Here is a 72,089-nt window from a genome sequence, read left to right on the forward strand (position 1 = left end):
AACCTACATTCTATGTAATACATGAGGTATTTAGACTAGGGAAGGTATCGAGACGAGACGAGACGAGACTTTATACAGTCTCGGTCTCGTCTCGGTTGATAAGTAGCGGTCTCGGACTCGATCTCGTCTCGAGTCAAAAATCGCCGTCTCGGTCTCGTCTCGTTTAACACATGCCGGTCTCGATCTCGGGCCTCGTCTCGAAAGTCTCGAAATATATAGTGTGAAATTGAAAGTGTGAAAATATTATTATTGTAAGTCTGTCGTTTCCGCTTCTTATTTTTTGCCTTCATTCTTGACTTAGAATCATGGTCTGATATATCTCTTCGTAGCTAATTTGCTAGCGCTAATGCTTTTCATGTGTGTGTTCCAGGTTCAATCATCAGTGGGTATAACATACCCGAGATGAAACCGTAATAGTAACTCATATTTCACTTTCAGCAATAGACTTTGTCTCAAATAGTTTTAGTACTGCCTATACAATTAAACTCTATTAAATTAACCCCAGTACTATACAGTAGTTTATTTCCTTCCTTTGAATCAGAATTGTTCAATACCTCCTAACGGATAACGCAGCACATAGCAGCACGAATGTATTTAATCGTACCGAAATTGAAATTTTACAATTTCTCAGTTATTATCCAATACATTCTGCTTTGGCTGTCATTTTAAAAACAGAATATAATATTCATTATCTTAACAAATACAGTAAATTATTACTACAATATATTTTGTTTCAAATTGATCAAATGCTTTATTACCGTTTCACATCTCAGTGTTTAATTGACACTTTAAAACAGAAACTTCCTTAAACTTGTGGTGGGAGCTATGGCACTCATCTTTGCTATCTGTGGTCTCGGGTGGATCACCAAACAAGTTACATTCAAAGTCCGATGTTTTGTATAGTTCGCGTCTGACTTTAAGTACATTATGTTTCTTATACAAGTTCATAAGGTCGTAATGTATTACATAAGCATATATCCAGTGCCGTAACATAGATTAAGCTTATTCCTGAACTCTCAGCGGTGCATGTGATCTTTATTCGAGAAAACTAATCGTGCGTTCATTATGTTGAAATTTTATATTGATTGAAAATTACTTCCGAAACATGAACATATATATTATATAAGTGTATAGGTAATTCGAGCTATATGTATCTATTTTCTCTGTCCCGGCAATACGAGTGATTCTTAACTTTCTAGTTTTGTTTTCTATTAATTTTCGTAGTTTTGCTGCAATATGAAGAGTCAACAATGTATATATAAATATTTTTTTATCGCTGTAGGAATTTCGTTAATTTTTGGATCCCTTTTTACCCTACCTTACCCAGTAAAATTTTATATATATGAATTTTAGAGGTAGACTATGCTAAGTCACTTTTTGGTCGAAAAAGATTTAATAATACTTTTTAATAGATTATGTTCTTTCTAGTGGTGTAATAATATAAGTCTAAAAGCATCCTATTACTTTGTATCTACTTAGTATAGTTTGAAAAACAGTACTATAGGTCTTACTTAAGAAACTGGTTTTTCGCTTCTATTGTAAAATTACGAAATTATGACTTGGTTTAGTCTAACTCTGAGGTCCAGATATAATAAAATCTTAATCAACCATTATCAACCCACTCCTAGATGAAGGTCTTTCCAAGTCTTCTCTACAAATATTTATCTTGAGCAAACCTTTCCTTCTCGGGTTACTCCCCAGTTGTCCTTGATTTCGTCAAACCTTCTTGTACAAGAACGTTTTTTAGGCTGTTTATAGCTTGTGGTATCCTGTCTAGAATTGTTTTTGTTCATTGATCATAATTTCTTGCAATATATCCAGCACATTTTCCAGCCCATATTAAAAATCATTTCATTAGTACTAGTCATTAGTTGCCAAATAATTCATTTCTACTGTATATATTTGTCCTACAAATAGTTCAAATCCGCTACTTTTGGAGCACAGACACGCTAGTTTTTGATCTTCGAATCTTACAACACTGACTCAATGCTTAAAGTCAATACAATGTGAGGACCTCATTTGGTCTAGTGGCTAGCACGCTTGACTTCGGTTCGCGTGGTCCCGAATTCGATTTCCGGTGGAAGTACAGTTGAACGACCGAAATGGTTCGGATTCCATTATTATCATTAGCTCCACGTCTCCTTTAGACGCCCTAGCACAATTGTGAGACTAAAACAAACCAAACCAAAAATCAACACAATGTGTATTACTAACTGTAAGTCCTTGAATAACTGCATACAGCTATGGTATGGATCGAGTTTGGGGTGGTCGGTGGTCAAACTAAAACAAGTGAAATGTAACTAGGGTGTAATTATAACTTTTAATTACCCATGGTTTTGCGTATATCACGATTAAGGCTGAGGGAAACAACCAGGGTTACTAAAAAATTATCAGTTACATTTAATTTCAGTTACAATTTGCATTTACGTGTATTGCTGGAACCAAAACTTTGACATTAACATTAACATTATAAAGACTACGAAAAACATCGTCCTTTGAAAACATTCTTGCACCATCAAATAAATTACGAGTAACTTAAAAATATTTTGCAGTTTAGCTACGTTATTGGCACTAGAAATATATATTTAAAATAATATTGGCAACACTACTTAAAATAATGGAACTGCGACTTGTAATTAAAACCACTAAAAACTATTGTTGTAATGTTATAGAAGCACACTAAAGCAACAATCATTATAAAAATTTAACACAAATACGTTATTTTAAGCAGTACAACAATCACTATCCATGTGTTTGGTATCTCTGAAACGGTTTGAAATAACAATTGTTGTAAATGACATTATGATCACTTAAGTCTTTTGGAAGCATCTACATGATGAGACGTGATATGTCAGCACGTTTTCGAAGTCAAGTCTTTAGAAAAAGTTAATTTTTTCATTCCTTGTAACTTTGATCCTTCATTCATTCGAAATATATTATTACATGATCATAGTATTTGACGCTTAGATACAAATGATGCACATTGCACCGTCTATGCCATTTGAGTTATTAGAGATCTCCAAAATGTTGATGTTGGTGATACTGTATTGCCCTTTGTTACAATGAATAATGTATGTGGTATTGTGGTTTTATTTAATATCTAAATTAGCAATAGGTAATGCCTTACATAGTGCAATTTGAGAAAATACAACTTTATTTTGCGTTACCAACACTGCTTGTTTTTCTAGTGGTATTGCAGAGTATCTAGAATAATTTTCCCTTCAATATTTCACACAACATGGTAGAAATTTTCAGTATTATATATATATATATATATATATATATATATATATATATATATAGGCGTGGATCCAAGGAAAGAGCTATAGGGGCCATATCCTCCCTTAACGCTCAGGTGTACACGGAATAAAATGAACTTCAACCCTGCTTTACACTGGATAAAGAGGCAAAGTATGGTTTAACCCCTCCGTTGATCATATCCTGGATCCGCTCCTGTATATATATATATATATATATATATATATATATATATAAAGAGAGAGAGAGAGAGAAGATTATATACAACATCAGTGGATTTTGTTTCGGAAGAAGCATGAGGAACGGGTTAGAAATATTTGTGTTGTACGTGAAATGCGAAAAAGTGATCACAAATTCATTTCGGGAGGGGCTTCAGCCCGACACCTACCCCCTAAATACGCCACTGTACATCAGTCAACCGTTCACATATTATCTCACACTGCAGCAAAACAAATTTTGATTAAAGGCAAAATAGCTGTCATAATTCGGGACGAGACCGAGACTTTCGAGACTGACCAAGGTCTCGTCTCGGTCTTGTCTCGATTCATAGAGGTCTGTCGCGGTCTCGGTCTCGTCTCGGTATGTAAGGTCCATCCCGATCTCGGTCTCGTCTTGGTATATAAATATCCCTCTCGGTTTCGGCTTCGTCTCGAATTATCGAGATTAGACCGAGACTAGGTACCATCCCTAATTTAGACCTACATGCTCTTCATATAATGTAATAAAAGGGTCATGCTGGGAATAAGAAAAAGAACATTCCTTGGACAAAACGGAAACTATTGGCATCAGAAATATTTATCTACGAGGCATGCACAGTAGTATATTTCAGAATAGTTACTGTTTAGTTCAGTACACGAAGAAAGGGGTATAAAAATGCAAATATGTCGAGTCAACGAAATCGAAATTGACAGAGGCGGAAGCAGATGTGTAGTAATACAACAACTCGGTTAAATTGATAATTGGTTCTTTATTCTATAGTAGATCGTATCACAACTTTACGGGAGAGCAGAGAAAGACTTACTAACGCTGTCATATAGAAAGCTTTAATAAAACGATCATATAGACACAAATGGATGTAACTGTGAGTACTACAACTTAGATTTAACGAAAGATGTTTAGATATTCAGTTGTTTGCAGGGTTGTATAAGACACAAAAGGATAAGACAATACAATTCTTCATACCTCAGCTTCCAGTAGCTAGATATGTGCAATTTCTAGATACATACTGAAACTGCGGTCGGATTTTAATACGTGACGTATTGCAGGATACAAAATGCTTTGCATTACTTGTTTGTTTGTAGACAGCTACTAGCTTAGTGTTCTGAAAGGTTGTGCATAAACTAGGGATAGCCAATTCCGGAATTATTACTTTCCGGACTCCCGAAGGTCAAACCGGACAAATTTCGGAATTCGGAAAATTCCGATTTTGGAATAATTTCGGAATTCGGAAAAATCCGGCATTTAAAAATTTCTGATTTCGTTAACATTCCGGAATTCGGAAAAATCCGATTTTTTTTAAATCCGGAGTTTTCTCAATCCCGGAATTTTCTAAATTCCGGATTGTTTCCGAGTTCCGGAATTCTTCTGAATTCCGGAGTTTAACTGAATTACATAATTTTCCGAAATCCGGAAAGTGAAAATCCCGCTTCCGAAAAATGAATTTATTTTGGTTAATATGAATCGTGGCGATAATAAGTCTTTGACCAGGTAATGGAAACTGCTTTGAAAGAAATGGGGTGTATGAGAATTCAATCTGACATATATGTGGTTTCGTGTGGAGAAAGAGCAAACTTGTGAACCAGCGGTTTAAACAACTTAAGTTATTAATGTAAACTTTTCCGACTTCATAAAAGAAATACGAAAGACATTTTGAATCGAAGAAATATAACATACAAGTTTGCAAGCGGAGACAAAGAAACCTATCGTAACCAGACTCAAAACGAATCTTTTACCGCGTAGCGATCGCGGTTCAGTGGTCATGGTGCTTGTGCGAATGCAAATTGTATTTTTTTTTCTTTAGGATTTTTGATGGCGATTGATTGGCGATAACATATGTTTTATTATATTCAGATATTTGAATACCCAGATGTTTCAATACCTGAACTACCAAATCTTCAGCAATAATAATAGTAATAATAATAAACTAATAATAATTATTATTATCTCGTAGAAGATTAAAAGCTAGGAGCTAATTATCGCTCAGGTCATACCATTACAAGCAGAAACGTGACATTTGGAAAGAATATTTTGGTTTGGTTTAATGTTGCTCACGAGAAGAGGAGTTTCTCATCTCGTTTCTAAAACAAATAAAATAACATGAGAATTAACATTTTACATTCGAGACGGGTCAAGGCTAACTCAAAATTATCGTCTCACTTTGGAGATGAGAATCGAGACGAGACGAAAAGTATGGTAAACATTTCCCGTCTTGTCTCGATTCTCGAAATAGTGTATGTCCATTTTCGAAGTAACAATTGCTCTGTAGACTGAATCTCATAAGTTATTTCATTACATTATATTTCAGAGCACATTGAATTATGCTCTGTGTAGGTATTTTGTAGCAAAACTTTTATATTTACCTCTGCATATCCTAAAAATTAGTTTATTATATGCCGTACTGTTGCGTGATATTCAGTTATATTTATTACAGTTATTTCTTTAAAACATACAGTAGAATACTTTCTACATGAAACTTCAATGGAACGTTGCAGTTGAAAATGTTGGTAGTTGTAGAGATGTGTCTTGAAGGTACGTAACCCTTCCCCCGAAATCTCTACTTTTAAGTAAGATTTGCCAAATTTCAACGGCAAGTTTAAAACTTTTTATTATTATTATTATTATTATTATTATTATTATTATTATTATTATTATTATTATTATTATTATTATTATATCAACACCGTGTATAATCTTTAAAAGGTATACGGTTTGTATCTGAATAATAAACACTAATTGACTGTCGATCTCGGTCGTGGAGAAGTCTTCAGGAGGGAAGGACAGCCGTCACGCTCTGGGTTTGAGTTCCGAAGGGGCAAGTATTCGAGTTCGAGCCAAAAATTGTTAAAAGATATAGGCTTCAGCCAAACATGTTAAAAATAGCTGGGACCGGGTTTAGGCTTCTCAACGGCTCGAGCGGCTGGGCTTACAGTTTATTAACTTCGAACACAACCGAGAAGTGAGCCGAGCTAACAGCTCACCCAACCGAGCCGATTTGAGCCATCGGCTTAGTTGAGCTGAATCGAAACGTGCCGATGGACTAGTTTCAACTTAGCTGGCTTGAACCGGTTCACATGAGCTGAGTAGAGAATCCATCCCAACCGAGAAAGCTCGAGCCATTGGCTCAATTGAGCTGAGTCGATGGCTCGTTCCAACGGAGCCGGCTCGGGTCATCGGCTCATCCCAACCGAGCTGACTCGAGCTGTTCGCTCAGTTGATACGAGCCGAGCCGGTTGATATCACTACCTGACTTGGTCTTCTGCTTGGGCTCAAGAATTCGACAGTGAAGGTCTCAACCTTGATTTTAAGAACTAACGTATATACTTATATTGGTGACTACGACATTTGAGGCTGTCTCGTAATAATAATAATAAAAAACTCTTGTCTTCTCGTTATCTAGACCAGACTAGATACACTAAAATTGCCCCACGAGATGCACTAAAATTACGAGACGAGACGCCCCCTGTCGTGAGCAACACTAAAAGTATTCCACATTAATGCATACATTTCTCATGGCTTTCGCTTTCCAGTCTAATCAGACCATTATTTCAAAACGAGTTAAAACGAGGTGAACGAGCGAGCGAGCCATTATCAAACTCGACTCAACTCGAAACTCGCCCTCGAAAACACCTTGACCTTGATCGCTACGCGGTAAACGATTCGTCCTTAGTCTGGTTATGTTAGTTTTCTTTGTCTCCGCTTGCAAACTTGTATATTTCTTCGATTCAAAATGTCTTTCGTATTTCTTTTATGATGTCGGAAAAATTTGCATTAATAACTTGAGTTTTTCTTAAACCGTTGGTTCACAAGTTTGTTTTTCTCCACACGAAACTACAAATATGACAGATTGAATTGAATTGAATACACCCCATTTCTTTCAAACCAGTCACCATTACCTAGTCAAAGACTTATTTCGGCCACGATTCATATTAACAAAAATAAAATCAATTTTCGGAAGCGGAACTGTCACTTTCCGGATTTCGGAAAATTATGGAATTCAGTTAAACTCCCTAATTCAGAAGAATTCCGGAACACGGGAAGAATCCGGAATTAAGAAATACTCAGGATTTCGAAAAAAGTCCGGATTGTTCCGAATTCCGGAATGTTAACAAAATCAGAAATTTCTAAATTCCGGATTTCTCCGAATTCCGGAATTATTCCAAAATCGGAATTTTCCGAATTCCGAAATTTGTCCGCTTTTACCTTTAGGAGTCCGGAAAGTAATAATTCCGGAATTGGCTATCTCTAGTATATACACAACATTTCAGAACACTAAGCTAGTAGCTGTCTACAAACAAACAAGAAATGCAAAGCATTTTGTATCCTGCAATACGTCATGTATTAAAATCCGACAGCAGTTTCAGTATCTAACCAGAAATTACATTTATCTAGTTACTGGAAGCTGAGGTATGAAGAATTGTATTATGTCTTATCTTTTTGTGTCTTATACACCCCTGCAAACCACCGAATATCTAAACGGCATTCGTTAAATCCAAGTTGTAGTACTCACAGTTACGTCCATTTGTGTCTATATGATCGTGTTACTAAAGCTTACTATATGACAGCGTTAGTAAGTCTTTCTCTGCCCTCCCGTAAAGTTGTGATACGATCTACTACAGAATAAAGAACCTATTATCAATTTAACCAAGTTGTTGTATTACTAAACATTTCCTTCCGCCTCTGCCAACTTTGGTCAATCTCAACAGTAACTATTCTGAAATATACTACTGCGCATGCCTCGTAGATAAATATTTCTGAAGTCAATAGTTTCCGTTTTGTCCAAGGAATGTTCTTTTCCTTATTCCCAGCATGATCCTTTTATTACATTATATGAAGAGCATGTAGGCCTAAATACCTTATGTATTACATAGAATGTAGGTTTACCTCTTCCAGCAAAGAAGAAACATGTGATCATAGTATACAACCCACAGAAGTGATAGCTGGCAATACAGTGGTCGTAATCCCTAACGACACAGGAAGTAAGCGGTGTCCTCCCCGCTGGCCTAGTGGCTAGCACGTGCGCCGAATGTATGGTGTCCCGGGTTTGATTCCCGGCGGGAGAGCATCTCTGATTTTTTAACTGTCCTCGATGTTTCTGTGTTCGTGTCCCTGTCGTTGTAAGTTATTAGAAAAAGCAAGTTAAACGAGTGAAGCAAGTAAAATTAGCAATAAGTAAGTTACTGAAACACTTTCGGTGAGTCAGTTAAAAAAAAACTGGACAAAGCAGACTTTTTGCGCCGTCCATGCGAGTTCGAATCTTTCTCGGCTTGAATTTTTATCCATTTGAAAGAAAGTATTGTTTGTTTTCGCTACAGGTAGCCACTCTTTTCGTATTTTTCTCCGTCGTTCACTGTTAAAGTAACTGACTATTCTTATTTTTTCTACGAATGATGGATCTTCTCTTTGGCTTCATGTCAAACATGCACACGTAATGAAAAGACGCTGTTGATAATAATAATAATATGAAATATTACTAGCTAACTCGTGTGTGTGTTTCGACAATATAATTTTATATTATTATGTAGAAGTAAGTAAGGTTGGCTGGCGCCCGCCCTCCTACTTTTTTTCGATGCGCCTTATGGGTAGTGATGAGCGCAAGAGTCTTGGTTTTGTAGTTTTTGCAAGAGTCTTGCATGCAAGACCAAGACCAAGACCAGGTATCCCGATGCAAGACCAAGACCAAGACCAAGGGGTGCAAAACCAAGACCAAGACTAAGACCATACCTGCAAGACCAAGACCAAGACCAAGACTCTTCTGCAAGAGTCTTGCACAAGTACCGACTACTTGATTTTTTTATATATAGAATGTAAAAAAGAAGGAGATGGATTTCTTGGCTTCAGTAAAAATGCTGCTGGAGTGAATGTGTCCCAGTAGTTTATGCAATCCGTGTGAGTCGATCTGACCCTGTAGCATATAGGTACAGTATGTCGACTTCTGAATTGATTGTTCGCGTTTTCTGTAGATATTGCTCGTTTCCAATGCACACAGGTGTCATCTTTTGTAATGTGAGCTTTTTTAGTGGACAAACACTGTGTGCGTGGATTTTCTCGGTGTTTTTCTGTTTCCTCCTACTTTCTTCATTCCACCATTTCAGTCGTTTCTCATCATTACCGTCTCCCTTATCCTTGATGCATAATTGTGCAACGTTAAACTAGATACTTCATTTCATTTCAAAGCATATTAGTGGTGTTCTTCTTCCAAAACTAAAGAGAAATGTAGCATTGAACATCGGTAATACCGTACACCATAGGTGTCGACTCATGAGTGTGGCCTGGGCTCCGAGACTCAAGCATCCGTTGGAAATTTTTAATGTGTGCTCATGAAATTAATATCGGAATAACATTTACATGACACTGACAAAAACTTAGTGCATGTGCCCGCAATTTGATTGGATGCTTGTACGTTGGCAAGTTTGGACGGATGCTTGTACGTTAATAATTGTTTATTAATATAACTTTTAGCCTCCTTATGCATACGACACATCGAGGATTGAGCGATATAATATTATACTACAATAATAAATCTATATTATAAAATTGAAAGTGACTACTTTTATGACTACTAATCTCTTGAACCACCTGACCGATCTCGTTCAAATTTTCAACATAGATGAAGTTTGAGCCTGGGAGTGTTTTCATCATTTCTCTTTGACGGAGCAACGTAGGGGAGGAGGAGGAGGGGAAGATATACAAAAATCAATATAAATAGAAATAAAAGTGATAAGTTTGTGACTAAACAATTCTTGAAGCGATCTCAATCAAATTTTTAACATATATATAAGTTTCGGTATAATATATAATATATATAAAAACTTAATAACTTTTGAAACACCCAACCGATCTCGATCAAATTTTCAACATAGATGAGGTTCGGACCTCAGACTGGTTTCTCCTATATCACTTTGATAGTGTAGCTTAGGGGAGGGGGAGGGAAGAGATATCTAAAATGATCGAAAATGGCCGATATTAGAGTGGAATCTATAGTTTAGGGGGTCGATGAGATAAGAAGTGACACTTCCGATGCTGTTTAAATCCAAATTCAGCCCCGTAGCTTGGGGAGTAGGAAAGGAGAGAAATGTAAAAATAATCGAAAATGATTGATTCTCAGAGAGCGATTTACTAATAGTAAAAAGTAACTGACTAACGAAATATATATATATATATATATATATATATATATATATATATATATATATATATATATATATATATATATATATAGTTTAACCCAAGGAAGTGGGTAATTGATGCTAGTAATCCATATTGGAGTATGACTTGGAGTATGATGCCGTCATTTTGTATTTCTAATACAGGTCGAGAGTATTCATATAAATTGAGTTTATACCAGACATAGACAGTTGAGTGATTTTCAGTTTTCATTAAGAGGTTTGATTATAATAATATATATTATTTTTTAATTTTCTCTCTTTTTTGGTCCGTATTGCTAAACACATCATCATGATCATCATAGCTATTCTGCTATTATTGCCAGTTTACTTGCTGCAACAGAGAAAGTTCGACGTTCGGTAGGCCTCAGCTAGTCTCCGTTTTGACGTAACAATTTTCTGTTTTAATACCTGCTTTCAACTACAGTCTCCTTCGCTCCCATTCCTCTCTTTCCATCTACAATACCCTCTAGCACGTCCCTCAAAATACAGTTGCTCCTCAGCCAATATCCTAACCAGTTCCTCTTCCTCCTCTTTAACAATATCTAAAATTCTTCTTTTTTCCCTACTGCTAATATGTCTAACACCTTCTCATTCGTTTTACGTTCAACACAGCAAATTCTCTCCTTTTTCTCCATGCCCACATTTCGAAAGCATGCATTTTTTTATTCGCTTTTGCGTAATGTCCATTTTTATGCCCCATAGAGTACATATTGGAATCATTAAAACAAAATCTCAATATTTAATTGGAGTTTTGTTTAATACAAGGATTAGCTAATCGTGGTTGAAAAGAAAAATCTGACACTTTTAAAGTGTAAAAATAATTTTGCAATTCGTGGCATTTCAATAATCTGTGGCGTCTTGATTTTCTTTCATGTGTCTCAGGGGTAGCCTCCCCAGTTTGGGAACCACTGGAGTGTTGGATCTGTTAAAAAATATAAACAGATTACGAAACGTTGTGATTTAGGCATATCTTATTAGTAAAGCGTGGGCACCCATTAAAAAAATAAAGGTCATCACCTATGTTGTACACTATCATCATACTTACACAAAGTTAAACTATATTACATTTAGAAATATACATTGTATCTCCGTTACTATTGGCGCATTGTAGAAACTATTATCCCTTATATCCATAGTAAAATTTACCTACGAACAGCTTCAGATTTCTTAAATGCAAGACTCTTGCATGCAAGACCAAGACCAAGACCAAGACTGGGTGTGCAAGACCAAGACCAAGACCAAGGATTCCAGTGCAAGACCAAGACCAAGACCAAGACCACCCCGGTCTTGGTCTTGCATTTGCTCATCACTACTTATGGGTCCACGGTGTCAACGTTGGTCCCATCTCACTATCACCTCCTGTCCTCTCGATATAAGTTATTGACATTTTGCCTAAAGAGGGCTCTGCCGTGGCCCCATGACTACCCATGACAATGGCTCTTCGTTCATTTTGCATTGAAATCGCTTATTTTTCTAAGTAATATGAGTGCATACTGTCCAACGTTGCTCCCATCACTCTACAATTTCCCGTTCTCTCGATATAAATTGCTAATATTTTGTTTGTAAGGGAGATATGGCGTTACAAGCATTTCGTTTGAAGAAGAATTGAAAAAGATATTCCCTTGCCACAAACAACACCTATTATCATTATTATTATTATTATTATTGTTGTTGTTTTACTTACCACTAATGTTGCCTACCTTTATTTCCAATGCAATGTGTTACTAAAAAGCAAATCAAATAACACTCCTCGCCATTCAGGCTCCCGAACTCGAAATACATGATTTACAGTTCTCTGTGTTAGAAGAAAGCACATTTATTATATTATTCTTTCAAATAACACGTTTAACAAGTTTCTTCACTCTCAATGTGTAATTCCATATCATCACTAATAATCATCTTTTTCCCAAAGGAAAATAACCCTCCTACTGCCAAAAAAAGCCTACCGTAGCGAAAGGGCGTGAAAAACTTTCTGAATACCTATTTATGGGCGAAATTTGGTTCCCTTGGAAGTTTTTAAAAGTTTGAAGGGGCACCATTTTGAACATTTTCATCTGATTATTCTGGTTAACGAACTCATCAAGATATTTCAACAATTAATGTTTGTGCCAAGTTTCATCTCAATCCGCTGAAAATTAGGATGGTTAATGCATTCACGAATAGCGTTATATATATACAGATAGATAGATAAATAGATACACAGAGGAAGAGAGAACAAGTGTTTTGCTCCCTTCTCGCACCTGTGGTGCGTCAGAGCTAAACCGGGCCCCTTTGCAAAACTTATTGAGCAGTCTAACCTAAACAGAAACCTCTTACTTGCTAAAGTAGAAACGTGGTCGGGAGGTGTAAGGCATGTAAAAATTGTATTTTTAATAACCATGAGTATGGATTCGAACACTCCACTTCCATGTTTTTCTTTTTACTTTTTGCAGCTACATCGGAACGTTCAAATTTTATTCTTTACTAATTGGAAATGGCGTTTGCATTCAAAATATAAGGAATTTTGGTGGCATTGGTTCGGATTTTCTTCTCTTTCAAAATTAAGACAAGAATAAAAGCAATACGCAAAGACAAAAGTATTATCAGTACTAAACATTACCAATAATAATTGCTACGAAAAACTAAATACGACCTCTTTTACCATCCCTCACGAGCTGCATGTATTATTAACAAAAATTTTTAAAAACGTCCCCACCGAAGATTCGAACTGGCGACCTTTGCATTTATAAACCAGCACCTTAACCACTACACCAAGATCACGGCGTGGTGAATGTTTAGTTGTCGGCGTATTTGTTGTATTTATGTTTTGGTCCCACTTCGACAATTTTTACTCTTTTTTCTAAGTTTAACAGCTGTTTCTGGCTTTCTCTTTTGGTGTCGTCCTTTATTTACACTATGCACTATTCATATTCACAGCTTGTGCCTTCTGCAGTGTCTTATTCAGATTGAACTTTTCTTTTTGCCCCTCAGAATCATTTGATTGATTTAATTCTCATACTCTCCACGGATGGAGCGCAGGAATGCTAGACTCGAAAAATAGGTGTACATTTACATTTCTCACAGATAATACATAAAAGTACCTACAAAAAGGTTTTTCACTTTCTCAGCTTTCTGAAGACTTGATTCCGTTATGCTCTGAAAGCCTCATGATATTCGTAAGAGATCACCAAAAACCAATAAATTTATTTGTTCACGAATTATTGTCATAATGATTTGTTTTGGTTAATGAATGTCCATAATAAATGTTATATGATGGCACCAGAATGTTCACTGATTATCTTCTGATATATTCTGCTCTCTTTTTTTTTTTTTTGAGTATTGTGCATCTATTGTGTGCAAATGTATAATATGCATGAAAACCTCAAGAGCGAAAATCACGCACACGACTGCAAGATGCACAGAAGTGTTTTTATTATTATTATTATTATTATTATTATTATATCTAGTTCAATTTAAAGCAAAGGGAATTTGAGGAACTGAGCTCGTGTGTAATCCTAGGAGTAGGCGAGAAGACAATGATAGGTTTGTGTGGAAAATAACAAGAGTTTGAGAAACACACCCATACCCTATGGTAGGTGGTCCCAACAAGTAGCTTTCAGTCACAATCGCGTAGGAAGGGATCGCACTGCATAAAAACGTTTTTACGATATCAGATGACACATGCTTAAAATGAAGAAGGGGTCCAGTATTTGGACATTTCCAGGTGAAATCAGTCACGTCACAACAAAAGAGTATGCAGAATAGTTACTTCACTCAGGCGACATAGCTGACAACTAATAGTGAAGAACTGACACAGCAAGTACGAACACTATGTACAAAGAACTCTGCACAGAAGGAGCAATTGTGGACAGTCAAGGATGAAGTGTTTTTCATTCTTTTCGGAGGTGCTGTTACAGGCTTACAACCTGAAACGTGTCAAGCTAGAAAGGATTAGCAATATTAAGAGAAATTATATAGGTCACTTGTAACCATAGAAACGGTTCACTGCTTCTAATTGTAATCAAAACTAGCTTGTAGTGGCCACCTTTAACAAATTAGTAGTTTTCGACATCTTGTAAAAGTATACCCACCACAGCTAACGTGCCTCTTCTCTATGGACACACACGAGTTGGTGAATATCACCCTAGTAATATATATATATATATATATATATATATATATATATATATACAGGGTGTCCGAGAAGTCCTTCCCGGATTACAGAAATTGATAACTCAGGCTAGAAATAAGATAGAAATATGAAACTGGTGTTGAATTGTTTACAAACTATAAAAGTTTCTGTCTGTGTTAGGTTTGTTCGGTTTTACCAAGTCTCAATTTTTTTGTTTTAGGTTTGTAGTACGTAAGTAAGAAGCCCAAGAAGCCATGCCAACCAACCAGGAGAGGGCACAGTGTGTCCTGTGGTACCATGAGACACGATCACCAACCACGGTGCAGAGACAGTTCCAGACAACATTTAGGAGGACTCCACCTGATGTCAAGAGCATTAAAGCCTGGTATGAGAAGTTCAAAAACACAGGGTCGGTTGCTGACCTTCCGAGGTCTGGTCGACCAAGAATCTCAGCAGACACGGTGGAGGCTGTGCAGCAGTCTTTTCTGAGAAGTCCTAAGAAATTGGTGCGCAGGGCCTCACGTGAATTAGAGATGCCAAAAAGCTCTATCCATGACATTTTACACAAACGTTTATTGTTTCGTGCTTACAAATCGCAACTCGTTCAGGCCTTGTTGCCCGACGACGGTACACGTCGATATGACTTTGCGGTCAAAATGCTATCACGTATTGAGCACGATAATGGTTATCTCAGACGAATTGCCTTTTCCGACGAAGCGACATTCTTTGTCAGTGGAGTAGTGAACCGCCATAATGTACGCATTTAGGGTTCAGAACCCCCCAGGGAGGTCAGGGAGTTCACCAGAGGCAGTCCAAAGGTGAATGTTTGGTGCGCGTTATTGCACGATCGAATTATCGGGCCATTCTTCTTCGCTGAGGATACCATCACATCTGCAGTGTACCTGGATATGTTGCAGCTGCATGTTGTTCCACAGCTGCTTCAGTATCGCCCCAATGTCGTTTTTCAGCAAGACGGTGCACCACCTCATTGGGGTTTGGACGTCCGTGCCTATCTCGATAGGACATTTCCTGGGCGATGGACCAACAGCTTGGCCTCCACGCTCTCCTGACATAACCCCATTAGACTTCTTTTTATGGGGTTATGTTAAGGATGAGGTCTACCAAACACGTGTACAAGATCTTGAAACCCTGCAGCAACGAATAACCACAGTCGTTGCATCGATCCCTCCAGTGATGTTGGCTAATGTGTGGATGGAAATTGAATATCGCCTAGATGAGCTACGTGCTACCAAGGGTGCTCATGTGGAAGTGTACTGATGTGACCAAAACTTTTATAGTTTGCAAACAATTCTACACCAGTTTCATATTTCTATCTTACTTCTAGCCTGAGTTATCAATTTCTGTAATCAGGGAACGACTTCTCGGACACCCTATATATATATATATATTTACATATACATATATATATATATATATATATATATATATATATATATATATATATATATATATATATAACAGTTCTAAGCTATTTGCATCAAATTTTGCCGTTTTTAATAGACGTCAGTCTGTCTCCTCTCTCTGACTCGAATTTCTGAAGAGGTACTCGAACTTACATGTGAATTCACGCATGGAATTTCGAGAAATAGGCAGGAAGAAAAGTCGTGTGTGGCAATGTTACATGCAAAATTAAAAAAAAAACAACAGGAAAGACATGCAAATATTGTGAACATACATATTTAAGCGCAAATGTTGACAAAATGGTGGGGTATCTGTGTTCTGGCAGTTACCCAACCTAATTTGTTTATAACATTTAGAAATTTATTCCGCCTTATGCATAGTCGTTTTGACAAATGATTAACGTCATGCTAAACTCCCGACATCTGAAGGAAGCATATGTAAGTCGAACGCTTTAGTATGGTGCTAATCACAAGCCAGAAGAACTCTGCATATGGCCCAGTTTTCTTTATCATCTCTTACGAGTATGATCATTTCTAATTCATTTTCGTACTCATTGATAATTAAATTGCATCAAAGTGTTGCAAATCCAACTGATATTTGATCTTCTGCTCCAACTGATATTTGATTCTTAAATCTGCGCCTTAGTTTGTCTTTTAACAGATCACTTACATGAAGGAGGTTAATGCTAACAGCCCGCCCCATTTTTTCCACACTGACCTAACATTAATTCGAGCTTACTATGACACACTAGCTCGCCAGACTGATCATCACTCAGCACCTATAACGAGGAATTTAACTGCTAGTGTTTCGAAGAAAAGATGGCGTTGTCGGCGGAAAACCAGTTTTACACGGGAATGACTTATCATACAGTGTTCAGTACTTAGTCCTGTATATGTATACCAAATTTTATACCGATCATCGCGTTCTAACCGAAACATGTCCTTTGTTAGAAAAAAATCATATGACTAGTTATATAAAATACAGTCAACGAATTTTAATTTTTGTAACCTTCAAATTGTTTGGAAACTAGAAGTATATCATAATAAATGAAAATAAAGTAATTTATCATACTTTTCATATAATTTGGAAAATAAAATAAAGAAATGGAAATAAATTCCTTCCCGGAAATTGATATGCAAGAGAACAACCCGGGAATATTCCCGTTTTTTATTTTCCTTTCCACCGTAAATATTCCCACTGCCTATCACTACTCTTGAATGAGTTGACATAGGTAAAAGTTAACATTTCACAAATAGAATAAACGAAAAAAATAACTAATGCAATTTAATTTACGGTGGAAAACAATAATGATATCAAAACAAAAGTCTAAAGAAAACACACCAACCACTTTTCGTTCATTGTTATGAATATCATTATTATAATAATAATTAATAATAATAATAATAATAATAATAATAATAATAATAATAATATATATAAAGTCAGCGGTAGCTCATGCTTTCAACACGTATACAACAGTGGCTTAAAACACATTATAAATTTGCAATGGTCTTTGTCATGTCGGGCTTTATATTTGTGAAGAAGAAGAAGAAGAACTATTTTTTTCAATAAGCAATTATTCTGTATCATATTAAAACCTGATCGTATATTTGATTGCAAGTACCGTCTATAATTGCCGGGAGAGTGTCCATGAAATATCGAGTAGCGTGGCCGTTATGGCGAGTGCATCGTGCTTTGTTTGTCCTGTGATGACGAGAGTTGTGTGGGTTTTCTATACATATTTACTAAACTTACACACTTTTTCTTTCCTTTACACATTCATACATTCCCTCCTTTTTCTACACTTTTTCCCAGTCATTCCACACTCCTCAATTTTCTCTACCTCTTGTTCCGTTGAACTTGGCCTTCAGCCCCCTTATCTGTTCGAAATTCTCTCCTTATTCTGATCTTTTCCTATTGTACCATACTTCTCTCCAAAAAATCACAGAAGAAACAATTAAAGAGAAAGCGCAGGAAAAGTGGTATGAAGAAGGTGTCAAGAAGAGCAGTTTGAAAGGAATATACACATATAGAAGGCGTTATGAGAAAATAAATTATACGAACAATGATTTGCGAAGCATTTTTATTTTCAAAGCCAGGTCAGGGAGCTTTGAAACAGGGGTAAGATTGAAAAAAATTAAAGAAGTGAACGAAAAATGTCAATTATGTGTTAAAGAAGATGAAACATTAGAACACTTATTGTGAAAATGTGAAGAAACCCTAACAATCAGGGAAAAATGGACATGGATCGATGAAATGAAAAAGGAAGGAAAGTGGTTAAATTAGCTTGGAGGCTAGGCTTTAATGTAAATGGAATTGAACTAAGTGAGAAAGAAATAGAAAAAAGAAAGAACTTCTTGAATTTTGGTGGAAAAAGAAAATGGAAAACTTTAAATGAAAAAAGGGCAGTACCTACTTTCTCTTTTTTCTTTTTTTTCAGGAACCAAAATTCCGAAGAGAAGGAAGGAAAATACTTTGAACCTGAAATTTGACTTTTTTCCAATTGCGACACTTCTTTCTTCACGTATTTTCGCTTTATCATACTTACTACTTTCTATCTGTTTTATGGCTTTGTACATATCTTGTTACTTTTTTTTATCATTTTACAACTATTCCAATCTTTACATTTTACACGTTTAATTACCTTTCTAAATTGCCGATATTCTTGGTCAATACAGTGATAATGATACTATGCAAAACTTTTGTAATGCTTACTACAAACAAACAATCAATTGCCGAGAGAGCAATTGTGGTTGATTAAGAAGAATAAGAGGAAGAAGAAGAAGATTGGAAATATAAAGTTGCTTTTGTGAACATACTTGTAAATCATTTGATTATCACTGGCAACGTAAAATATAAGGGGAGTATAAGAACAGTGTTAAATTCTTATTATATTTCAATTCACAATGGCTGGTAAGGCGTCTGTTAAGTTGGAATTGATGTGCAAAGAAGAAATTGCTTATGACTTACCTAGTGATGATCCGTTCGAAGGGAAAGGGTGGACATACGAACTAATGAATTACAACAAAGACTTAATATTATCTACAACGGAAGGAGAGGTATCAGTGGGCAAGGATACAGCTATGTGCTCTTTGGATGTGAAACTAAACGTTAATAGGGTTAAACCAGAATTAGCACTAGAAGAAGATCCTGAATTTGAAAGTAATATAGAAACGCTAAAAAAATTGTGGTTCAGGAGACTTGCGCGTCGCATTCTAATGACTCCCAACAATTAACAACAAAAAGTTTAAATTCAGTTCGGCCAGAAAGGTAATGTTCAATTCTTCATTAACTAATTGGCTCAGATAGATAATACGGTTACATGGTTTCGGAAATTTTGTTGGTTAAAAGCAATACTTCACGAGAAATATTTGGGTATGGGAGATATCATGAACGTAAGTTAGTAGCCTACAATTTGGAAATGACATACAACACATAGACAAGCTGTATACCAAATAAAAATAGTAACAAGATTGATACGATCCATACAATTCTTATGTAGTTCATATCTTGATAAAATAATTATTTCTTTATTATTGGTTACACATTTCTCACTAATTGTTTCACATATTGTTTTATTTATATAGAGACTTATGTAAAACAACAAATAATGAGAATGGTAATTAACCAAAAATTTTACAAATGTAAACCTGTAATGTATTATATTCGAACATAAACTATGGACGTTTGTGATTTTATTTTGATTTAGCTCAAATGGGTCTAGCTTGATTTTTCCGGCTGGCTTCGAAAGACATAAGTAAAATACAAGACAAAGAATATTTTAACCAACAATGGATGTTCATTATTTGTAGAGGTCCATACAACAGTCCATTTCATAGCTGCACTAATTTTTTCAAGGAAGTCGAATTTTACATTCCCAGGAATCTTTTTTAGGGTATAGACCTGCATTTCTCAATATGGAATCACTTTAGGGGCTTGGTGTACGTACATAATATATAAATTATTGTAAAAACAACGCTAATCAGCATGTGCTAGATGGCCGGTAAAAAATGAGATTGCTATACAGATTAGGGCATTACGCAGAATGTGGGTAAACAAGGATAGCGCAAAATTCTGTATTTAGGATGACTTATATGTCTTACGTGTTGAATGTGTTCTTGTACGTTCCTAAGTATTTTATAGGTAACATGCTGAAATGCTTTCTTTGCTTGTATATTTGTGTTCCAAAGTAACACAATACATTAGGGACGTAATTTCTTAATTATATGGATCCCTCCATTCCCAAACATTTTCATAGTTCCGTATTATGTTTTGCCACACTAAATTTTGATACTTCATTTCGCTTACGGTGGTTACTACCTACCTTGACAAGGGGTTACTTTGCACATCGGGCATTACTTCGCACAAAATATGAAGAGAGTTTCAAAGTTCTCCGTCGGTAAAACCATGAACTGTATACACGAAGTTTCAACTACCCCTACGATAGAACATGTAACTTTATTTTGGTGTTAATGTTGGGTGTCAGCATCAGTTCTAATTGCAGGGAGGGTTTGTTGTTGTAGTGGCGTGGAAAACAGTCACTGTAAGGACAGCCAAATTTTAAAAGAATTTCCGTCAATGTTAAGTCAGTTTCGTTATATTATACAACGTAACTAATAACCGTTTGAACATTTTAATACAAATAAATTAGTTAAACGGCGGTTAAGCCCTACGGAGCGCCATTCTGTGCGTAATTATTTGACAACACAGGTTTTAAGTCATTCATAAAAAATACAGATTAATGAATTGGATCCTAAAACCAACGGTGCTGACAATTTCTTACAGTTGAAGCTTGCAGGGTCCCTGGCGATTCGAGTGAATTGCTTCTACCCTAAGACCTTACATACCACCCTAGTTGCATGCCTTCGGCATTCGAGTCATGACAAATCAGGGTTAATTTCCGAACCCCAATTGGGCTATCAACATTTAGGCCTTGAGGAGGCATTTTAAGAAAATAAATATAATGTAGAGGACGACAAGAAATACACCCTGGGTGGAGATTTAAGGCTACAGCCTCACATTTCAATTCATCAATTTTTTAATCATTAGTATTACTTCAGGTCTGCTCGTACCTACAAAATTGGTAGGTTTACAAATGTAACCTTTTAAAGACCGCTAGCTAATACTTATGTGTGGCTTACTAGCAATTGCACTTATCTTTATCGAGAATAAGATCACATCCGAGAGCATTTGTCACAAGAGTGAAACACAAGATAACAGTAATATTAAATTGTTCATTAAACATATTGTTGTTCAGGGCCTACTCGTAGGTAGCAATCTTAATATGTTCCCATAACATAAACCTTAATTTTACCATATACTGCCTAACTGACGTAGGCACTCCGTACTATCGATACATCATAGTATCCGGTGTTTATCGTAGTAAAGGGTGAAATCGTAAACGGGCTTCCCTTTTTCTTTTCCTCGAGATCGGTTTATGATTCCCATCACAAGAATACAAGAGTTGTTTTCAAATATCAAAAAGGATAACATTTAAATTACTTTCTCTAAATGCAAATCAAAACTCTAATTATTTTCTATAAATCCAAATCAAAACTAAATATTATATCAAAATCTAAAATCCGAACATCAATTTTATTACTATTTCACCTTTCTCTAATTATGACAAACATTAAGAATTAGAACAAAATTTTGAAATTTTAGTCAATTGCCGAATCTGCACATTAGCTGGGACCCAACCAGGCGTCGGACTGGTTTCACCACTTTAATTTTATAACGAAAGTAGTGATGTTCCTAGGGGATGAACTATATTATAGCCTTCAACTCTTCTTAACTTATAATATCGCTTTCTCTTAAGTCAATTAACTTCAGTTATTATTAGTCACATTGAATCCACATTGACTTTTCATAGTAGACTGCATATATATATCGAACGACGAACAAATCAACGAGCAACTTTATCAAATTCAAGGTTATTGTCAATTACTTTCAATAATATACTAAATTGTGTTTAACTTACAGTATTTTGACGGTGACTTGATCTTACAATACAAAATTTTGCATATTTTCTCATTATACAATCACAACATCAGATGAAAAAGTTCACTATCTGAAGAGCACATTTTTTTAAGTACCCAAAATTTTAACTTTATGATTAATTGTAGTTATTACTAGTACTTATCTAATTATGTTCGTAATCCTAATAAGAATTCGATACTGAAAGTCCGCATCCAAAACGGGATAGCCATACTTTTCACAAGTGGTGCGGTATTATTACAATTTCAAAGTGGGAAATCGCGTTCTAAATCAATTACCTGTTTAAAATTTCCAATGCTGTCTTTCCTCTCCTTTCCACATTCATCTTTCATCTCCAAATACTGTAAGGAAACCATATAACATGATATCTAAGTAAACGTACCTGATTGTAGAGCGATATTGATGGTTTGTTGGACTGGTGCGTCAGTGGCGATGGGTACACATTTTGATTCTGAAAAGTAACCTTCGAAATTCGGGGAAATAATCAAAAAAATAAACAATAATCCTTTTTTCATAATCTAAAAGTTTAAAAGTTCAAATTCGGTATTTCTGATTTCTCATCTCTTCCGGGGTTTAACCCGAGTTGGGGTGAAGGTCACGCTTTTTTTGTGCTAAGATTTTAGTTTTCCATCTGTGCCGGTTACGCTTGTAAGCTGTAATTTAGCACAGTTACGTGTACATTTCCAGTTCGTTTGTTTAATTTCGGAACTTTTTTTCCTTTTTACAGCGTATTTACTAAACTTCCACGTAGTGACACTGTAATCGCCTGGAGTTCAAGTCACTGTTCGGGCGTCCATTTATTTGTAACCATTCCGTGACATGTAGTCGCTGTCCGTGGCTCGTGGTACTACCAATAGGTATCTTCCTGATACTTTAACTTACCTGGACAGGACGATGAAGGACCTCTCCAAGAAATGGTTACAAACTGTTTCCAAATATTTTCGCAATATACTCAAAAACGTTGTAGAAATTTTTTATACGCCGTTAGAAAAGTTTTCCAAAAATTGTTTTCTGAATAATTTCCACACATTACTGAAAATGTATTTGAAACATTTTATAAAATGTTAACGGAATGTTTTTTAAGATGTTTCGCATGGAATATTTTAAAATCATTTGCCAATAACACTGAAAATCATTTGTCTAAAATAAAGAAATTTTTTCTAAATATTTTTACAATGTATTGGGTACTTAGTTGAAATGTTTTCTGAAGATTTCTAATCCATTTTTAACAAAAATTAATGTTCTGTAAATTAACAATTTTAAAATATTTTCCACTCATACCAAAAAATATTTTCCATACATGACAAAAAATATTTAGTGGATTTTTTCCGTACATCACAGAAAATATTTTCTGTACATGACAAAATATTTAGAGAATATTTTCTGTACAAGACAGAAAATATTCAGGGAATATAAGGTAGACATATCAAAAACATTTTCAAATTATTTTCCTTGGTGTTTTGTAACAGAAAATGTTTAGAAAATATTAAACGAGTTTCAGATATGAATTTGTGCTAAGAAAGAAAATATTTACGATTCATTTTTCAAATAGCAATTGATATGTTTTTGATTTGTTATTGTATGTAGTTTCAGAACGTACTTAAAATACTTTCTAACGAATTCTGGTTTTCACATAGAATATTTTAAATTCTTTCTGAATATTTTTCGTCATTACCAGGATAACACCTACAGTTTGAAATTATTTCTTTCTTCAGTACTGAAGGAAATGCATACTGAACAGTTTTCCAACTCTTGTAAGTTAAAATATCTGGATTTCATTTTTAGAAATTGATGGGGTGGTAGAAGTCTGTGTATTTTGGAACCGGTTTAGAACACACGGAAACTTATATCATCACATAAATTTGTTGAAACAAAATCTGGAATTCTAACTTATAGGTTGAAGAAAGAAATGTACTTCAAACTGTAGGTGTTATGGTGGTTATGACGGAAAAATATTCAGAAATAATTTAAAATATTTCTCTGCGAAAACCAGAAAATGTTAGAAAATACTTTAAGTACGTTCTGAAACTACACACAATAACAAATCAAAAACATATCAATTGCTATTTGAAAAATAAATCGTAAATATTTTCTTTGTTAGCACAAATTCGTCTGAAACTAGTTTAATATTTTCTTAACATTTGCTACTGCTACAAAACACCAAGAAAAGTAATTTGAAAATGTTTTTGATTTGTCTACCTTATATTCTCTGAAAATTTTCTGTCTTGTACAGAAAATATTTTCCAAATATTTTGTCATGTACCCGGGATCCCTTAATATTACAAGGCGACACCACAGGGGGCACTGTCCAGTACAAGTGGAGAAAACTAAATTATCTCGGACACACATTCTATATCTATGCCAATATTCATTTAAAAATATGGAGGAACAATAACAATCGGAACAAATCACATGCATTTTGTGAAAAGTATTCGTAATGGAACTAAAATAAAATGCCATAGTACAGTTTCTTACAGAAGTATTAAAAATATACGAAACTTACAAACACGTGTATATAATGAGTTTTTCTTATAAAGAATCAGTATAAAACGTGATCATATCACCATGAAACCATTTTATTGCACCATGACTCTCAACACAAGGACGACGTGGACCCCTCAGATGTCCACAGTCGAGGTGTCTTAATTGTGCTCTTCGTTGTATGTTTTACACAACACTAAAACAGCTATTGTAAAGCGTAGGATAAATGAGAGAGCACAAGGAAGACATCCCAGTTATCAACATGTGAGTGGTTCATGTCGTCCTTGTGTTGAAAGTCATGATGAAATAACTCGAGTATAAAGAAATCAGGTCTACTAAGCTAAAGTACATAATTACAAAAGGAAAGAGAATGCAAGAATGGACTAAGATTTGAACCTGTAACTTGAACTTACCGTGTCGATGCATTAACCACTAGGCTACTCATTGTTTCCGAATAGTCATTCATTCTACCACTCCTGAAGTCAGTGCTCAAGCAACCAGACCGCATTGAGTATACTGCAACTTGTGAAGTACTTGGGCAACCAGTGTCTATACTACAGAACCCCACTGGTGGTAAGATTTATACATGATAAATGGGGAAAATAACTTATTTTATATCATGTAAATGTTTAATGCGATATACAATCGATTATTTCTTTGAGTTATCGTATATAATAGAGAAATTATCCTTAAAAAGATCTAAATTCCACCATCCTACATTACTTATGATTACATAACAAACCGAAAGCCAAATAAAGGAATGAACCTTTAAAAGACAATACATAAAATAAAATCCTGTAGATTTATTGAGAATAATTACAGTAATTATTTATTAAATTTTACATTAAGTATACATTTGTAGTACACAATATATTTAATGTGAATACATAAACAAAAAGTCTATATTAATTTAAGTCTACTAAATGCATACCGTACATTATAATAGTTTGAAATGTATATACACCTCATCAGTGTATTAAAAAAAAAAAAAAACACTTACTTTGTAAGAAATGTTTGAACAGAGTTGCATCTTACAAACTCTTTCCTACACCCTAGTATTGTAGTTCAGAAGATGACGGTACCAATCACCGAAAACCAAGGAGCAGAATTATGCGTTTACTTACGTCCCCTCTCTCCTCAACACACACAAAATAAGTTAAAACTATTTCTTGAAAAGTTCTCTGTCACCCTCATGTAAGAATATATTTAACGGTACGAAGTAGGTATATTATACATTACTTTAGAATCTGAAGTGTGATTTAACTGCCATAAATTAAAACAGCATAATATGCACGCATATTAGCTTAAATGAGTACCATACACATCACACGAAGCGAGCTATGCCAATAAAAAAAAAATCACAGTTAATAAGAATTAATTAGATCTTCAGTCCATATTTTTAAATTGTTGTTATGTTGACGCTATGAGTTTTGGGCTTCCTATACTAAATGTCTCTATGCCAAACTCTCTATATATAAAACATTTTTCGTCGAATCTGCAAATTGAGCAAGCCGCGCGCTAATGATGGGAGGCTGTTGATAGTTCATCACATAGGAAGACACTTTGAAATGCTAGGTGAGTCACAACACTTTCTTCCTTTTTCTGGGATTCATCCTTACTTACGGTCAAATTTGGTACCGTCTATGTAGTACCTGTGCGTACCTTGAAATCATTTCGGTTGATAGCCTCCAAACACAGTGCACTCCTAAAATAAAGCAATTGTTGTAAAATTACTATTTGTAGCATGTGGGGCAAAATTTAAAAACGAAAGATATCTCAGAATCAAGGTTAAGTCAAGCAAAGCGTTTTATGCGTCTTATTTTTAATCTTACCTCAGGCTATCCAAAATACTAAAACATTGTTTCGCATACTTTTGGAAGTTATATACTAAATATCTTAATAACTATCACTCAAATTTGGTACGCTGAATAAAGTTATAGTGTAGATATAGAATTGAAACTATGATCCAAATTTAAAATAATGATATTACAGAACACAATAAACTTAACTTAGGATGAAAATGGAAACTGTAGATGCATGAGTATTACTGAGCGAAGGAAGGAAAGTAGCTCAGCTGGGTTACGAGTTTGACAGAGTTCATACACAGAAATCGTTCGGTGGTTTATATTTCCTGCTTCGACTTAAAAGATAAAGAAGTTAAGCTTGCTTTAAAAAGAGTTAAAAAGAAAAAAAACTTTTAAAAGATTTAATTAATTCTTAATATTTGTTCAGTATTTGTAAATAAATAATGTAGAAAACCGACATAGAGCTTGCCCGCTCGACTATGGCGCCCAAATCCCAACTCCGCTATATGCATGCCAGCCATAAAGTAATAGAAATATAAACTTTTTTTTTAAAATGTGCAGATTAATCCTAGCTTAATATCTACATTTTATTAACGATACCTACAGTATGGCGCTAACTTCGTCGTACAAAAGCAGAGGAATGTTTCCTGAGAGTAAAACAAACAAAAATGTTCCAATAAACTTAGGGCGAAAAGCCCATCGTTCACGTGTTATAGGCTGCCGAAAACATGAAAAAATCAATTCTAAAGGTCCATTGCTCCAAAACTATGGGACCTACCAAAGTCGGGTCAAGACTTCACTTAGGAACTAATATGTGCTCTATCCAAAAATACATGTTTTAGAATCCTAAGGTACTCACGCAACAATTTTTATGGAGGTAGTTTGAGAGTACTTTATATCATAGGCCCGTAGTCAAACTTCCTCGTTAAACATTGTTGTGAAAGCACCTCAGGATTATGAAGCACGCATTTTTGGATAGGGAACATACTAGGTTCTAAGTGAAGTTATGACCGGACCAAGGTGGGTCCCAAAGTTTAGGAGCTATGAACCTTTAAAGTTCATTTTTTCATGATTCCAGCAGCCTATAACACATAAACGATGGGGTTTTCGCCCTATGTTTATTGGAACTTTTTTTTTTTTTACTCTCAGGAATCACCCCTCTGCTTTTGTACACCGAATTTAGCGCCATACTTATAAATTAATAAGGTAGAAGTATATATGGTCCTTCTCACTATGCTCATTTATATATATATATCTTCAAGGCTAATGATAAATAACACCAGCCCTCTGCTCCTATACCACCCTGTGATACCGGAGCAGGACGTTTGGACGCAAAGCCGTATATCTAAATAGGTTAATCTACTTAAATGGGATATAATGTACTTCAAAAATAGAAACCGTATGATTACGTACTAAAAGCCTTAAAAATAGGCATTAATATCACTAAAACTCAAAAAATAACTGCACAACCTAAAATTAAGAAGTTCGGAAAGTTTAAATTTGATCCACATTTTCTTTAAAATGCCATGGCAAACAGTCACTGAAAGTCTCAGTTGCAACAAATGCTTAATTTAGTTCTAATATTTTTTTGTATAATGCAGAAAAAATGGGTCTAATTATTTTGTTTTTAGAATGATATATTCTAATTTCAGGAAAATCGGAGACAATGACCTGCAGAAATTTTTCTCAGCATGAATCTATATTGGGCTAAAATAAAATTTGCTGTAGGCACCCTACAGCACCCCAAAGTAAACTTCTGTGAAGTTATCTTTACAATATTTCTAACGTAAAGGATATTCATAACTTCATAGCAATTCATAACACTGCATTACTGCTTATTACTACGTATTTGCAACACATATAATTGAAAAGGAAGCAACAGTGAAATCTACTATACTTATTTAATAATTTACTTTGTCTTATGTTACAATTACCATGACATTAACATTCCATGACGGAATTATGGGCCAAATCCAGCATTATTCTGTAATGTCAACAGTTTCAAAATTCTGTACGGCGAACTCTTTCATCAGCTTGAATCTATTTTCTTCTTTCAGTTCAGTTGAATTTGAGTTTAACATCCCGTGAACAGCGAGGCTATACAAAACGTGAACCTACTGATTAACGTGGAATCCGAACCAGGACGTGGGCTCTAGTCGGGAGTTTTCTTCTTTTCTTGGGCGGATCGTCTTCTCGAAGCATTGCCTCGTGTCCTGCTTCTCTTTTTTCCTTCGAAATGCATCAATAAAGCGCCAAATCAACCAATGTCGTTTCTTTACGTTCGATATATTATAAAGAACAGAAGTTTGTTTATTTTGGGGTGTCATTGGCTGCCTACAGTAAATTTTATTTGACACATTCTTTCTATTTAAACGTATAGTTAGTGCCTATTTCTATGAAAATTTATTAATATTATAGTGTCTCAACTTTCTATCAATACAATAGAGTCTCAACTATATGGTTTAATGGGCATATCGAATAAAAATAATAAAATATTCAATAAATACTCACTTCCTGAACTATCCAATACATAGCATAAAGAACACCATTTTCATTCCAAAACCAGCTCGTATTCATCTTTTCTGATCTCTCGGAACAGGTCAGTACTTAATAAACATTTCTAATGTTTTGTACCATGTGTTTTAATATTCTATTGTAGAAAAAGAAAATGCAAAAAACTAAAATATGTACAGTATTTTACAAATTTTAAGTCACAACTTTATAGTAACTAAAACTTAATGAGAAACGTACATTGTTTTTAACTTAAATTAGATATCTGGTGCCTTCCATTTCAATTGAGGCAAAAATAAATAAATAAAAAATAAAATTGTACCATCACCATCTCAGATATTGTTCAAACTTTTTTTTTAATAGAAACTAGACATGTTTTTAAGGGACCCGTATTTTTTTTTCGGAAAAAAATTCCCACCAAGTAGCGGGCCATCAAGGAAGGGGAGTACAATTCATGAATTGTAGAAAACATGGAAAATGGTCAAATTCGGAGCCTCACAATTCAGCAATGGAGACATGAAGGGTTATAATTCTTGTTGTGGTATGCACATAGGGATATGAATAAACTATATTTTATTATAGTTTGGTTTGCGTATTTTTTGTACATAAATTAACAAATGAACGTAAGTTTATGTGAAAAGACGAAGTTTATGCTTTCTTTCGAGCACTTCCGGTTCGAATTTTAAATTCCGTTTTCAAGGTTGGTAACACCTAGTTACTCGCTTCCCCCCAAAAAAAAGTATCGCTTCTGTGTGCAACCATTTTATCGCAAAAAATTCGAGAAATCGTCAAATTTTTAAAAATCGTCTTTTTCTCGAAAACATCATAATTTAAAATTCTTAAATTTTGTCAGATAGTTCAACTGTACATGAATAATAAACACCAAATAGCATTCTCGACCAATGATTCATGAATGAACTACAGCCTTTTTAAGTTAGCGAACTTTAACTTTGAAGTCACAGTTGGCAACAATGAAAACAATGAAAGTGTAAAAAAATGTTACCGCAAAGCATCGTGTAAAATTTCAAAATACAAATATTATTTTACTGCATGTGGACTTCGCTTAAATGGGACTGTTATTCTGCAAAGGGAAGTTGAGAATGATCACTGGAGAAACGAGCAAATGTCCTTTTTACGGGAGTGATATATTATTATGAAACAACTGACAGTTTTGCCGTAATAAGCGATGACAAAACACACGATTCGGTTCGTAGAATGAATAAGATTCTAAAAATACTCGAAGAAAAGCGATAATATACGTTATAGAAAAAGGTTCGAACACGTGAAAATAAGTGTCTACAATTTAATAAACCGTTTCAGTGATTTCTGATGGTGCTGCATTCTACTTTAAAAATTGCTTTCAGATGTCCAAGATGCAGACAGGTCCGATAAAGCAGTGGCTTTTCAGTGAAACCGGCCGTGGTTAGGGTCTCTGCGACGTATTTAGGAGAGGGGGGATAAGAATGTGGCAACCCGGGAAAACGAAAAACAGATTCACCTGCAGATAAATTCGTGAGTATAGTGCAAGTACCAACTCCGGGTATTACTCTCGCCTTGTTGCCAAAAACCGAATTCGACAATTAAAAAAAAAATAAAATAAAATAAAAAAAAGTGGGAAAGTGTGCGACCGGTAACTGGTATTTACCGAAGTCATCTTTGGCTATTATGGCAGTAACGGGTCACCATGGACTAACTTCCTGCTTTCCCCAAAATCGAGCTTCTGCTATTCAAAGTGTAGATTTAGGAAATCTGCTAAAATGAACTTTTGTTACATGCATATACGATAACCAGTGATGGATAGCAGAAATATTAAAAATAAATCATAAATTACATGAAATTGCAGTGTTCTTTGTGTTTCCAGGAGGCGCGGTAGCTCAGTGGTAGAGCGTTCACCTCCGGTGCTTAGGGTCCTTGGTTCGATCCCAGCTCGCGCCGTGTGGAATTTGTGGTGGACAAACACCGTGCTGATGGGTTTTTCGGAGTTCTCCCGTTTCCTCCCACTTTCTTCATTCCACCATTTCACTCATTTCTCATAATCACTGTCTCCTTTAGCCTAACGGGCATAAACGTGGGACGTAAAACTCCCAAGTTTTCATTTCATTTTTTTCTTTGTTTCCACATGGACCTTCAACAGGGTACAGGTTTCCAGAAGAGAATAAGAGAAGAGAATATAAGTGTTTTGTGAGTATCGACAACGTGCTACGAGTTGTGAATGCACCAACACCTATTGGAGCATCTGCCATGTTGACATGCTATTAGCGAAGAAGACACTAAGCAAGCAAATAATTACTTCAGAGTGGAAAAAATCAGTGAAACTTTGTTTCCGAAAACCATTTTAAGTAAGTTCAAAATTTGTTTCGTAATCGTAATTTTCACCTCAGGTTACATTGGTTTAGGAAAACGGAGTAGGGGGAGACTCATCTTATTATTTCAGAGAGCCTTTTTGATCAAAATAATAAAAAGGAGCCAGGAAAAACCTTTATTTTTTATTTAATGAATGTGAACCACAAACATCATCAAATTGTTGCACTTTCATTGTTTTCAGTGTTGCCAACGGTGATATTGAAGTTAATGAAACTTCGCTAACTTCAAGAGGCTGTAGTTTATTCATGAAGCATTGGTCGACAATGCTATTTGGTTTGTGTATTATTCATGTAAAGTTGAACAATTTGACAACATTTCAGAATTTTAAATTATGGTGATTTCGAGAAAGGTGATTTTTGAAAATTTGACGGTTTCTCGATTTTTTGCGACAAAACGGTTGCACACACAAGCAATACTTTTTTTTTTTTTTTTGAGAAGCGGGTAACTAGGTCTTACCAACCGTAAAATAGAATTTTAAAATTCGAACCGGAAGTGCTCGAAAGAAAGCATAAACTTCGACTTTTCACATAAACTTACGTTCATTTGTTAATTTATATACCAAAAGATACGCATGCGCAATTCAAACTATAATAAAATATATTTTATTTATATCCCTATGTACACTCATGTCCAAAATGATTGTCGCATATCTATAACTGTTTTCTTGTAAGAATATAATTTGATAATGATTTTGCAGGGTACTTTTAATAATGATACTATGTGTATAATTGGGAAATGTATACTTGTAGTAAATTTCAGAAGAAAAGAATTACAAACACGAAAATTAGAATGAGTAAAACAAAATGTTGCTAAATTGACAAAGTTTTATTTTCGTTTTATTGTTCTTATTTACTACTCTTTTGACATGAAATTTGCCACATAAATCGTCCTTCCCGATTATACACACACTACATTATAAGAAATACCGGATGAATTCGTTAAACAAATTATATTCCTACAACAACATATTTATAGACATGCGACAATAATTTTTGTCATGAGTGCACATACCACAACAAGAATTATAACTATCTGTCTCCATAGCTGAATGGTGAGGCAACGAAGTTTACCGTTTTCCACGTCCTCTAAAAGTCGTAAATTGTACTTCCCGTTTTGATGGCCCATTACTTGGCGGGAAAATCTTTTCCAACAACAAAAATACGGGTCATTTAAAAAACATGTCTAGTTGTTATAAAAAAAAAGTTCCAATAATATCTGAGATGATGATGGTACTTTTTCTTTGGCTCAGTTGAAATGGAAGGCGCAAACCATTATTTATGTTATTTATATGTTGATTCATTTTGCAATAGCAATCTACATGTAATTATATATCAGAACCTTATATCTATTATAATATTTATCATACGTCGAAATACGTAATACGTAATGCATAGTACTCCGTAAGGAAGCTATTATGAAATCAAGGCATTATGTAAAGTGATGATGCAGTACCACAGGAGTGAATTAAAGCTATATTAGATGTAAGGCATAGTTGTATGGGATATAAAATTTTTACACTACCCTCGGTTACGTGCATATCCACCGTCGCTGACATGCCCGCTCCATACGGAAGCACACCAAGCTCATCCTGCTACGCCCTTGTGCTCACTCTGTTAATAATATTCCTGCTTTTCAGTAGCTATCTAGCACTGGTTATTTCGTATTTTTCGCACTGTCGTTCTATCATTGCTTTTTTTCATGGTAATCTTTACTTTCAATTTTCAATACATATATATTTGCGCCTGATTTACATAAGAGTTGTACTTTTGCACTTCTGATGCACAGAGTTAAGTTGTTCTAAAGGAGAATATACTTTCGGAAAGAAGAACAGTTTACAAATACAAAACATACCTAAAATATAAAAACTTACTCTTTTCTTTATCATGCACTATTGTATTCTAGATTCTTCACCCAACTAAATGAGGATTTCACTTACGAAGTATCAATAACACTAAAACTGTATTCCCGTAACCATAGCCGCCCGCTGCAGGGAGCACTTGCTTTAACAATGGATTTTCCTAATTAATATTAAAATATGCTAATTTTTTTTATTCACACACAACAGTTAGTGAAGTTAGCAGTGAGTTGTAATAATTGTTTTTTTACATTAAATATTAGGTGGTTCTAAGTATTTGTATCCGTGACTTTGCTTGTATGTCGGTCCTTTTGCCCACTCCCCCTGTAAAAAAATCCTGTGGGAGTTACTGTCTACATTTCCCTTTAAAATTCGCTTATATACTACATATACATCTATATAGCAACTGATATTTGAATCGGTGAGTAGAAAAAGGAGAACATTAAAAAATAAAGGATAATATTCTATGATAAGAATTTCTCTATAACTAAATATCCAATTCCATTACGTTTTTGCAATTTTGAGAAATGAAAGGTCTTAACATACGCTACAAATCTCCCATACAGATATTTTTACGTAAACAATGGTATTTCTGGTAAACACTTTTATTTTTCGTTTTTCAAAAGTAACGTGTTGGGGAATATTCTCCTTTTTCTACTCACCGATTCATTTAATACAGATGAATATATTTATGATTACGCCAACCACACGATTAAATTAATCGAGAGCCGTAATTAGTAGACACTACTTTAATTGGTTAGTGCATCGCATACACGACAATGACAACTAGCATATCTGAGGATGTTTCATACTGTGACCAGAATAATTTACTGCGAAATATCCCATACTGCAGCTAATTTAATATTATATAAGAATTTCAATACTCGAAAAAAAAGATCAATTGAGACGTGTTAATTTATCCTGAATAACTGAGTCCTGCAACCAAGGAAGAGGGGTTCAAATAACTAATTGTCTATAACAGCCCAAGTACCGGCAATAATTAAGTGCAATGAGCAATTACAAAGACGAGACGACTATTTTTACAGCAAAACTGTACAGCTGTTATTCCTTTTGCTTAATGTAACCAAGTAAGTTGGTTAACATCTTTTGACAATTTTCTTGGTAACTAAAGGTCAGAAGGTATAGCGTCGTTGGCTTCCCGCACTTCGACCTGCTCGTCACTGGGGGTGTGGTAAGAGGATAGCAAATCACCAGCAACCATTCACTGCGCTCAGCGAGCCACGAGTAACCAAGCTGGCAATTCCCCATAAACGTCACTACAACTTTTCACGGGAAAGCAACAACGTTATACCTTCCGTACTATAGTAATCCAGGAAAAGGCAAAGTGTAGTTGCACTGAGTACTGCTCGGTTACTATTCGGCTACACGACTTCTAGCGTAGTTTTAACCGAAATTCGACTACCAGCAGCTAAGTTATCATTTAATTCTTACTCTGCATACGAAAAGAAAGAAAAAAAGTTTATATGGACCCGTGGTCAAACGTCTATAGTTACAGGCTGCCGAAAACGTGGGAAAAGGAAATTTAGAGGTCCAGAATTCCACTACTGTGAGACCGATCCCAGTCGAGTCAAGACCTTACTTAAGAGCTACTACGTGCTCTATCCAAATATCCATATTACAGAATCTTGCGGCACTTACACATTAATTTTTATAGAGCCAGTTGAGGAATACTCAGAAAAGTTGAAGTGCTCATAAACTGTCCATTGATACGCAAGCACCGCAGAATTCTGAAGCATGGGTATTTGAATAGGGCACATATTAGTTCTTAAGTGATGCCTTCCTTGACTGCGCTCGGTCCCACACTGAAGCTATAGATTTTTAAAATTTATTTTCTTATGTCTTCGACAGTCTATAGCTTCGACAGTATGGACTTTTGACCACAGGTCCATATGAACTATTTCTTTGCTCTGATGTGACAAATCACCTCTGTAGGTTTGATGCTTTAAATTTTCTTACATCCTATATATATATACCAGCGTTGGCTGGTTTAAACCAGCTGTTTTTTTCAAAAAAAAAAAAAAAAAACTGGTTTAAACCAAAAAACGAAAAATGTTCGTAAAAGTGTAAGTGTTTGTAAAATCTTGATGAACAGACATTTGTGGGTTATCACGTTTCACTCCCATTATTCGTGTTATACTCAGACCTAAATTCCCCATTCATTACTCAAAAAGATTATACTACAAAAGCAACTTTTTTTGTAGTTGTTATTATTGTTATATAATTGCAATCAAAGAAAAATACTAAATATTGTTTCGTTTCAATGTTTACTATTGATAAAATACTTCGAAATGCCGTACTTCGTGTGTGTGGGGGGGGGTCATACAGACCCCACGAAAAGCATTTAGTGAAATGAGAAGTATTTTTGGTATCTATTTATGTATAAATGAGTCTGAGCCAAAGTGGACTCAAATAATTCGTATCTTTATTCATTTTTCTTACTGATATGCAAATTAAGTCGTTGTATTTCTTTAATTTGGACCAATAAAAGTCATTGTTAACTAACTTGAACTAAATTAGTTCTTCTGTACTCCGTAGTACTTTGAAATTGTCCATATGTAAGTCTGTATAATAGTTTCACTTGTGCAACTGTTTATGTGTTTGCTCTTCTGAAATTACTCTTGACAATTATATCAAGAAGCATGTAAAGATCAGTTCAACGTATTTTTATGAGGATTCCTTCTTGAGTGAGTCGGCAAACGTATCGCATTTGTGGCCAATTATTCCTGGTTCCGAGTTCAATTGGAGGACAATTTTTCTCGGATGTAACTCAAGAAGCGGTTTTTATTCCGCATTAAGCACAAGTGACCCCTTCCAGCATAACCCGGTTGTTGCATAATAACATCAAGATGAAACAAACTTATTTCTGTCCATATATGATATGAATATATAGAACAAATTATTTAAACCAAACAAACCTGGTTTAAACAAAAAAACGTTGTTTTTTTTTTCAATAAAAACCATGGTTTTTGCCAACCCTGATAAATACTAACATAAAAAAAACGTGGAGAAAGTAATATTGTCTACTGTAACGGTTAGTGACAACCAAGAAGCCAGCAACCTTCAAGAACACAGGCCCGTCTTCCCATTCAGCAGTAATAGAAAACAACGTGCCCTGCGAGGCACTAACCCGTCTCCACTCGCTAACGCTCACTCGGCATTATTATGTGAATTAAATGTAAAACTTTGCTAAAGAAAGAAACCAATTATTACACTTTTAGCCAAAAAGTAGGCGACGACCAACTTCGGAATAAATACCTGTTAGTGTGCTATTCCACTATCATCGTTTATGCGCGTAAACCCCGTCGCTGACGAGCCTGCTCCCTACGGGCGCAAAATTATCACTTGGGCTTTCGTGCTGCACTTGTGCCCTGACTCAGTTAGATAGCACTCGCGCTTTTCAGTGGCCAGCTAGCACAAACTGGGGCTTAAGTTTAGAGTTGCCTCTCCAGTCTGTAGGTTCCCTTGGACTTCGCAACATACAAAAAACAGTGCTTAAAGTATTAAAAATTATTACATTTCACTTAACTTTAGTACTCCGTTGGCTTTACAAAAATTTAAAAGGTTTTCTTCATTATTTTTAAGCATTCATTATACATGTTCGCCATATTTCACAACTACCATGCTGCTGAAACCTTCCGCGAATGCTTCCGCATCCGGTAAATACTACTAATTTCCACATATCTTTTCTCGTATTAAACATAACTCTCATGCCGAACTTAAATTCCTAAACATCAAATAAATACTTCAAATTATCATTTCTTACCTCATTTCTCCTGTAAATTTTCTTGATTTTTATAAAAAGCGGTGGGGTAACTCTAAACTTAACCCCAAACTGGTTTGATTTATGCACGGGTTAATTTACAAGGCCCGCTCCAGCAGATACTCTCACTCAGAAAGGAGAAATTACACATTAATAATTTTATGAAAATGAATCAAAACTTACCTAACCTTAAGCTAACCCCTATCCTACCTATTTATATCTTACTCTACTTTACCTTACCCTACTCTACTATATTTTTTCGAAGGGCCCTACTTATAGATGCGCAGTTGGGGCGTGTCTTGTAGTAAAGTTTACCCTTATGCACTGGTTTTTATGTTGTACGTCCATACCGTCCTTACACTGAGCTCTCCTTATGTCAATCTGCAAGTAGTAATGGATCTCCTTAATTATTGCATGCTCAGTTAACAGAAATACAAAGCCTTACCCTAACCTGAAAATGGAAGAAATTTGTCAAACGTTACATATATATATAAATAAATAAACACTTACTTTTTTCAAATGTTAGCTTCTTTGCTTCCATTCCATTCTATTCGGCATCTGTAAAATGCCGTGTAGTTTGGCCCAAACATAGATTTAAATGGCCTGTTCCCTACAATTGTCCGAAATAAGGTTGTATTAATTTCTTTGCTTCACAAACGAATTGTCAACCAATATCTAACACTCATTTGTTTTCAAAACTCGCTGGTTCACATCAGCGTTGCCAGACTGACAGCTTGGAATTATTCCAAAACCTGATCGAAATTATGCTAGATCCTCATAATTACTATTTCAGGAAATTTAAAAGAAAAAAGAACGAAGTTGAGATACGATAACGTAACTTAAAATACGCAGAGCTCAAGAATGCGTGGATAGAACTCAATACTTCACGCACCAAAGCTTTAACTCAACTAAACTAGTGCAGTCGTTGCCAGACTCAATGGTGTATATATCGTATAAATGAATGCAAAGTGTTTGTTTACATATTTTGAAAGAAATTTACCTAGCAGCATAAGCGGAGTTAGGTATTGTATGCTGGGGGGGGCTAACTTTGATAGGTCCCTGACCTTTCATTTCAGGAATAGAGGTGGTAATGAAGTCAGAAATAAAGATGGTGAAATTATCAAAAAGTTGGGGGGTTAATGGCCCCCATAGCTCCGGCCATGCCTCGCAGTTAAAGGATTAGAAAACCGTGGGTGGAGCCACACACACACACACACACACAAAAAAAAAGCCGTTTTTAACTTACTTCGGAAAATAAGACTGCCTGTATGGTTTACCGACTATATGAATCGATGAAAGAGGATACATTTCTGCCGTTCTTTTTCTTCCCACGACCAACTTGTTTCTCATCTTCAGGTTTTACGGCTTTTTGATAAACTTGCTGAAATTATGCTAGATTTGGGTAGAATGCTAAAAACAAGATGCTAGATCCTAAAGAAATGCAAATTATGCTAGATCTAGCATCATTATGCTAGATCTAGCATCATTATGCTAGATCTGGCAACGCAGGTTCATATACTTGCCCCTGGCGCTGCATACTACAGGTAATAGAATGACGTCCAAGGCTGCGCCTTCATTGCTTCCGAATGCGATTGCGAATGCGAATCAAGTTGCAATGTCTCTTTCAACGCTTCAATGTGAAATATTTTTGCTTCAAAATTCGTACCTTAAAATCTTGAGAGCACGAAGAAGACGAATGCGGATAAATGACATATTTTGCACGTTCAAAGGATGAATGGCATTTCCTTTGTGTGCAAAATAGACTGAATGTCGCTCCCTTTATTATTATGCTTTCGTGGTAACCGCTACTATTTTCACTTTAAAATAAATAACCTAAATAAAATTAGAGATTACAGAATCAATCTACTTTCTAAGTAACTTTTCTCCATGAGTAAAAGGAACCCGTTTTTGCTATTTCAAACATATTTGTCAATAATTACATATATTCCTAAAATCATTATTTAAGGAACAGAAAGAAAAATAAATTGAATAAAAAGCTGGAGTTCATGTATTAATTAAATCTTCATATTTTAAAGACAAAACAAAGAAAAATATACATACCTTCCACGCCAAGTTCCTTGCTTACATTTGCCCATAATTTGTTCCACAATGCAACTTTATCAAAAGCACAATTTATTACACCATGAACATCTACTTCCATCTTAATTTTTATTTTTTATTTTATCTCCGCACCTTGCAACGTCGTCTGCTTTCACGCAAAACAAACTTATTTCTTTCGTAGCGCTCAATTCTTTTGCAGACAAATCTCCTTCGCACGTATTCGGACGAACAATCCCAACAGGTTGGGATCATTCGTATCTTTTCGTCGGTTTTTTCACAATTTGCTGGTCGGAACTAGTCGACGCCTCTCCAATTTATTTACACGTGCTGGGAAATTCGCATTCGCAATCGCATTCGGAAGTAATAGAGGCGCGGCCTAAAAGACGTCCACATTTAGTTCGGATTCCATGTTAATCAGTAGGTCCACGCTTCGCTGCTAAAAGGGACGTTAAACTCAATATCAACTCAACAATATATATATACAGATGGTGATCAGAAAAATGGAAACACCTGTAGTTGACAACACGTCAGATGTATGGGTTGGCAGTGGTGTCATGGAGCCCGCAGCGCCGGTTCGCTGGTGGTGGTGAGTTAGGTCGGTCTCCATACTACGTGAGGCGCAGTGGAACAGCAGTGTCCAGTGGCTGCAGCAGACGGAGGTAGTGTAAAATCGGAGACCTCTCAGATTTTCAAAGAGGACAAATTGTTGGTACGCGGTTATGTGGAGTGAGTGTGACGTCAGTGGCTACTGTGTTAGGTGTGTCGCGTGGGACAGTGTCGAAGGTGATGACGGCTTACACAACACACGGGAAAACCACATCGGGGAAGCGGAACAGTGGGCGGAAGAAAATCATGAGTGACAGGTCACGCCGGGTATTAAAGCGCATTGTCACGCAGAAGCGTCGTGCCACTGCGGAGCAAGTGACGGAAGAACTCAATCAGCACCTCCCCCATCCTGTTTCGACAATCACAGTCCGCTGCGAATTACATGACATGAACTTACGGGGTCGTGTTGCACGGGCCAAACCGCTCATCAGGGACCATAACGCTTTCGCAAGCCGCAAATGGTGCCGCAACCATGCCACTTGGACCGTTGAAGACTGGAAACGTGTGATATGGTCGGATGAGTCATCCTTCACCCTATTCCCAACCACGGGCCGTGTTTGTGTGTGGAGAACGCCCAAAGAAGCTTATGATCTGCAGTGTCTCCGCCATCTTCCAGGATGATAATGCACCCACTCACACAGCTGGTGTTGTTGCAGCGTGGTTTGAGGAACATCAGGATGAAGTTCAACACCTCCCCTGGCCCGCCCAATCCCCAGATCTCAACATAATTGAACATCTGTGGTCCGTCTTGGGAACACGACTCCGGCGACGATTTCCACCTCCATCCTCTCTCAGAGAACTGGCCGATGCCCTGCACGAAGAATGGTGTAAAATTCCACTTGCTACCATTCACGACCTCTATGCTTCCATCCCACGTCGCATCAAGGTTGTTCTGAAGGCTAAAGGTGGCCCGACACCATATTAATCTGGTAAGTTGCAATTTCGTTCAGGTGGTTCCATTTTTCTGATCACCATCTGTATATATATATATATATATATATATATATATATATATATATATATATATATATATTCTCCAACATATTTAAATTAGAAAATTGTTTCAGAAACATTTCCGATAAAATTAATTTTAGGTATAACAAGAAATATTTACTTTTATTTTAACAGAAGCATATATTATGAGAATAATGTAAAAGTATTTCTTTGATATATAATAAAATAGTATTAGCTAAAAGCACAAACTATGTTTCATAAACTATATTTCATAAACATCAAACTATATTCATTTTTAATATTTTTTTAACTTTTTTAATTAAACATTAGATAAAATATTCTGAAAATATTTTATTTAACCCTAGGAAGTCCAAGGGAGGGGCTTCTCGAGCCCACTCTTTTGTATTTCTTGAAAAAAACCCGTAAGTCTTGATGAAAATATTGAGAATTTTATTTATTGTGTATTATTACTTCTTTGATAAATCCACATCATTAATGTGCATTTTTATTTACTAACTTGTAAGTTAAAAGTTATTTCAAAGTAGTGGGCTCATCGAACCCCCTCCTTGGACTTCCATGTGACATAATTTCTACAAGTATATTTCCTGAAAAACTCCGTCGTAAGTCTTGATTAAAATATTGAGAATTTTATTTGTTGTCTATTATTACTTCTTTGATAAATCCACATCATTAATGTGCGGTATTATTTAGTAACTTGAAAATTAAAAATTATTTTTAAGTAGTGGGCTCATCGAACCCCCTCCTTGGACTTCCATGTGACATATTTTCTACAAGTATATTTCCTGAACTTAGATTTTTTCGTTTGTATTTAACAAGGATTGTGTTTTTATGTTAGGAAACAACATATCAGCCACGAGTAAGTTCTGAATGCTTATTCTATATTCATTTCTTGTTAGATGGCATTATGTGAGTTATAGTATGTTATACTGTGGGTTCGAGGAGTCCCCCCTTGGACCTACTTGAGACAAAAAAAATCGTGGACTTCCTAGGGTTAATTTACAGTAGAAGGTAACAAAAACATTTCCATACAAAATTAATAGGCGTTTTAAAAATATTTCTCATATTACGAACGAATTTATTTTTAAAATATTCGAAACATTTTTAAAATTATATTTCATAAGTTTTCTCGTAACAATAGAAAAGATTGCAAGTAACACGTTGGAAAACATTTGTAAAATCTATGGAATATATTTCCTCTTCTGTTTTTTATATCATGTATGTAAAACATTTTCAGTATTACTTTGAAAACATTTTCTCTCTCAACATTGAAAACATATTGCATTACATTCAACACAATAGTAGAATTTGTGAAAATTTTCCTTAGATTATTTTCCTTCTAACGTTCTAAAAATATACTTATTGTACTTCATAAAATGTTTTCCAAACATTTTCTAAAAATATTTCCGGTAAGTATTGGGATATTTCTCAGATATAAGAAGAAATATATTTTCTCCAGTAACGGAAGAGTATATTATGAAAACAATGTAAAAATATTTCTATAATATATCAGAAAAAGTTGTTCACTAAAAACACAAAATATTTTCCAAAACATAACGGAAAACATTTTCTATTCATTTTTAATATGTTTACTTTTCCTTGTTTTAGAGTTTTATATTCAAAATCCGATAAAATATTCTGGAAATAAGACTAAAATATTGTACGAAAATATTCCATTTAAGTTATAACAGAAGGTTACCAAAATACTTTTGTTAAAATTAAGTAAACCTTTTTAAAACATTTCTGAAAAATATTTTTTATATTACGAAAGAATTTATTTTTAAAATATTCTAAACGTTTTAAAAATATATATATTCAATATGTTTTCTTGTAAAAATAGAAAATATTGCAAATAACCTATTAGAAAACATTTTTCAAATATATGGAATATATTTCCTTTCATTGTTTCCCATATCATATATTGAAAAATTTTTTATTATAATTTCGAAAATATTTTCCTTCTCAATAGTGAAAACATATTAGATTACATCCAATAAAATATTTCTAATACATTTTGTGAATATTTTCCTGGATATACTTTCCGGCTAGCATTCTCAAAATGTACTTTCGGTAATTTCTAAAATGTTTTCTAAACATTTTTGGGAAAATATTTTCCGGAAATATACGGAATACATTAGGAAAACCAGCATGGAAATCTCCAGAGAAGGAAAACCTTTTGAAACCAAGGAAAATATTTTCTTTTGGTTGAGAAAATATTCCTTGCTGTGTGGGATGACACTATACTTATTTATTAGAACACTAGTTTGAAAAAAATAGCGAAGAAGAATGGACACAACACTGAACACTAGATAGATATAATAATTTTCGTCGCTGAAATCACACTTTGCCCTTTTCAGGCAATATAGCCCTTTATATATATATGATTATGATTCAGATATCACTGTAAATGCTTCCCTCACACCACTGACACGCTTGGAAATTAGCACTAGGAAGAAGTTGTCTGGATCGTCTCACGATGAATCCAGTTGTTACGCTGAACCGTCCTAAAACGAAGAGGTGATTCTTCAGCAAATTAAACAAGAAATTCTCGAAAGTAGAATACTGCTGTTGGCGGGCGCGTATATAACATTTTAAACGCACAAGGTCTGCGGACCTGGGACTTCACTAGTTGGGGCTAGCCGTAAGAAATCGTCCTTCACCGGCTAATAGCTTGTGCCCCTGTGTTAGCAGTTCATTTCAAAAATCACTCAGTTAACTCACCTGTATGCACATACAAACAGAATACGGAAAACAATTTATGTTAATTTTAGTCAACTGCCTATAATGCACTAGACACGGCGATAACACTGGCGTGAGAAAGTACAGATAACGGGCAACGAAACAACGCAGTTGGTGCCACTTTGATTGCTGAAACATCTGGTCTGCCCGTATTTCTCTAATCTATTATAATGTTTCATAAGCGATTAAAGAAAACACTTAATTCAGTTCCAAATAACTGCAGAATAAATACAGTGCATATAATAAGTCAGGGAGAAACACTGAAATGGTTAGTCACTAACTGAAATGTTCTCAGCAAAAGCAACGTTTTATATATATGAAAAAAACGATGAAAGACTTCTTTGTCCAATTGTGTGGGGAAGAAGCAATTTCCCCCAAAGAAAGAACTAATGTGCGTTGCAGAATAAAGTATAAATTGAAAATAATGATCACTGTCTTGACGAAATATACAGAGTGTCCACAAAAAATCCTTCTATAACATAGCAGCGGTTATAACACACCATCCTTTGCGACGTTTAGATTTACGCTGCATTGCGATACCTGCCATAAATTTCTTTTTAGGTTTGCGCTTACTATTACTATATTTTGCCATGTAGTTTACTATACAATGTTCGTACGTGTTTTCGCTTAAGCTTTTTAGTGCTCTTCGGAGTCGATGTATACTTCTTCCGCATGTTTGACTCGAAATAACATCGCCTACAGCTCGACTTTAATTTGCATGTAGTTCGTCTTTGACTGAGTTTAGTGCGTTCCGAATTACGCTTACCAAGGCACTTTCCTTTTATTCTCAACTTATTTCCTTCTGCACGCCTAATGTGTGGTTGTGCGTGCTGAGAATACGCTGTACGTGGAGGTCGACGCACATTGGTAGCACTACATTCAAACTTTCGCTTTTTACAATTTCGCAATAGTGAAGTACTAGCTTGAAAATTCAAACTTTCGGCAACTGAAAATTAACAAATGTTGCATCTGATGTACTGATATGATCACGTCTGCTCATTTTAATTTTACTGAATATGTTCCTCCAAATCGAGTTTTCGTTAATAATGTATTACGAAAACTCAACTGGGTATCATTGGCCATCTTAGTTTTCTTCTTAACTTTGGTGTTACATTTCGGTTCTTTAACGGAAATATACTTTCGACTGCGTGTGCTTTATTTGAAGTGTTCGCTTGTTTACGGTAAACATTTCCGACCGATATATTATGTACGAGACATTCACTGCGTAAAACAGAATTCGCTTGGTGGGTCTATTGTGAATTTTAAGTCGTTTCCTTCTACAATACTCAAAGCTGATAAAGTCGGAATGGATTTGCAGCACTAAAATGCAACTTACGTTAGACATACACGGTTACAAAGACAAATTTGAATTTGTTAATTCGCGCAAAACCATTTGCCTGCGACACAAAGCCGACAACACTGTAACTTCGTTATCACACAAAATCATCAATTGAAATCTCAAGCCTTCCCTGGCTTTTTCGAGAGGGCGGATACGCGCAACCTGAACGCTATCGCTTATCATGTGTCAAACATCGGTATCCCTTGCCTGCAAAACAATTGCATTAAAAACAATTTTTTACAGGTATGCGTAACAATTCTTCTTTTTTGCTATCTCTACACTGCATATTTCCTTTTCCTGACTGTAATCGACTTTCTGGTTTATTTGGCACATATCTTTCACAGCTTGGGCTGGCTCGAATTCAAGACGGTTTCTTTTCCGCCTTGCACTCTTTTATTTTGTTAGTTTGCCTGCACTCAAACTGTGCCGTTCGCATGTATTCATAGAACACAGTGATACCTTTCTTTCATTCCGCTACACTATTTTTAAACTCAGCAGTTACTGAATCAACATGATTTCCGTGTTAACTAATTCAGAGAGTACTTCGGTTAAGGAGTTATTGGCTACTTTGATATTATTACGTAAGCTGTCTGCTTTGGTATTCAATTCGCTCTTTCCTACGCTCCCAAATCGTATCTGTTACAGGCTTTTGAAGTTCACCTACTGATTCATGTATTTTTTGTCCTAGGCATCCAATATTCATTACCATTTTTGAGCAATGGTTTCTAATTGTTTCTCTAATTCCTCTGTCAACATTGCTTGAAATTGTTCTAGAACACTAGCCTCCATATTGATATGAGTTACGAGCAACTAATTCAAAGTACAAAAATATAAATGTCTGGATTTAACACGAAAATAAGAAACATGCACTTAAAACATGAAACACTAAGAATTTTGATATTACGACCATTAACAACCAATTCTTGTTTTTACAACTCAGTTTTCACTTTGCAAAGTGCTTCAATATAAATTTAGCACAGATATAAACTAGTACCATATATAAAATATTTTCTATAACTATTCTATCGTGCTTTGATTCCATTTTGTGCTAATACACAATTACACAATCAGCAAGGCCATATGATAATATTTGAAAAACAGTATCACGTGACAGTTTCTACACAATAACTGTGTCTTCAGCAGACTTCCACTCCTTCTGGTTGCTGGGAGTTGGTTATCACTTATATATACTGTCCGGAGATCAATTTTAACTAGGTTCCGCCCCTTCTTTAAAAAGTAACATTTGTCTGGCTTTCACTTTCACTTTTTAGCTGCACACGTGTCCAATTAAAGGTTTACTTCTTTCCGCTGGATGCGTCCTGTCCTCTAATTATCCTTATTTTCCTTGTTATTTTGTTTCTCTTTCTTTCTTCTTCCTTTTTATTCCTTCCTTTTTAAGCAGAATCTTCTCTCATTCCTTATTTATCGGGAATCTTGCATTCCAGTTCATCACCTTACGTCCTGCTTTCATAATCTCTCTGGCTTCCTTCCATTTTCTCACCAAAGCCCTGTTCTCTACTTCTATGACCTCTGCTCCTTCCCCACCTATCCTGTGGTTTGTTTCTTTCTGATGCTTGTATATCGCATTGTTTTCCATTTTCAATCTTACATCATCCTGGTGCTGCTTAATCCTTTTTTTGCATTTTTTTTGTATCTCCTATGTTAATTTTGTTACACTCTTCGCATCCTAATCTATATATTACTCCCCCTTGATCTTTGTTCGCTATTGCTTTTCTCTTTGTTCTTCTGACTAGTTCATTTATTCTGCTTCCTCTTTTCCTGTACGTCCTAATTCCTGCTTTCCGAAACATTCTCTATATGTTCTCTGTTTGTTTGCACAGTTATTGTGTTGAAACTGTCACGTGATACTGTTTTCTTTTTACATATTATCACATAGCCTTGCTCAGTGTGTTATTGTGTATTAGTATTAAAACATTTACTCTTATTCATAAATGCACTTGAAGGTGCATAGTGTAAAACATGTATGTATGTGTGTATACTCAATCAGCTGTTTGCTATCCACTCACATCTACATGGAATTAAAAATCAACAAGAAAAAGTTTTATGACCTACATTAATCTCTGTTGCTTTCAAGGTCAAAACATATTTACTTACATGAAAAATCTACATTACTCAGTTCTTGTTTTTATCTATCACTCTGCTCTATTTTTAATTAATTGTGTTCGCCGAGGTTCTGATGGAAATTGACTGTCGACAGTAGGCTAATCAGATCCAAACTCAACACGTTATCTGTATAACTAATGGTATTGTAAAAGCAGTTGTAGGAAGATTACTATAATTTAATCAGGAGAACGGTCGCCATGTGGTTGAAATCGTGTTTTTTGGTAGTTGTTATATTCTTGTAAATATAATCGTAACCTTCACATTGATTTTCGTCTTTTTGCCAAGATTTGTCACTTGTTTATTGCATTTATCCCAGCTTTGCTACGGCAGTGTGACGTAATATTGAGGTCTCAAATATTCAGTAACAATAATAATAATAATAGTACAGGTAACAAATTCCGTATGAGGACACATTGTATTCAAGCCTGTAAAATAACCCATATCGTGAGCCAAAAGTTACAAAATAGTCGGGATTGGAGAGAAGTGTCAGGACCAACAGCACATACCCTCTCGATACGTTCCTACAACTAGGTACATGTTATAACGGAAAGTTTCCCTACAACTAGCTAAATGTTATAAAGGAAAGTTAAATGTTATAACGGAAAGTTTCGAGGTAATTTTGGTGTAGAAAGTAGGGATTCTAAACTCACAAGAGCCGTAATTACAGTTGTTTTTAAGTAATAATTATGCTGGCTAAGCTACAGAAGATGTCGAAGGGGTTTCAAGAAAGGGGTTCCATACCATCATGAGACACTTCTACAGCTACTCAAATTTAAACGAAAGAATTCTGCTAATATTTCGTGTAGAATATATTCTACTGTACGTTTTCAGGAAAAAAACTGTAAAAAGAAAGAACAATATAATTGAAAACTAAAGCTTGTAATAAACTAACTTGTGAAGTTTGCAGATGTAATTAAAAACCTTTGCTACAAAAATATATACACAGACCATAATTCAGTGAGCTCAGAAATACAAACTATCAAAATGATGTATAAGATTCAGTCTACAGAGCAATTGTTGCTTAAAGAGTGGCATACATTATTTCTAGAATCAAGATAAGATGAGAAATGTTTACGATAGTTTTGGTCTCGTCTCGATTCTCATCTCCAAAGCATGACTATAGTGTGAGTTAACCTTCTCCTGTCTCGAATTAAAATGTTTTAATCCGATTTTGTTTGGTTTGTTTTAGAATCGAGATGAGAAATTCGTCTTTTCATGGGCAACATTACACAAAACTTAAATATTTTTTTTTTGCCTAATATCACGTTTCTGCTTGTAATGGCATGACCTGAGCGATAATAAGTTTTTAATTTTTATATATTCTTCGAAATAATTGTAAATTTGATAGTTTGAAAATTTGATAGTTCAAGTGCTGAAGCAAACGAGTTTTCAAATATTTGAATGTAATGAAGCGTGTTTTATCGCCGATCTATTTCCATCAAAATTCCTAAAGTAAAAAAATGCTTGACGTGTATTTGATCGAAGAACCTCGTGATTACTGGTCAAGCTCCTAGACCACTGAAAATGATTACTCACAACGATGTAAATCATTCATCTTTAGTCTTGTTACTCTAAGTTTCTCTGCCTCAGTTTGGAAAGTTGTATGTAATTTTTTAATTGGTTTCAAAACGGCTTTCGTGTTCCTCTTATGATGATATAAGTGAATTATATTCGGTACAGTTTCTATTAATACGTTGAGTTGTTCTTAAATCTTTGGATCGCAAGTTGTTTTTTTCTCCACACGAAACTACAGATACGACAGATTTAATTCTCATACTGTGCATTTGTGTCAAGACAGTAGACAATACCTGGTCATAGACTTATGTCCGCCACGATATAAATGATAGTTTAATTTGATATAGTGAAACAAACTACAGCAACTTATTTTGAGACAATAGTGATATGGTACTCCATTTCATATTCCTACAATATTTAATGTAATAAATCATGTAATATAGCGAATGATTACATGTTTTCTTGCTACTTATTTATTACCTCCATTTAAATTTCATTGTTTGTTGAATTTGTTACAGGCGCGATAACATCTTTGCTTTCCACGGAGAAGGGAATACGTTTACTACATTAAATAAAGCCATTTCTCATTCTTATGGGGAATCTGACACTTCTACGAAGTTTGGCAAAGGATTTCATCGATCACGTTTGACAAAAAATATGGTGACACAGGAAAGTGAAAAGCGTCATACGTACCAAAATAGTGATAAACGCTCTAATCAAAGTTCAACTATGTCAAGTGGTGAGTTTTTACATTCAGGTGAAAAATTTCACATTTGTGAAGTATGTGGAAAGGAATTTAGAGGATTTTCAAGTTTGGCTACGCACATGGTAATTCATACAGGAGGAAAACTACACACGTGCCAAGAGTGTGGTAGGTCATTTACTCAACGTTCAGATTTGGCTACACACATGTTAATCCACACAGGTGAAAAAGCTCACATGTGCCACGAGTGTGGTAAGGGATTTAATCGACGTTCACATTTGGCTACACACATGTTAATCCACACAGGAGAAAAACCTCACACGTGCCAAGAGTGTGCTGGGGCATTTACTCATCGTTCGACTTTGGCTAAACACATGCTAATCCACACAGGAGAAAAACCTCACACATGCCAAGAGTGTCGTAAGGCATTTACTCATCGTTCGACTTTGGCTAAACACACGTTAATTCACTCAGGAGAAAAACCTTATACGTGCCAAGAGTGTGATACGTCATTTACTCAACGTTCAGCTTTGGCTACACACATGTTAATCCATACAGGAGAAAAACCTCACATGTGCCACGAGTGTGGTAAGGCATTTTCTCTTCGTTCACACTTGGCTACACACATGTTAATCCACACAGGAGAAAAACATCTCACGTGCCAAGAGTGTTTTAAGGCATTTACTCAACGTTCAGATTTGGCTACACACATGTTAATCCACACAGGAGAAAAATCTCACACATGCCAAGAGTGTGGTAGGGTATTAAATCAACGTTCACACTTGGCTAAACACATGTTAATTCACACCGGAGAAAAACCTCACACGTGCCAAGAGTGTGGTAAGTCATTTACTCAACGTTCAAATTTGGCCAGACACATGTTAATCCAAAAAGGAGAAAAACCTCACACGTGCCAAGAGTGTTTAAAGGCATTTACTCAGCGTTCAGATTTGGCTACACACATGTTAATCCACACAGGAGAAAAACCTCACACGTGCCAAGAGTGTGGAAGGACATTTAGTCCTCGCTCATATTTGGCTACACACATGTTAATCCACACAGGAGAAAAACATCACACTTCCCAAGAGTGAAATAAGCCATTTAGTCAAGGTTCAGGTTTAGGTGCACACATGTTAGTCCACACAGAAGAAATTTACACATGCCAAGCGTGTGGTAAAGGATTTAATTTATGTTCAAGTGTGGCTACATTTATTTAATGCACACAGGAGAAAAAGATTAAACATGCCAAGAGTGTGTTAAGGCATTTAATCGAGGTTCCAGTTAAGCTGCACACATGCTAATCCTCAGAGGAACAAAATATCACACATGCTACGAGTGTGATGGCTTAATTAAATATCGTTTAAGTTTGGTTACACATATGTTAATCCATACAGGAAAAAAAGACGTATGCTAAGAGTATGCTTAGAAGTTTAATCGAAGTTCAATTCTGACTACACATGTTAATTTTAATTAGAATATGCATCAATATGCCCTGAGTGTGGTATGTCATTTGATATACGTTGAAGTTTGGCTAGAGACATGTTAATCCACACAGGAGTAAAACATCACACATGTCAAGAGTGTGGTGAGGCATTTAATTTACGTTCGAAATTGGCTGCACACATGTGAATCCAAACAGTAGCAAAATCTCACCTTGCAAAAATCCTGAAATAGAATTTATTCAACGTTCATACCTGCTGAGCCACACAGGATGAAAACCTCACACGTGAGAAGTGTGGAAGACGATATAGTCAACGCTAAAACCTTGAAACGCAGTTGAACACAAGTCAGTCACCAAAAAGATGCAAAGAGCTTAGCAAGGCATTTACTCAATGTTCACATATTGCAAAGTAAATGATAATCCACAAAGGACAAAAATCTCACACGTGCTGAGAGTTTATATGAGATGTCGCATTCTGTTGGAAGAATAGATATGATATAAACTAAGCTGTTATTTTTATGCGTGCTATAAAAATTGTACTATCCCAAATTGAGTGCTTGAGTAGAATAGTCAACAAAGGGTTTTAATTTGTGTCTGACGTTATCCCATGTTTATTGTAGATCCATATCTAAGCTCAAGTTATAGTCACCAAAATGAGCAACTTTGTCACCTTCTGACATCTGGAAATGTTCGTGGCCTCTTTCAAGTAAACTTTGAGCACTGTTCCTATATGGTCTGCTAAAACACCCGACGAATACTGTTTTTGGACAGCTCAAATAGTTTCACACTCACGTACGAGATCATTCTGTGCTCTGCTGCCCCATTAATTTTAATACTACAAACAATCCGCCTTTATCGTCTTGCGGTCTTATTTCTATGTAGAGAATTGGCTGAGAAACGACATTCCACTGTTCCTTATCGATATTTTCAGACATATTTTGCTCACCACTAAACAGCCATATTTACGGCACAGTCTGTAAAATTGTTTGTAACACTTTGTACATTTTTGTAGTATAGTTTAAAGGTGGTTTTCTGTTCACTGCACTTTTGAGCAGCATTCTACTGTACATCACCACATTAAACGCAGAATATAAAACATCTGATTTGGCACACTTCTCTAGCGTGGGATCACGTTGTCCAAGTCACTCTCACTTTTTTCTTGCCATCTGAGTTGAACATTGTAAATTATTTTAATTGAGTGTTCTCTTCCAATAAATGATAACGATATTTCACTGCATCTCCAGCTGGCAAACGCAGACTCTAGCCGTAGCCTTACTACTGGGATCACAATGGAAATGATAAAGCATAGAGATAGCACAAATATTTTTCCCGAAGCAGTAGCTCGAACTTTAACTTTTCTGCGGTTTGATGTCGTCTTTTTGTATTTTATGCATAGACGATCCTAAGTACATACAAAGATTTGTTACTGCCAAACTTAACATACAGATTTACAGTGTGGATAGCTTCATTATTCAAAATCTATAAAAGAAACTGTTGACCTTCTAACCAAAAGTTTTCCACATACCTTTCATTGTCCGGTTACGTAGTCCCACTCTGGAGCTATACCAATACATAACTTGTCCACTTTACACTAATATATCGAAAAAGTAAATCTCACCTATATCAACAAACGCTTCCAAACCCAGCACCCTTTATTCATGCAATATATACTACCTCACTTTAGACCGCACACCAAATCGCTATCAGCATACTCCTTGTCCCTAATGTTTACGCTCTGCCAGTACACTTTACCCTCGTGAGATACATTGTTCTTAACCTTATAGTGGTAAGGTGAAAAAAAAATTTATGAATGGTAACATTTTGCCTCCTGGACCCAGGAACATTTTTGTCTGATAAGATGTGAACTAGGATTTAAATTTGTATTATATTTATAATATGAAATACAAACACCAGACAGTGGATACGCTTTAAGTGAAACTATACATTTTTATTGAGGCAATACCTTTCTTGTTAAAATGAAGTTCGATAATTATGTGACTATTTTATTGCTTAAATACCGGTACTGAAAATAAAATATTTATTAACTAGAAAGAAGTAAACCAGGATTTCTCCTAATAGCGGTATATTCACGTTTCAATTCTGCAGCAGTCTCCACACATCATTTTTGCGTGACTTAGGCAAATTCACTTACAGCACTTTTGGCAAAATATCTGGCCTTACTGTGTTTATACATGTAACATCGTCCTCGCTTTCCTACATGATTAGCTACAGAAGCATCTGTTTCTAGAGTCAATCCGAATAAGCTTGCTGTGTTCGCTAAATGTATAACATTACTATTAGTCGGTTCTACATTTTAGAAGTGATAAAATCACGTTATTTGCCATCGTGTAGTATTTCTTTCTTCGTCATATTCAGTAGGTATCTGGTCTACTATGTCCACCCCACCTTTAGTATCGTTGTAAAATGTGACGATCTCTGGCTTCCTGTTATCTCTGGAACTCTCATCTCAGATTTTTCTTAGATGCATACGAACCAATGGGACATTTCCAATGAAAACCAAATACACTACTGTATTCTTTTCTCCGTTTGGCATTCACAAACGCGGGGGCAACTCTCTTGTATTTACGAATTGTCCCTGTAATAGTTAACTTACTGTCTCATTCAATTTATTTAACAAAATTGCAGCTTGCAAACGATTATTGTAAAAAGGTTTCTTTACAAGATGTACCATGAATGTGTTGACACAATCTCTTCACTACTTCCTCAGGTTTGTTATTTATCTTGAACGGGCCTTCTGGTTGTGTCCTCACATACACTTCTATATTTGTTGTGTAGTATAATGTTTCACCAACAAGAATAAAAATTTTAATTTCATATTTTGGAGGTCTTTTAGGCATATAAATACGAAATCCACATCTTCCCCGGAAACCGACAAGTGTCTCACCCAAAGTTGCTAACATACCAATTAAGAAAAATGTTGTTTCAATTGTTTACAAATAATTCAAAAAACGGTGACGAATTAGGGCTAATCTGGGGCTGAAGATTATATCTGATTATGTTATTCATTAGCATCTTCCATTTTCATCCATCATATCCTGCACAGTAATCACTTTCTGCTCAGTTTGGCTTCTCCGGTTCCCATCATCACATAGAGATGACCCTACGCAAAAGACACATTCATTTGTCTGATTAACAATACACATGTGTAAACTTGTGCTTCGCACCTCCCCTCATTCTCCGTCCTCGTTATCCCTTTACACATTTTTTTTATTTTCTCTAATTGTGTTGTATTTATATTGAATCAATCTGTCTATATTAAGTTGTGTTATATATGTTTACTTACATTATAATGCTAAGGATCAAAGTTCCATACGCCCATTTTTCTTTTTCTTTTTGATTTTTTGTTAGTTTTTATACCGTATAATTGTAAAATTTCGATAGAGCACAGATCTCCACTTACACTTTGTAAATAAATTCTTTTCCATCACTCACGTTACAGGGGGCGTAACCTTTTCATAGGTGGCTAGCCACTTTGATTTGCCGGTAAAACGTAGTGCATTCACATACTTTCTCAGCTGGCGCACATGTAGTGAGGCGTAGCTGCCAAGTCTAGACTCTATTTATTGCACTCATGTGGGCGCACAGTGATGCTAATTCATTAACAGGCGACAGGTTGCAAGAAATTGAGAGTTTTCACGAACGTAATTTGGCTGGAGCACACAAGTAGTATAATTTTTAATCATCATTATGATCACTTTCACTCTTATCTTGTTCTCATCACATAGTTTTGAATACTGTTTCAGTTCGGTTATTTTACCGCATATGATAATTGACGATGGAAAGTCTTTCATACATTCTTTGAAGATAAAATTCCCGGGGTGGCTCAGTTGTAAAGCGTTCACCTCTGATGCATGGGGTCTCGGGTCCAAACCCTGCTCCCGCCAAGTTAACTTTGTGGCGGACAAACATCGTGTGCTTGGGTTTCCTTGGAATTTTTTTAGTTTCCCCCCACTTTCTTCATTCCACAATTTCGTCCATGCTCAGCGTAAACTGAACCAAGTTCCCAGAGTTCTCGTTCTCCGACCAGTGGCAACCACCAAGCATCATCAACGAGTTCACCACCATTTAAGAAGCATACAAATGCACATAGCATCTCGAGCTCCGACTCTGACTCCAACCAGTTTATCCTCCTCTGCAGCTGTCTACAGCTTGCTACAGCAAAACTACAATACAAAGTACTTTAGTTCGAAGGTTTTACTTCTCTAACTTTTCCAGTATCGGCAACGCAAAGATATTTCACAAATGGTAGAAACAAAAAATGTATTCATCATTAAATCACAGTCGGCTAACTTCGCAAAATAATTCGTGACAATCCAGTTTCGAAATGTTCAGGAAAACTGCAACTTTAACTTCTCTCAACAACATCCGACACTAGCAACCTCAGCCACATACCATATCAATAGTAGTACGAGGAGTCCCTCTATCTATAACACTTGATATATAGACTGAACTTCCTGAAGTGGGATACACCTTTAAAAATTCATCCGTATTCGCAACAATCAGGGACCAACGTACATAGTTCGAATTCTGAGAACATCACAGGATACTTTCAACGACCTTTTGCATAAACAAATCTTAATTTTCAAGAAGAGATGCCGATTTGAACAATCCTGCTCATTAGGACTAATTCCTCTCCCAGGTAAACGCTGTCAAGAAAATAAAGTATATCCTACTAACAGGTGCAACCTATGAACCTGTTATCCTACAAAGAGGTGCACACTTTTCCTTTTCCTATGAAAAATGTCCGAATCTGCAACAAGTTCCCATCAGCAACACTTGGTATCAATTCCCGCCTACGACATACAGCTACAAGTGCAAGTCTCGGCTTGCTCCTGAAGAATTCAGGCCGAAACTTGTAGTACCACTATTGACTCATTATGTTCAAAATCGAAAAGGTGAGACTTCGAAAGACTAATCAATTTATTTATATGCATAAACTATTAGCATTTGTCACCCACACTCTTCAAAACGTTCCTCTTTTGCACAACCATTAATATTAAAACACGTTCAGCACGCAGCTCGCAACATTCTTCACCTCGATTTTCATGCCACTTACAGTGGTTCGTACATGCACTTTCATGTATCTCCACCCGAAACAACTATTTAACTTCATAGTGATCATGTATCTAGTTATTTGACTATGACTTTTATTTCTATTTTTCAACATTCTCTTGTACTTACCTCATAAACTCATATTTTAACAACTATTACACGAGGAACAATTTGACACATTACTTATCAGTAAAACGCATCTCACTCCCAAACTTAATTGCAAATTTACCGGCTATCAACTCATTGCACACGATATGAAGCTTCCGGCTCGATGCGCCACTAGCGGCGTTACAATACTATTTTATCCTTACACATGTAATTTTTTCCATAAGTAGAAGCTTTGCTTTATATATACTTAAACACAAAATAAATATTTGCTGAGCAAAACAATATATATTCACATAAAAATATTACATACGTGTTACAATTTCGCCAACTAACATTTTGTCTTCATCAGACACTATGAGATACATGAGAAACGTGCAGTCTAATATACACACAAGAGCTGAGATATCTTGCTTCTGATGGGCTCCTGGCAGCAGCCAATCCACTTCAAGTATTCTAATTCGTATTTCTCTATACCGAGGCTTCCTATCTGTTGTAAATTACACACACACATCAAAAGGACGATCTTGGCACAACTAATCTAAACTAACATATAATTGGCATAAATAACTAAATAATATTATAAATATATATAAATACACATAAATAAATAAATATATAAATAAACAGATAAACATACAATTACTCATACGCTTAAAAAGACACACATACAGTATAAACTAGTGGTAGGCGCAGAAACCGTTTTTTCGGTTTCCGGTTTCCAAGAAAAACCTAAACCGGTTTTTCAAAATTTTCAAAAAACCTGTTTTCACCGAAACCGGTTTTCTCCAAAAAACGGTTTCGGTTTTCAAAAAGCGGTATCGGTTTTCTTCAAAAAACCGGTTTCGGTTCATTATCAATTGATCATGAAACAAACGCCTGAGAAATATACAACCACTGTATACAAGCATGTTGTGTTGGAGTGTATAACTTAAAGAATGTGTTATTTTTTAAAATGTCAACACCTCCAGTGTACCCTAAAAAATGTATTAAAGAAATAATGGCCATGTTTTTTAAATATTCAATTGGAACTGGGCCAATCTACACAAAATTTGGAATCGACCAGCAAAAATGGCACGATTCTAACACTTGTGGTTTTCGAGATCTCATTGTCAACAGGATTGGAGATAAACATATAAACTTTTCTTTGCACACAAACATATAAACCTAGCATTTTAATATATAGATATTTATAGTCACAAGTGATCAATTTAATGGGGAGAATACTGAAATGAAACACTATGCCCTGTATGATAGAGTTGCGTAATATTATGTTGTAGATAGAAGAAATGGTAATACTAGTACAAAAATTTCTTGATTTATTGTCTTCACGAATCAAGACAGACGGAGGCAATCCTACGGAGGCTCATCTACCGCCTTTTCAAAAATTATTGTGTATTGTATCTTTGAAACAGCTCTTTCTTAGTACCGTCGTTGAATTAATCTACTAAGCGAACTTTTTGGCTTGTTTTAGAACTGGATACCGAAAATCCGGATAACTATTTGCCAGTAAGAAATTGAAATGTATGTAGGCCTATAGGTGTTCATTTTCTGGACTCAGAGTACAAAATTATTGTGTAAAACAATTTTTTCAAGCGCTCTGAGCCCTCATTCACAAGCGGTTTTCGAGCTCGACACAACGTAATATTTGCGTTTAGTTTGCGGTAATGAAAATAAGCATTAATAAATAGCTTTTTTCAGTTTTGTATTGTGCTGATGTACGCACATTTTGCTTTGCATGAACACAAATCGCTACCACGCAGTGGTCTCATGCAGTGACACACATCACAAAAGAAGTGTTATGTCGAAGCTTCAGATTCTTAAGGATGATCCTATTTCGTTCCTGTACAGTTAATGGAGAAATTTTGTGTCTTCTTTACAGGTCAAGTTGCTATGATCAAAAATACAAGAATTTTAAAACATCTAAAATGTTCTAATTTGGGGTTCATAAAAAGGGGTAAAAGTGGATCTGAAAAGGTAGGAGGACGGTAGGTAGCAGCATGACGTCACGCTTGTTCCCCCTTCCTATCTTTCTCCATTGTATTTTTTTTAACAACTTGGCGACGCCTACATAGAGATGCAAAAAAGCCGGCTTTTTTGAATCGATGTTTTTTTTCACATAATTTTGGCTTTTTTCAACTTGATGATTTTTCTATCTAAATAGCTTTCTTATAGTATATTCTATAGTTAGATAAGAATTCCATGACCTGAATGTGATATTTCGTTCTGAAATTCACCATCAAGATGGATGGAGCACATGTTTTACGAATTAAAGCTAACATGAAGAATGTAGTATTTGAGGGTAATTTTAGAGGCTATTTAACTTTATTTTAACTTTTTAGTTATCGACATCTTTTTTCTTCTCTAGTTTGTCATCCGTGTTTCATTTCTAAGAGCTTAGTACTCTAGCTTCTAACGCAGAAGTTAAACTTACGTTTTTCTATTTATCCGTCAAAGCGTACGTTTTTCAATATATCCGTCAAACCGTACTTCCACATTTCTGTTATACTGTAGCTGTGAAGTGATTTAGCAATAATTTTCCGGACACAACCTTGAATACCAATTTATACAAATAATCAGTAGCGGATTTAGAAAAGTACTTTAGGAGGGCTTTTTCTGATTGTTTCGTTTCCTAAAAAGTCCTAATTTTATTTGGGAAGTGCTTGAAGTTTATAAGTACAGGCATAGCTAATATTTCGTTTCGTTTATATGTTTAGCAATAATCTTCCGGATACAACTTTAAAAATCATTTTATACTGAGAATCAGTGGCGGATTTAGAAAAGTATTTTGGGAAGGGTTTCTTACTAATGTTTAGTTTTTTAAACATTCGTAATTTTTATTTGACGGGAGCTTAAAGTTTATGAGTAAAGGCATAAATAATAGATATTTCGTTTGTTGCAGACATTCCGTAACTTTGGGGAACGGGCTTCAGTCCGAAAGATCGCCCCCCCTAACCTTCGCAAAACCGTCACTGCTGGTAATTAGTAATAATAACGATTTAAAAACAATAAAAAAGGAAGTCACCCAACTCACAGTACACGCACTATTTCTACATTTACAGATGGAATGAAGAAAAGCTTTGTCAGAATGGTCGAATGCTGGTTGAATCCCGGACTTCCCGATAGAAGCACAAAAGCTAATCACTCAGTCACGTTTGTTGTGCAGTTGTATTTAGCTTAACTTAAATATATTCCGTAGTCTTTTTTTGGGAAGGGGGGAAGTTCCGTAATGATATGTTGAATCCCTCTTGTTAAAAATTCAGAAAACTTGAGGATTGGGTAAACTGTGATGGTGGTTCTATACAACTTAACTGTAGAATTTCAAGAATATACAGAACCAAAAGCTCTAGATGTGCACCCTTTAAGTGTATCATATAAATCTAAGTATTTCTCTTATGTTTTATTTTAATTTTATTTTGTTTCAAAAAGAGGGTATGGAATATTTTGAAGTAAAAATACTACATACTATTTTGCTAGTTATTTGTGTATTCTTTAAAAAGAAGTGTTTACTTTTAGGGTTGGCTGGTTTAGACCAACTTTTTTTTAATAACTGGTTTAAACCACAAAAATAAAAAGAATGAAAAATGCGAATCGTGTGAACTTCATGGTAACGTTTCCAGATATCAAACCACCTGCAATAGTTTTATTTCCCTTTCACCTTTTAATCAAGGTGTCCCATGTTCAATTCTCGGTCGAACCACAAACCTTCTTTCATGCGTAACCCAAGTAGCGGTTCGGAAGTCAGATTAAGCGAAAGTCTTCTCCTTGATAACCTCGGTATTTCGTAAGGATGTTAAGCCTAAATATACGAAACAAACCAAATTGTATATTTCTGCATGCCTAAATGCGTGTTGTTTCATAAAGAAGCCAATATTGCTTAAATATATTGATAGAAATTGGCAAAATTTATCGATTGCCTACGTAGCTTCCAACATTAGCTTGGATTGGACTTTCAATGATATCTACGTACCGGTACTAAATTTGTAATTTAATACCTCAGTTTTAGCGTACTGATTATGGTACGTTGACCTTTAAATTTTACATGCAAAGCAATAACAGGATTTTCCCGTTATTGTCTTACATTTCAAGTAATGACGGGATTTTCCCAATGGCTAGGGCGGGAGATTCTCAACTTAAGAAATTTACTGACCGCACTTCTTTAAGCTTATGGGAGTTCTTCCGGCATAACCCCGCTGTTGCATAATAACATCAAGGCGAAACAATCTTATTTCTGTGAATATGTAATATAAATACATAAAGCAAAAAATCTAAGTCAAAAAAGCCTGGTTTAAACCAAAAAAGCCTGGTTTAAACATCCCCCAAAAAACGGGTTTTTGGCATTTTCAAAAACAACCACGGTTCTTGCCAACTCTGCTTACTTTTGTATATAGGAGGTTAAAAAATTCTTATTATACACATTGGTTAATCCTGTGGAATTCATAATGTAAATATGTTGAAGAAAAATTGTTTGAAATATTTTTTCGAAATTCATAGTTTATTTTCGATGTTTTATATTATTATTATCATATTCACGAAGAAATTAAATGTCGACTAAAAGCAGGGAATTCGTGTTACTATTCGGTTCAAAATCTCTTGTCGTCGCGAATTCTGTCGAGGAATTTGAAGCTTAAAATATATAAAACGATAATCATGCCTGTTGTTCTGTATGGTTGCGAAACATGGTCGCTTACTCTGAGGGAAGAACATAGACTGAAAGTATTTGAGAACAGGATCCTGAGAAGAATATTCGAACCCAAGAGGAACGAGAATGGGGAATGGCGGAAGCTTCATAACGAGGAACTACATAGTTTATACGGTTTACCCAACATTGTTAGGGTCGTCAAGTCTAGGAGGCTTAGGTGGGCAGGTCATGTAGCTAGAATGGAAGAAAGTAGAAACGATTTCAAAGTCTTGACTGGTAGACCCATAGGAAAACGACCATTGGGAAGACCTAGGCGCAGAAGGGAGGATAATATTAAGATGGATCTCGCAGAGATAGGAATACAAAGTAGAAACTGGATCCAATTAGCTAAGGATAGAAGACAGTGGAGAGTTTTTGTGAACGCGGCACTGAACCTCCGGGTTCCATAGGCCATAGAGTTAGTTAGTTAGTTTAGTTAGTTTTATATTATTATCAGCATCAACCACTAATTAAATGATTTTTTGTGTTATAGAGAAGCGATACAAAGTCTGTTTTATCAATTTAAAGCAGTATTTTGAAAAAAGCCCAAAATTTCCCAAGCAAAAAAGCAAAGCAGAAAAAACCGAGTTTTTTTCCAAAAAAGCCGGTTTTTTCCGAGCCCTGGCATCTCTACGCCTACATATCTTTTCGAAGTCGGGACGGAGCCCCCCCGCGTTTAGAATCTATACCCTAAGTTGCCGTTTATATATATATATATATATATATATATATATCAACGCACGAAATATTGATTTAGCCTCTGATCGTCAAACAGTTTTGAACAATGGAATAACAAGGCTCCCTCTACGCCGTATGTTCTACCTCATATAGGTATTATTTTCTCCCTTAGTGTGATTCTAGGAAAGTGAAGTACATTTGATTTTAAAAATAGGAAAATTAAAAATAATAAATAAGTAAAATAAAAATATTAGGTCCATTCTAGTTCTAAACTGGCTGTGATATGCTATACCACCAGTTACAGTATCAGATTTAATTTCTTGAGGACACAATCGAAGGGTGGATACATTTTATTTGAGGGAGTTATACTGAACAGGTTAATTTCACATTGTTTGCGCAATATTAATATATACTACCAGTCTGGGGTGCAGGTATAGCCTACGGGTAGCGCCCGCGTCCTTGGCCCCCTTTGGCAATGTTACTTGTACCAGATTTGAATAACAACTCCAGGTAAGGAAAGTTCTATTAATATTTTATTTTGTTTAAAAGATGTTAGCTTAACCCTAGATTACAAACCATTCGTAAATTTTACGAAGCAACATATCCAAAATTGTTGAATTCGCTGAACCGCGAATGCGCGGCCGGCCTGCTTCCCAATACCTTCCTAGCTCTTACAGCAGAGGCTAGTTTTGGTTTTACAGCCGTGTCAGTCAGTTTTATCATGCATATTTTGAAGGTCTAGTCGTAATTTTTACGAAAGGTTTGTAACCATGTTAGTTTTTTTTTTTTTCACAAATTTTGACAAATCTACTTTCTTGTTTTCAACATTAAATGAGTGTTTTGGACTATAAACAGTGCAAAGATTCGTGTCATATTATTGTAACTGTTGTTGATGGTGAAACTATGGGTGAGAGTGAGGAAGAACGTGAAAATAATCAAATAAAAATGTTGTTGGATATCTTCTGATGAAGGCTCTAGTGATACTGCTAATGAAGCGCATTCACATCACTAACCCTATGGCAAACCCGCCACAAGAAATAAGAAAAAAACTTACTTTTACTGACCATCAAGGGAAAGGAGAATGACAACACATTTGTGTAAGCACTGGAGGAAGGCGATTTGTGCTGAAACTAGAGCTGTGTGTTGAATGGTGAGTGACGAGGAAAAATGAAAAAGTTTGCAATGACAACTTTCAAGTTTGCACCTAATTACTTTTTTCGAAGTTGATATGCAAAGTGCTACGATTTTTAGTTGTCTTGGTCCTTTTACTTTAGTTATATATTATTGTAATATCTATAAGACAATTTTCCCACATAAATGTAACTATATCTTCATGACGTCATATTTGCAATTCAAGTATGCAGCTAGCAAGTTATATACATAACTTTTTACATGTACTTGTTCAATAAAGTATTCCAAAGGCATCCAATATTATTGTTCATATAATTCTATAAACAAGCCCATTTTTATATTTAAAAAATAATAATATATACAGAAATAATAAAAAGACTAAAATTGAGTCGTAAATTTTACGAATGGTTTGTAACCACGTAAGCAAAATATAAGGTTTGTAATCCAGGGTTAAAACTGTTAGCTTAAAACTAAAATATTGTTGTATTAAAAGATGTTTCCATGTGCACAATAGCTAACATTGTTAAAATATACTGGTAATCAAATGTAGGAAAATGTCATTTTCTTTAATACATAAAACAAAATCCTAACGTATAACGTCCTTAAATGTACTTTATTCTAATTTGAACGTTTTGGAACCTAAAAGTCTTAAGCCTATAATGTGTCGAGCTTTTGATAGTAAACATTTGCAGGTGCATATGGTGCAACGATTGTCAAGGTCAACTGCGCAAACGCACTGAGCAAGCATTTAATATTAATTTCAGTGACCTGCAAGATATGGGTGAAAGTAGCAATTAAGTGTTAAGCAATTAAGGTGAAGCAAAGCACAATATGTCACGGAGTGAAGTGTGGAAATACTTTGAACGTGCCGAGACTAGAGAAGAAGCTAAATGCTTCTTGTGTAAAAAAGTACTTAGATGAAAAAGGAGGATCGACAAGTGCTTTATTATCGCACTTGAGAACTAAACACATTTCTTGTATTAATAAAGTGATTGCACGGAACACTCAATCAGAAGATGATGACGATCCTGGAATCTCTGGTTCTACAAAACACATCACGTTAAGGTAACAAGATTTAAACACTTTTCTTTCTTATGTAATTTGATTCAAGGGATATATACCGTCGTGTGTTTTATCATGTAATATTTCATTTAATATTTAACTTACTTTATTTTGGACACCCGTTTGGTCTAGTGGCTAACAAGCTTGCCTACGGCACGCGTGGATTCGGTTCCCGGTGGGACACAGTTGAACGGAAAAAGTGGTTCAGATTCCATTAAAATCAGTAAGTCCAAGTGTCCTTTAGTCATCATGGCATAACCGTAGCGCGGTAAACTGAAACAAACCAAACTTTCGTTATTTTATTTTACCTTAAAAGTGGCTTTAAGGGATAATGGGATGTACAGTAAGGGCAGTGTTTAAATTCGTGATAAAAAAGTACCGGATCCCTTCCTGGCTACCATATATATATAATATATATATATATATATATATATATATATATATATATATATATATATATATATATATATATATATATATAATGTGTGTGTGTGTGCGGTTTAGTCAAATCTTGTAAAATTCCAGGCACTTCCATATTAAATAGAGTTGGGAAAACTTGTGCAAACACAAATCAAGCAAATCTCATGACAACATAGAATTTTCACATAATTTTTATGTGAATAATAATATCAAAATAGCTGAATTTACCTATTATAAGACAATGGATGCAGTTAAGTCACAGAAGTTTCCACAAAGCTTCCTTCGATTTTTTTTTCTTCTGCCTCGATTACTTTCCTAGCAACTTGAGAGGGCGCTGTTTCTTCCTTGTGATATCCAGCGCTTAACGTACGGGAGGGGTTGCGGACAATGGGGGACCATTTTTACTTATTGTCATTAAAGATGACACACTTCCAACCGATAGCGCGTTTCTAGTTGGCGTGACAACATTATTCATTACACTGAAACCCCTCTCACACTCAGCATTGCTGACTGGTATTGTTTGCACACACTGCATTAGTACCTTCATTCTCCCCAAGACCTGGCTGCCTCCACTATCCTTAAAGTTTGAATAGTTTCTGGAAATCACAAAGAAAACAATTCACACAATTCTTTCAAGTCTTGTTCGCTATAATCAACATTAATATTTTCCGGACAGTAATTTTCATCATTTCGGAGTACACAGTGTCCTTCTCAGTCAAGCACCTTCTGTTCATAGAACTGTCCTTTGTTAATTTCCGAAGCGTTGTTTTTCCTTCCACTCATTTTCAAGGGAACTTCTTTAAAATATTTCTCTTTTATGGCTCTCTGTACTTCTCTCCAGTATATGTCTCCTCTCTATTTATGGGCCTTAAACACCTCGATTTTTCTGTAGTTTTCCTTCGGTAGGGCTATAGTACTTTCTTGCAAGGACTCTGAAAAGCTAGAAAGATCACACAAGACAGTAGAAGAAAGAACTTCTTAGTTTCTGTCACTCTCCGCCCCCCTCCTCCCCCAAGGATAGCTCAGCTATAGCCCCTGTTGAAAAACAAATAGAAAAAAGAAAATTACCAGCAGCGACCGGAGAGAAAATAACCTTGTTTCTGCTATTTTCTCACTCCCCGGTTGCCTCAATAATGCACTTGAATTTTACATTAATGTGAGCCACCGAGCTACCGAAACAGTGACAAAGGAAAGTTAAAGTACGGTTTTTATCAACATTATTTGAGATGCGGAGAAAATTTTTAAAAAAGCAACGAGAAAAAATCCGGGCCTGAGCCCCGGCAACCAAAGAAGTACCGGGGCTCAGCCTCGGTGGGCCCCGGGAGGGACACTTCTGGATGGTACACTTTTGCCGTAAATTTCCATATGGGTGTACCATTCAAAAGTGTTCCTTACTGTACATAAAAGTTTGAGGCTTCTTATATTGTTATAGCCCTGTGCATACTAACTAGGGTTGCCAACAGCCCGTTATTATATATTGCGGTTATTTTTATTAAGGTCGGTGACCAGTACACACTATAAACTTCTTACCAGCCTCTTTATGACCACTATTTTGAAATTTATAATCCAGAATAAAATATTAAACATCCTAATTCTGAACAGTGTCTTATTTGCAAATACAAATTTTCCTTGTATTATACATTCGGTAATTTTTTTAAAAACCTACGGCAGTTCTTTTCATGATTTTCATTTTGCGTTTAACATCCCTTTTAGCAGCGACGCTTATGAGTGTTCTTTTCATTTATTTAACAAGAAATTTGATAATTAAATGTTATTGTGAAACATTGTTTTCGACAATAGATACAGACAGGGACGGATCCAGAACCAACTTCTGGGGGGCGGTGGGTTGTCATACTGCTACTTTTAAAGGCTCCAAACTTTGGGATGGGTTTTATTTATATATATAAAATAAGAAAGTTTTCTCTTCTGGGAGGGGGGGGGGCGATCGCCCCGATCGCCCCCTTCCCTGGATACAGAAGTGTTTAATTTGTCATAATTGTGCGGCATAAATATAGCGTGAGGATTTGTCCAAAATTGACACATACAGATTAAGATACTCTTTTTTCATCTCTCGATAATTTTAAAGAAGTAGCAGTTACTGGTAAAAAGAAGAAAATGATCAATACGACTTCAGAACACAATGCATATATTATGCTTATAAGTGCATGTATTAAAGATATGCAGGATACGGGTCCTAATGAATTTTGGTGATCGCTAACGCTTTCGCCTTCGGTGTGAACGCTCCCGGGTTCGATTCCTGGTGGGGGCACTCGGTCGAAAAAGTGTAAAGCGCTTTTTCATGCCAGCCATCCTGAATGAGGTTTTCCTGGGTTTTCCTCATCCACACCAGGCAAATGCCAGGGTGGTACCTAACTTTAAGTCCCAGGCCACTTCCTTCCTTTCCCAATCCTTTCTTCCTTCCCTTTTCTCGGATTGTGTGCTCGCCGAGGGACGTCATGCCTCAAAACGTGAAGGGCTAAATGGCCTTAAATGCCCAAAGCCCAGAAATCTAAATCCTAATGCATTTTGTCCAGGATAGTACATTTCCTTCCCATGGATGGGTTCGAAGAGAGAGACGTTTCACTTAGGCCTATATCACAGGAAATTTTGAGCGGGTGCCTGTATTTTTTTTTTCAGTGTTGGTAACCATAATACTCACCCATTTTAATTTTACGAAAGAAGAAGCATATATGGGGATGATGGGTAACATTATATGTTTGAAAACAGTTGCGCGTATACCTTACCAAAAAATTATATCCTTACTTTCATGCCCACCTGCAACGGGAGTCAAGAAGGACATTGCTCCCTGGATTATCAAAATTGGTCCGATCCCTCAAAATAAATATCAAAACAAGTTTGCTTATTCACACACATTACTGTAGTAAACTTACGCCATGAGCGTAAGTAATTGTTTTACATGCAGTAAAACTTATATTGAGTGTTTCAAGGGGCTTGTGTTTGCAATTTTGCTTCTATGTCAGCCTCCATCCTTGGAAAAACACCGCGGGCGTTACTGCTTACACTACTGGTGTTTAATATTGTGTGAGCAGTGATTTCATGGTATGGCCTGAAGATACTGCACCAGAACGACGAAATTTCCGTGGGCATTTCTCTGATTGGGCTTAACCTCTTGGAAACCAGTATTTTAGTAGTACTGTACTACTTACACTCGTTGCTTATTCAGTTTGTCCGGGGAGACTCTTCTGAAATCGTCAATGTGTATGTTTGTGTGTGTTTGGACATATACCATCCGTTGTGAGGGGAACAAAGACGAGGGTCATTCAAATAGTTACAAGGCTCATTTTATTATAGAACGCTATTCTCACAAAATTTTATTTACACTATGCATGAAACACTCTCATGTGAATGCATTTGTCCCATCTACTTTTGGAAAATAGCATGTAATCAGTTTTCCGAAAGCTTGTTTCAGGTACCCATCGAAGACTTGTTGAGGCTTTGAGGTAGTGTTGGGTAAATTACTTGTAGAAATGTAACGCGCTATAAGTTAGTTTACTTTCCCTTACTGCATATCGTTAACAGTAAGGGAACGTTACTTCCCCTAGAAAAGTAACTGTTACCCTACTTCGAAAGCAAGACAAGTAACGCGTTACTTTTATGCCCGGAACTTTGAATATAATCATTAGACTTCGGATCGATATGCACTAAAAAACGGCAAAATATGCATGCAAATATGCGCTAAAAATCACGAAAATATGCACTGAAAATATGCAAATATGCACTAAAAAGGATAAATATGCACCGATTAAAAGCTAAAGTTAAATGAGAAATTTTATTATCTTTAGAGAAAAAGTTGTTTTACTTAAACTACATATACTTGGTGTACATCCATGATGCATTTATGCTACAATAGACAACTATGTAGTTTTCGGCATTTTCTGGCAAAAGCCTGCATTTGTTAGACAAAACATTACTGTACATCGAAAATGTTCCTTCCGTGTCACGGGTCGTTAAGAGACAGTATTTCAAATAAGCGCGTAATTCGCGCGTCGTTGTTCCCAGGAACACCTTATTTGCATTAGACAAGAATTTTATTCCAGGTTTTTTTTTGCGTCTATTGACTGTGCCTTTCGAAAAGATGTTTGTCCGATTGGTCTTGGCGAAGCCTGTTTTGCTATTGAATCAAACAGCTCAAATGTACTACAAAGTCCTAATAATCGCTCTTCTAATCCCGTTATGATCTTTGAAATTGAACTGAAATGAGTATTGATAAACGCAAGTTCGCTTTGAATGTTTTCAGCTCCGCAAGTATACACGGCTTCTTGAATACATTTGGTTTCTTCGGTCAAACAGTTCAGTATGTGAAATTCAAATACATCTACCCCCCATATATATATATATATATATATATATATGAATAAATATACTTAGAGAAGTAAATAAACATTTCCGGCATAAGCATATAGTAAAGCATGACTAGCGACTCGTAAAAATTTCCCTTAAAGTTTTTAAAGTTAACGGAGATAGATCTATGCATAAATAAATAAATAAATAAATAAATAATGGACATAGGGAGATAAGATAAAATGCTATACATACTATATTAAATTACAGTATTTAGTTATGCAACAAATTCATACACATAAAACTTACAGTAAACAAAACAAAAAAAAGACTACATACATTTTCCAAGGCCAAGACAAAAAGTAGATGCTCTGCCCTTTTCAGCGCTCCTCCCTCTACTTTTGGCTCCCTTTATTTATTGTGTATATTATGCTCCTCGTTCCATGTCTCTAAATCAGCTAGAAAAATAGTTACTGGTTTCGAAATTATTATATAAATTGCACTTTGTTCAAAAAGTTGCACCGTATCCAGGGCCTTATATGGCGGTTGACTTATATTAAATGTGAAGTGTAACCAGTAAACGAAGACCTTTACAGACAACGTAGTTCATATACCTAACCTCTCACAGAATGTCTAAAAATTTTCTAAACTCTGCATTCCGAAACTTAAAAATTTCCGTTAAAAAGTATATTTTAACATCCGTTGTTCGCAACACAGATTCCGACTAATCGAGACAATTTATTTATATATTTATTTTTACCTTTAAATTCATGGAGCGTGAAATATTTCCGTTTAATAAGGGACCTATTGAAGGCAATTTTCACTGTGTTAAAAACCTTTGTTCTTGTTTAAAAGAAAGTAAATCCACTTTAAATTACTTTTTGTATCCAATTATGTGTTAATCTTAGAATATTTTCTTCTAGCGTAACATGTCCTTTTAAAACAGTAAGAATTTACAATGTATAATATTGATACTTTAAACTGAATAAACTGATTTGAGCGAGACATGAAGCATGAATGGGAACAAGGTAAAGTTATCGAAAACATAACAGAAGACTTAGTAGGAAAGTTACGTTTCGAGAGACTGAGGTTCATATCGAAGCAACACAAGCTTATATTTAGGGATGCGCACAAGTCGAGTCGAGACAGGATTTTGCTGCCAAGTTCGAGTCGAGACACGGCTCTTCCAATAGAGAAATATACTTATTTCGAGTCGAGACATGACTTTTACAGCACATTTTCGAGACGAGACAGTCACAAATCTTTTCTCATGCGCACCCTACTTATATTTAAATAATCTCATAAACTACTTAAAGGAAAACTCGAAAACTTATCTCAAAAAGTAACTGCTGCGACAAGTTTTAGATTTTGTAAAGCAAATATTTTAATTAATTGTAGAGCTTATTTTCAAAAGGTTGTTCATTTCTTCCCGAAATACATTTTTAAAGGGTTTCTTTGGGATGATCTCTGTCGAGTATGCAAAAGAAAAAAAGTTGTTTTATACTTGTAGAACTCCTTACCAGACTTAAAGCTGCTATATAAGAAGGCCAAAAAATAGCTGCTGAAGTATCAGCTTTTGCTGTCGAACAAAATGGAAATGTCCTCTTCCGAAATCAAGCACACTTAGTTTGAAAATATTACTTGTTTAGCATACATTTTGCAAAATATGTTTTCTCCTTGAATTGTTAACGTCTCTCGACTTCAATCCATTGTTTCAGAGGGTCCATTAATTGTAGTGCTACACCTTCAAATTTAAATTTTAACTAGCTCATAATTTTGTCCATTTCTGTCCATCCAAGAAAAATTGTGTACCATTTAAATAAACGACGGAAGGCCATTTCAAAATTTGGGCCACTTCGATCACCTGTCGTGCGACATCTCCAAATTCGAATTTTAACTAGCTCAGAATTTTGTCCGGTTTTTTGTACATTGGTGAACCGCGAAGATTTTTTTTACAATTGAAATAAACGAGAGAGGGCCATTTGAAATTTTTGGCCACATCCGTCACCTGCAGTGCGACATCTTCAAATTCGAATTTTAACAAGCTTAGAATTTTGTCCATTTTTTTATATTCTTGAACCAGCAACAAAAAGATATATACCATCCAAATGAACGAGGGAGGTTCATTTAAAAATTTGGCCACTTCGATCACCTGTAGTGAGACATCTTCAAACTCGAATTTTAATTAGCTCAGAATTTTGTTAAATATTTGAACATGTTCTACCACCAGGAAATAAATTCGTAGCATTCCAATAAACTAGGGACGGGCATTTAAAATTTGGCCACTTCGTTCACCTGCAGTGAGACATTTCAAATTTGAATTTTAACTAGCTTGATGGTACAAAACTCTACAAAAAAGTGAAAATTCTAAGCTAATTAGAATTTAAAGATGTTACACTACTGGTGAACTAAGTAGCCGAAAATTTTAAATGTCCTTCCTTTGTTAATTTGAGCGTTTAAAATTTTTCTTGGTGGTACAAAAATGTACAAAAATCGACAAAATCCTGAGCTAATTAAAATTCCAATTTGCAAATGTCACACTACAGGTGATCGAAGTAGCCAAACTTTGAAATGACTTTCCTCGTTTATTTAGATGATACAAAATGTTTTGTTTGTGGTACAAGGATTGAACAAAATACTAAGCTTGTTAAAATGAAAATTTGAGCATGTCACACTGATCGATGTGGCCAAAATTTCAAATGGCCCTCCCTCGTTTCTTTCAATGGTACATAATTTTTCTTGGTGGTACAAAAATGTACAAAAATCGTACAAAATTATGAGCTATTTAAAATTCAGATTTTGAACATGTGTGATTTAGGTGGCCAAATCTTGAAGTAGTTCTCCCTCGTTTATTTGAATGGTACATAAATTTTTCTTGGGTGAACAAAAATAGACGAAAATTGGACAAAATTGTGAGCTAGTTAAATTTCAAATTTGAAGATCTCTCACTAGAGGTGATCGAAGTGGCCAAATTTTGAAATTTCCCTCCCTCTTTTACTTGAATTTTCCAAAATGTTTTCTGGGTGGACAAATATGGACAAAAATTGGACAAAATTCTGAGGTAGTTAAATTTCAGATCTGAAGATGTCGCACAAAGGTCATCAAAATGGCCAAATTTTTAAATGGCACTCACTCTTTTATTTAAACTTTTAATTTTTTTCTTGGGTGGACAAAAATGAACGAAAATTGGACAAAATTGTGTGCTAGTTAAATTTCGAATTTGAAAATCTCGCACTACAGTTCATCAAAGTTTCCATATTTTTAAATGGCCTTCCGTCGTTTACTTGGATTTTCAAAAAAAAAAAACTTGGGTTGATAAACATTAACAAAATTCTGAAATAGTTAAATTTCAGATTTGAAGATGTCGCACTACAGGTGATCAAAGTGGCCCAGATTTTGAAATGTTCCCCCTTTGGTAATTTGAATCGTACAAAATTTGTTCTAGATTGGACAAAAATGGACAAAAATTGGACAAAATTCTGAGCTAGTTAAAATTCAATTTGAAGATGTCGCACTACAACTGAATGGGCCCTGTTTCAGGAAGTAAATTCTAGAAGATTTTTCTTCGGTATTTTTATCCTGCCACAAGACCACACAATTTCAAATCCACACGCACACAACAGTAGCAACTTTAACTTCCGAGATGGGTGACGTGGAGATTTTGTTGTAGGTGATTTGACACAGTCTTACTAAAAGAAAAAAAAGGTAACAATCATGCATCATTGCCGGGAGGATGAATCACTCACCCCTTTCTTATTCTCCTTTTATATGACCTTAGAAGATATTCAAAGCCGATAACAATGAACCATTTCAAGGTCTTGAGTCTACTTATATTAGAAACTTGGAATTCCATTTATGACTAAAGTTATTGCACATCAAAAATTCTCAATTTTGTCGTTTCTTTAAATATGCATTTATATGCAATAACGACATAAACATGCACTAACATCCGAAATATGCAAATATATGCACTATAAAACTCTACTATTTTACCCCAAAACAGCTGAAACGAATTTCTGTTTAAAGAGCATATCAATATCACATCAGGAAAAAAACATGCAAATATGCAAAAATCCGAAGTCTAATAATCATATACAAAAAACATTCTTTTCATTAAATTTTTCGTACTACTACTACTACTACTACTACTACTACTATTATTATTAT

At 35.4% G+C, this 72,089-nt stretch overlaps 1 protein-coding gene and 1 long non-coding RNA gene across 2 annotated transcripts; one reads left to right on the forward strand and one right to left on the reverse strand.

Annotated features, from left to right (window-relative positions):
- Positions 1 to 19,308: 19,308 nt before the first annotated feature.
- On the forward strand, positions 19,309 to 53,273 carry LOC145676223 (uncharacterized). Its single transcript, XM_081747156.1, has 2 exons — positions 19,309 to 19,446; positions 48,845 to 53,273. Exon 2 carries the CDS (start codon positions 48,984 to 48,986, stop codon positions 50,118 to 50,120), a length of 1,137 nt encoding a protein of 378 aa, XP_081603282.1. The 5' UTR covers positions 19,309 to 19,446; positions 48,845 to 48,983; the 3' UTR covers positions 50,121 to 53,273.
- On the reverse strand, positions 25,626 to 37,631 carry LOC145675965 (uncharacterized). The gene is made up of 3 exons (XR_014129252.1): positions 37,481 to 37,631; positions 28,971 to 29,109; positions 25,626 to 26,359 (listed from the first exon to the last, which is right to left on the reverse strand). It is a non-coding gene; the product is annotated as an uncharacterized LOC145675965 (long non-coding RNA).
- Positions 53,274 to 72,089: the final 18,816 nt, after the last annotated feature.

Source organism: Thermobia domestica, chromosome 18, assembly GCF_964235325.1.
Source record: "Thermobia domestica chromosome 18, izTheDome1.hap1.1, whole genome shotgun sequence".
In the NCBI taxonomy this organism is placed as follows: domain Eukaryota; kingdom Metazoa; phylum Arthropoda; class Insecta; order Zygentoma; family Lepismatidae; genus Thermobia; species Thermobia domestica.

Excerpts from the sequence above, each read along its gene's own strand:
- LOC145676223 (XM_081747156.1), top strand. The coding sequence starts at position 48,984 with ATGGTGACACAGGAAAGTGAAAAGCGTCATACGTACCAAAATAGTGAT.